Below are 71455 nucleotides of genomic sequence, written 5' to 3'. Positions count from 1 at the left end.
ATTTATCTGGTTATGACTAACTGCATTGACAGATGCTTCGTCTAGTGCATGTGGTGTACAAGCGGTGAAAGATTAAGGGCAAGACATCAGAAAGGACAGGAAAAAAATGCTGACCACCAAGCAGTCCATCTGCTTTGGCCATACAACAGATATTATCAAGTAACTAAGAGGCCAAATTTTAGTCTGCTTCAGCAACTGGGTCACCTAAAAAGCAGTTTCAAATTCTACTTACTAATACACATTTAAGACTTCTGTGAATTCTCTTTAGATACACTGTTTCACTTAAAACACAGCAAGACAAAAGCAGGAGTTTCAGTTTATATTTAAGTCCAGGCTTCTTCAGTATCACTAAAGATGGGGTATGTTAGGTTTTTTATATCCAATTTAAGGAATAAAAATAAATTCTTTGCTGACTATGAATTTAACACTGCGTAATTAGGGCTGTAATCCTGTGACGTTTAATCTCCTCTCTTTAAAAATATATAAACACACAAATATGACAGCTAATATCAGTGTTTTTATTTACTAGATCTTCAGAGAGCACTAACAGTCATTGTTACACACAAAAGTCAAAGAATCAAGGACAGCTGAAAAAGGACTGGTGATGTGATCTCTTTCAAGAAGTTTGCTGCACAGCTTCTAAGAGTTCCCCCTTTAGAGCACATTGAAATACCTGAGTTTAAGTACCACTACTGCATGGATTTCTACATATGACAGGATATGAAATGTCATAATCAAGATTAGCAATGGCCCATAAATAAAAAAGCAGCTACAAACAGCTTGGGATAATATTTTCTTTTCTCTATATAGTACTATGTAAGAAAAGATATAAACCCTTGAGGTTAGCAGCAGCCGTCTTGTTATTTTTAAGTGGAACATAGTTTTATCCTGTAAGTTACACATTTCTAGAAGAATTTCCATGCATTTTTTTACCTGGCTTGGTTTAAAAAGGAAAAAACAGGAAATCAACCAGATGATTGCATTTTAACAAAAAAATATATTCTATATGGATTGCAGAAATCTGACCTTTAGTTTTGATTTAGTTTAAGGATTTTCAATATAGTAATTGGAAACAAAGTAAATTTATTAGCTGCAATTCACAATTCCAGTTATCTTTGTGTAAAACTCCATGTAGTCTTTTATTCAGAACAATCTGTGTTATTTTGATATAATATCAATCAATATCCACTTATCAGCTTGCTCAGACATTATGAAAAATTTGTAGCAGAACAGGAAACTGAACCAGGCCTTACAACTTCCAGGTTACAGTACTAATCATTGGACAGTTTGCCACCCTTCTTACAAAATTCCACACAGAGATACACATATAAAATGCTTTGTTAGATGAGGACCACCACATAAACAGCAAGATAAGAATTCACATCTCCCCAAACGCATTCTCATTTCTTTGTTTTTACCACTACATTACACACTTGCTAAGATGGGCATTGTATCACACACATCTGTGTTTGAGATGCTCATTTTTGTAGGAATTCGTTAACTGCCCGATAAAGGACCATTAAATTCAGAAAGCCAAGCACTAAGCTACATTGCTGTATATACTGAACAAAATCAGGATGGTTTTAGCTTTTAGAAGAGAATAAGGTAGGGCAATACAAACAGCACGGAAAAGTACCATAGCTCCACAGGACCACATCAGAACATAATGATATTCAGTGTTGCCTTAACCACTCTGTTCAAGAGTAGTATGGTCATACAGAAACAAATGACTAAACTAAAAGATCCCAAATTGTAATCATATGAAGCTAGTTCACAGGACTTTTTTTTTTCTAAACTTCTTCAAAAGCAAAACTGAGAAAATACCACTTGGCATTTCAAATGTATAACTCAACAGTATCAAATGCAAGTAAACAGTTAGACTTTGGCAAAATAATCTCGTAGTTAAAAATTAAGCCATCAACTGCAATATTTTCTTACTTGTCACCAATGGACACTTCAGATTGTCAGTTGTTCAGCTGGTTATCACTTTTATGGCAAAACTGCAACATCCAACATGAAGATAACTGAGCATCAGCAAAACATTTGAGGAATATATAGCATCTTCATTAAAGAAACTGTCTTGCCCCAAAATCCTATCCTTTGGGATGAAAAAAGTTCATTTTGAATGTAAACCTAATGGCATTAAGTGTTCTATAAGACTATTTAGCATTTTTCAGGTCATTAAAAAGCATATCTGATTTGAACTCACATATAAACAACTCCAAGCTATTGTTCAAAGTCCGTAAGTCTGCCAGTCTCAGAAATGCTGCTGCAGCTTCCACCAATTCCATGTACATCCAGTTAGGGTTAATAAATTGTTTGCAGTCCTTCATCTAGTTTCCAACTAAAAAAATGTTCATTACCTGTATAAGTCAATTGTCTATACTTTCTTCAATGTTTATAATATTCTGATTCATGACTCCAGTTTACAAAGTATTTGGAACACATCTTAAGTTTTCTATGAAAAATATGTCTATTTTACATATTTTCCAAACTACAGTTTACCACTGTTACTTAAAAACCTCTTGACATTTCTCAAAAGCAGTTTTCCACTGATCAAGCAGCCCAGTTACAGGTTAAAGGGTTAAATCCTGTAATTATTCAGACTATAAGCCTATTTTCTGAATAAATATACTGCTCCATATAAGTTTGAAGAACCTTGTCCAGCATTCTTGGGTTTGAACTCTTTAGCTACAGTAAGCTCTTTTCATTTCTAACATAAATATGGTCAATAGTTACTTAAAACAAACAAACAAACAAAAACCACATTCTCAGCCCAACATCCAATAACCATTACATTTTTATGACTTTCTTTGAAGCTGGTATATATAAAATAACTTATTTTTGAGAAACCGTTTGCCAAAACAAGTTTTTTCCCCCATCCAGAGTGATCTATTACTGTCAATCTTTCTACATTACTGTTACACATTAACAAAATGGAAAACAACCCAGCTTTTCCAATCAGATCTCTTCCTTTAAATAAGCCATACAAAGAAAATGGCTTCCTTTAATTTATTGGTTTTCATTTAAATGATTCCCTTCAAAATCAATGGCTCAAATTCCCCAGGAATACTTTTCATGTGATGTGTCAGAAAACTTGTCTTTGACATAATTCTAAAAATAGTGTTTGTTTACGGTTATTAGAATGATAACATTTTATTAGTGACTTTAAGCAAAGCCTTGAACTAGAAACTTGACAACAGCAGTAAGGAGATCAGCAATACTACTGCAGTATTTCTTTCAGAATCTAGCCTTTTGGCTGTCAGCTCAGAAGAATGTTATTTCTGTGAAGTGATGTTTGTCATTTGTAGTTGTTTAGCAACATTTACAAAGCATTTCCATAGATGCTAGAGACATAACCAACTTTAGTATTTCAATGTATATATTTTTCCTGTCTCCTGCATGAACAACAATGCTGCTACTTCCACTTATCCATGACATCCCACCACGTACATTGAAAGGTCCTAAGGGAAGTCTACATTATAGATTTAATTCAGTACTTAAGTTTTGCACTGAAATGATAATGTTAGACACATTAAGCTCTATGATTGTGAGCTACATAATGTGAGATAAATACATTAATGACTACGTAGCACTCCGATACAGCAATTGCACTTGTATGAGAGGGAGCTTATTTTAGTTTCCTGTCAAGTAAGTTGCATTAGTATGTTCTGAGCCAACATAATGCTTATGTAGTAGGCACTGACAGAGTAGAGCTCTGTTTAGGTAGCTATGGTAGCTGAATTTCTATAATGAACAATAAACTTTTTAAAATATGTTGTGGCTTTGGAGACAAGATTGTTTCTCATTAAATTCATATGCATCTACACCGCCTGTAAGGATACGAGCCCAGAGAACTGTTTCTGGGTTTAATTTCATGCACTCTGAGCTCTATGCTGCCACAGCCAACCTGCTACTTCTACATATTTTGTCTAAGATTAAAACTAGCTTGAGTTTATTTACACTACACCTTTGAGACCCCAACTCCTAACTACTTGTATTGCTGCCAAGAATAATTACTTTGTCTCTCACCATGGGCACGACAGGTTTGCCCACACTGAAGAAAAAGCACAAATTCTCCATGAACATTAGAGAATGAACACATTTTTTTCTTCCCCCTAATATCTTATGTGTTTGACTTTTCTTACATCTTGCTGTGTTTTATTACATATTTTACTGGTTTTCAGAGGCATTTGAGGGGAAACAAGGGAAAAGCAAGCTCAGTTGTTAAAAATATTTCAAGCATTTTTAAAAATTGGAGCAAATTCGAGTTACCTGTTTATATAAAGTACAGAAAGCTCCATTATGATCACATAATGTAGACATGGCCAATTTGTGGTTCTTGAGCCCCATGCAACCTTCAAGCAGTGCAAGTGAAGCTCTAATAATGGGGCTAAATCATGTGACTAGCACATGGCTGTCCTGAGTTACTGAATAGTCCAAACCTACAGTTCTTATCACCCATAAAATAAATATACTATTCATCTCTCATCAGCTGATAGAAAAAATACCTGCAAAGCTCTTTGATATGCTTGAATAGAAGTATGCATGTTCAAAGTATTTTCAATAATGTTACTTTGTAACATTATTGAAAATATTTACTTTATTATCTTCCATAATACTTCCCCCTTTAAAGTATTCTTTTTAAATATTTATAATACCATTTTCATTTCATTGGGTTACTGGAGGACAGGGACCACTCAACTTCTTGTCCTGTCTCCATCTCCACACACTGCCTGACTACCAAACATGGCATTTTTCACTTCTGAAATTCTCCTAAAAGAAAATGCAGTTTCTCCTCTACATCACTTAAATTTCACACACACACTTCTCAAATGTTTCCAGTGTTAACTTGGCACAAGTACCACCACATACCAGAAAGACTCACCATATATTCAGTCGTCTATAAACTACCTTTGAAAATCATTGAATTGAATATCATGAACACAGAAATATTTCACTTCATTTGTTTAAAGCTACTGCATTAACTGACAGATATAAAACACAGATCAAAATTTGTTCAGAAAGAAAAGTTGCATCAAAATACTTTTTTAAAAAAATGGAGTTATATATCACCTGTAAAATTTGAAGAAAAAAGAAATAAGCATTTCTTTGGAATATACATCAGTATGGCAGTTAAAATATTTTAAGCCACAAGTTTAGCATTATGGGTATTTTGTAATTATCCCTTAATATGGCAAGAATATATGGCTGTAGCTAAGAAACAACTGCAATTCTAACTGATTTGAGTTTCATTTAAAAAATTAGTATTGGAGTGCTCCATATTGCCTACATTTATCATCAGTACCAGATTTTTGCATAGGAAAACATACACATGCTTGGAAAAAGGATACTTACACTCTTTGAGATTAACTCTTTCATTCCAAACTGTTGTGATTACAATAAGGGCTTCCTGCTTTTCCCAGCAGATGTCACTGCAAGGCAGGTGCAGAGAAGGCACATATGTTGAAAGAATTGTAAAGTGCAGCACAAGCCGCACAGGTTCACTTGCCCATACAAAAAAGCACTTTGTGGATCATTTGAATTCAGTATAACTTTTTACAAGATAACTTTAGCTTAACTGCTACAACAGCTATAATTCTGATTTGTAGGAAAGGATGAGATACCCGAAAATAAAACTTCTTTCCATTTCCTTTTAGAATGTACATTTGATTTATCTAACTATGCTACTACACATTATCCTCACTACTGTAATTTTATATTTTTTCAAAAAAAAGTCCTTTCAAGTCTAAGCCATAAAAATGAAAAAAAATCTCAATAAGTTATTCACAAATCCTTTTACAGTGCATATTAGAGACAAAATAAAAAAGTTGATCTCAAATTTGCTCTTTTCCAATTCTTGCAAAAGTGTGTCTGTTACAACATACAAAAGCATCATCCAAGCTATCACTATGAAGAGGAAATGAGACACAGAAGCCCTGAACAAACTGTTACACTCTGCTGGTAAGGCACCAGCACGTCTCCAATGGTAACACTCTGGATCCTGTATATTCTTGGTTCAGAATATTTGAACACGTCTGGTTCTGAGCTGCTAAATTGTGATATTTTGTCAAGCATTTTCACATGGATGACTCTTCTTTGTCAAACTCCATAGGCCTTAAAACACTTTTCTATTCCATGTCTGTTGCATAAAGGATGTTGAAATAGGTTCACATGCATGAAGTTTTATTTGCACGGTCCCTGAACTGACACCATACATTGGCCATAAAGTTACAGGATGGGAAGGCGGGGGTGGCATGAGAACACAACAAAGCAGTCTCTCCTGGGGCTGGCTGGCAAGCAAAGCAGTAGGCATTCTCAAACAAGCACCCTCCCTCTGGCACGTTCTGCAGTACAGCAGGAGATAGTCACTGTCACAATGATAGTTTTCACCACACCTTTCCCTACTAACACAGGCATTTCATCAAAACCCACTTGATCTGCCTACTGGATGTTCTTTATTACACTATCAGCACAGCCTGAAGCACACCTCATTAAAGTGGAAGGTTTGCATGTTGCTTCATTGCTAAACTTCATCCATGTATATTATTTAATTATACTTACCAGAAATTTAAATTACTTATCTGCAACATTATTCCAGTTGACCATTAACGCTGAAAGAAACAGTAAAGGTGCACAAACACTTTGATCAAATGTGCAGAGGTACTAGCCCCACAAAAAAAAATGGAGAAAGCATATGATGAAAGGAGAAAAGGCTTCCTTACAGGGATAAAGAAGATAAATTTTCTGATCAGAGAGCAACTTATCCAAAGAGCAGCTGAAAGTCGGAATATGGGTGAAATATTCTGTGACTTCTAAAACTTCAGAGTATTACTGTTTTGGAGACATTTTGTTCTAGAAGTCAACTACAGTTGGCATTTTTTTAATACTGCTCTTTAACCTCCATTGTAAGTTATCTTTATAGAAAGTTATGCTAGTAAAGATCTGTTTTAAATTAGCCTCAGATAATGCAATGCATAATACAAAGCAGCAGCACAAAAGTGTCTAAATTACTATGAAATATGTTTAATTTTACTTAGCAGAGGTGTATTTTTTAATCAATCTTTAAGAGATACAGGGGAATCTGAAACTGGGAGACTATGTATCCACTTCACTCTATACAAAACCTGGGATGTAGCAAAAACATAGGCATACACTCTGGGTAGGCACTCTTGCAATAGGTTTGTACCAGCTAGCTATTCATTCCCCCTCTTCTCTATTCAATGTCATTCTAATAGAGAGATCTCACATGATTAATGGAGAAGGTCCTCAGCTTGTTTAAAAACAAGTATATGAAAATTTTTATCACTTATATCTCCCTGTTTTCACTTTTTTCAAGATTATTTCCTTCTTTTGTAAGTACAAAGGCAATATTTCAGATGAAAAAATTAAACCAACAAGTGGAGGACAACACATTTATAGGAATTCAAAAGTAAAATCGTGACTACTAGTGACTTCACAAGCTGGAAGTATTCCAGCTTTCAAATCTCAAACTCTAGAACACAGCCTTTAGCAGGGAAAATAGTTTAAAATGCTTTCTTGAAGTAAAAAAATAATTTGATCAGGAGACACTAATTTGAGAAACAAATGCATATAGTAATTTTTCCACAGGTGCTTCCACAGTAGGACTCCACAATCTTCATGCAAATATGCTTTTAACAGTTACATTCTGTTCTGTGCAAAGTATGCACTGTTCCTAGATTGGCTGCCAGGGGTCTGTCCAACTTGCACTAAATTTGGTAGGATTTTTCAAATGAATGCTCTGGGAGATAACTGATCCCCTACTGAGCAGCTGCTTCTACTGTAAAGAAGTTGTCTATAATCTATACGCAATAGAGCAAATAGAATTCTACAAATTTGGACCTTAACTCTCAACCTCCTGCTGGGTGTGGTAAAGGTAATACAGCCAATGGCTGGTTCGGATCTACATGCAAGCTCTTACTCAGCCTCTTATTTTAATTAAGCAACTATGGCTTATCCAGCTTTGGAGTTCAATGAAGTGAACTTATAACTTGGAAGGAGTCTGATCCCCAGTTTTCACCTTCAGTGAAAATGAAGATCATAGCAAGACTAGCACAACTTCTAATAACTTTGAAAGAGACTGACAAAACAAAGCCAAAAAAGTTAAGAAACAAAGCATTAAGTGGGTAAAACACATACACTGCATGTCTTAAGGAAAAATGTTTCTACTGAGATCCTTCATGTCATAAAAAATTGGAAAAATAAGAACAGAATCTTTAGTTTTATGAAAGCATTTGTTCAAGAACCAGATTTACTTAGAACATTCAGAGTAAAAGAATTAATCTTCAGATCTATTGAATCAATAGTCACTTTCAGTCTTTTTGATGGGAGAAAACCATCACTTATGTCTCATGAGTGTAACTCCTCAGTCATGGTTTACATGACCTGACATGCTTTGAGGATTCTTTCTGGACATTTTCACTAAAAATTACTTTACTAACAGTGTACTCAGCTATGTGTGATTATACCAACTTGATTCACCAGATTACCACTCTGGACTCTGAACTGTGGTTCATGTGAAAGCTAAGTTTAATTTGTAAGTTATTTATCTCAGAAGTTCTGATTTTATAGAATTCCCTGAAGTTAGTTTCCTTTAAGATTAATTTAGATGTTGTATAGTTTCTTTCTTTGAAAGGCAGAGACTGCCAAGAATTTCCTAACTAAAGAATCTGTCTTATTCAAGAGAACAGAGATGGATAGCTAAGGTAAGTTTTTATTAACGCACTGACAATTTTAATTAGTTCTTCTTTTAATGCTACACCTTTATGAAAGGTGAAATAAATGAAATAAAGAACTAGAAGTTTTAACCTATTGCATTCTAGAAAGGAATATATTCATACTCTGCTAACCATCACATACAAGTATATTTGAAGTCATAATCAGATCTACTGTGACTGGATGCAGCTCTACCAACCTCAATAGGTTAATTATTTCACCGATGTTGCTTCAGAGACCATAGTTCACCACAATAACAAACAGCTGTTTACCATTAGCAAGATTCTATTTGACAAGTGGCTTTATTACTTTTTAATTATGCACTTTAATCTTTCACAAACTTTAATCATCATTCTCAATTACAATTGAAACTATATTTGACAGGAACCTCCTTTGGGAGAGATTCTGGAAATAAAACATTTCCTTCAGGCTACTGACGTTCATGATGCTTTTCAAGCTGCAACAGCAATTTGGGTGATGTAATAAACTACGCCTTCGCTTATGTTGTTAGCTTGATAGGTTGAAACACAAAAATCAGTCCCCCTTTTCTTCTCTATTTTTGTTTTTTTGGGGTGCTAACCAAAACGCAAGTAGTACATATTATTTTCACTGCCAATGACTGCTATATTACGGACCAATGTAACATGAATTTGGAAGAGTATTCTTATACTTCTGACCTACTTCAATGAGATCATTCATTGCACAAGAAGTTAGAGAAGCCTAAACCTATGAAGAAAAGTATTTCTTTTACAAATACTTCTAGCCTTTCCCTTTTTCAGTTCTGCTAATTCTATTCCTACTTGAATACATAGTTAAGTTGAAATTTCAAAACAACAAGGTAGGTATCTAAATCAAATAATCTTCTGTACAGGTTTAGTTAGCTAACCCCCTAAAGCACCTTTAAGCACAAGGTAAGATCTCCAGACAGACACTATCAGTAGAATGTTGCTTAGTTACTTCAATGAAAAAGGTATTTAACTTAAGATCAAAGTCTAATTATGACATCTGCATCATAGCACTAAGTTGACCTCATCATAGACAGGATGAATTTGTAATTCTTCCATCAGGAAAAGTCAAAGAAAAAGAACATTACTTCATTCAGAAAAAGAGATCCTGGCAGCAATTTTTCAAAATAAGACACAGCTACGGTATTTACAAAGGAACAGGGGTGGTCTTGGTAACACCTGAAAGCTGATGCAAATTCAAGGTAATTGCATACTTGATCCCTTACAGTCGTCAACATCTCTAAGTTATTAATGCAGATAGTAGCTCTTTTATTCTGGGAAATGTCTCCAAGTTCAGATTTGCTCTCTCAAAGGCCAGGGAAACATACACACAGATTTCAGGTTATTCCCAATGCCTTAAATACTTTTTTTATATCCAGTGATGATGCTGATTTACAAACCTAAACATCTGTTTCCAATTATTTGGTAGCTAAGAAATTCAATTCAGCTTCCACAGCACTAAAGGAACAGGGAACTAATTTTAAGCAACATTCCCAAGTACTGAGGACCTGGCAGACTTGATACTCTTCTAAAAGGTATCAGCCATTGCTAAATTATGCACTTAAGTATTTGGTTACATCTACTACTGATGCAATAGCTAGAAATCCAATAATAACTAAGAACATTACATTAGATGATATAATAGTTATTATATGTAATGTCACTATTTTAAGTTTGAAAAGTCTATTTTATGCTATAGATAATGTTTCAAAGGAACAGTTTGAATGATCACTTTAGGGCAACATAATGTGAATAAACAAGGTGATTTCTTTTAATATGTGCTGTACACCATACTGTATACCTACAGCTGACAGAACTAGAGCACTATGGATACAGAGAAGAGAATGCCATTTTAAAAGAAAAAGATGTCATTTTGTTCACAATACCATGATGACATTAACTCACTGTGAAAGGTAATGAAAGGTTACACTGAACCTAGATTAGACTGGACTAGGTTTAGCTGAGGCACATCCACTGTTACTTTCCAGTTAAGGTTACAATAAAAGACACTTAAGTACCTGTCACTACCCTAAAATCCAGGCCAGAGTAGGCTGCTCATGAAATCAAATGATTGCTATTAGCCAGGGTTTGCCAGGTTTCTTGAGGGATATCACTAAGTAGTAAGAATTCTTTGTGTGGCTTCAAATAAATCCAAAAGCTCTGTCCCTTATATACTAATTGTAGGTGCTATAAACACCATCTCTAAATGTTAGGTGACTCCTGCATTCAGAAAAATAACTGTGTTCTTTGTAAGTAAACAAAAGTGCATCTAATCAACACCCAATTCTAACCAGAAGTAATGTACAAGTCTAGCTAATAGCTATATTTTGAAAAACAGAGCAGTATATCTGGACTTTTTATTCATAACTGTTTAAGCTGTCCTGTCATCAGGAAGCATCTGCCTAGCCCTCTCAGTTTTCACAGGGAAATTTTAACAAAGAAAATTGCTATAGATTTTGGAATTTTCTCTCTCCTGGCACTGCTAGTTCACCCTTTAAATACAGTTCTATCCTTTTTCCAAACCCATACTGATACCAGGCTGCTTCTAAGCAACCAAGCTCATATATACTAGTTGACTTTTGCTAGATGTAATGATGTTTGAAAAAATTCTGTTGTCACATCCCCAAAGATTACAAAGGTGGAAACAGTACAGCAAGCTACAGATGCTTTCATCAAAACAGAAGAACATTCAAGACAAATGTTGTACACAGCCTGAGAAACCAAACATGACCAATTTTCACTAAGAGACTGAAAATTTAAATCAATTTTTACAAGTGCAGTATACAGACATTACTTATCTTACCTGGTTCATCATTTTTCTGCAGTGTTCTGTTTGAACGACACATAAAACAATAATATTTTATAAAACAGTGTTTTCTGAAATATCAACCAAAGAACATATAACTGTTTGAACATGCTGCATCATGTCCACAGAGTGGTATGTTAACCAGTAAGAAAGTTGTAAACCATTATTTTCGATTTTCAGTTTAACTTGTTTTGTAGATAATATCCCAGCCAGAGATTAAGTCCCTTGGAGCCCATACAAAGGATTTTTAAAACAAGAAAAAACATATAAAGTTTATAACTATTGAGAATGTTGGTTTTTTTTTTCAATAGGAAGAATTCTATTAGACAAGACAATGATGTTATGACTTCCTAAGAGTACTCAAACCTAGCTTTGGACATTTCAAGATCTGATGCTGAATTTTTCAAGTGATCTCTTGTTTTGGATCACATCAAAACTAGAGAGACTATCCTGTGGTTTGGGTTATTATTTAGCTTGGTATCTTCAACTTGAAACCATTTCTGGTATTTGGACAGTAATGGATCTGTGCATCTCAGCAAATACCTGGGAATCATCACTATAATGAACAACTTCATAGCTCACAATAGTTGAATTAAGTCAGATTGATTATATCAGCATCTGCCAATACTCATGCTTTAAAGCTTTTACAGAAAGTATATTTTGTGATGCAACAACAATAATGCCCATGTGAAACACTAAGGAAACATAGCCAGCACAAATTATACCAACTTCAGTAAGAAAAGCAAACAGCAAAGATTCAAATTACTGCTACTTGGTATCTAACTTTAAAGTGAAAAAGCAAATACTTCTCATCAAGGAAAATTTCAGTATATATCCATCCACCTACACAGCTGGATGCAAGTGCTAAAAGCACAAACAGAAACAAAGACATTAAAGATGGAGCAGCATGAGCAATAATTTAACCGCTTGCCATTCAGGCCCACTCTACTGAACTTCACATGAAACCTAGAAATCTGGAAATATGAATTAGTCATTATTTCTGTGTGAGTCTTCAACCTCATGTTGTTCAAAAAGAAAAACAGATCTCCCAACTTCCATAGTAAGGCCTAGCAGAAGGTAAGGAAGTCAGCCACTGAAAGTTCTTGCTACGGTCTTCTTTCGTTACTGTTCATTACAGCGCTTGGTAGACATTACTTAACTGCCAGCATCTGAAAGTCAGCTATATTTTAAGAGTATTTTATTCTCCAAAATATTTTGCATTGTAATATTTTCTGATATGGAACTCTTCTGAAATCATTCCCACTTCCTGTGTAAGTCGTAACAGTCTCACATCAGTAAGTTCAGTAATCAAAGGTTAGGGTGGGAAGTAGAAAAGGTGACTTATTCCAGAAGCATTAGAAATTTTAAAACAGCAATAAGAGAAAATAACACAACTCAAAAACAGAAATGCAAAAACGCAGACACAGAAGTGAAAATTTATACAAGCCTAGAATAATTAATCTAATTTTAAGGGATGATGACAAGGGAAAAAATGTTGATATTTGGTCATGACTATGTTCCAAGATCTTTGTTTTAAGAAAGAGGAATGCTGAAGGCATAAGACTCCTCCCAAAGGCAGAGGGTAAAACTATTATACTACTCAAAGACAATTGCTCCTACCAGCAGTTGGACTGACTGTCTCTCCAAAGAGTTTCAAACATTTCTCTTCAGCTAAAGCAAGAGAGATGTGCATAAATGTGGATAAAACATACACAATTTTTCTGTTGTTATATAACAACCTGATAATATCTGTAGAATCATTCACACTCCCATAAATAATACATGCATCAGTAAGGACAGAAAAATTGCAGGTCTTTGTTCAAAGAACTCCTGCTTTTCCCCTCATACTGTCTTTCCTATTTTATACTATTCTCATGGAACTTATTCCAAGATTCCTGACCTTTCTTTGCTGTATTGGTCCCTTTCTACTTTGACTGTTATTTGTTCCTCTTAAGGAACACAGATGACTTCTATTAATACTGTAGAGTATTTGATGCCTGAAAGACAATTGGTATAGCAGAAAAAACAGATACATTGTACTCAGTTTGGAACACAATAGTTTAACTAACAGAATTAAAGATTTACCACATTTTTTATGTGGTATATCTGTACCAAATTACTGGTACTAAGTTGAAGTCAGATTTTTCCAACGTAATCAGCATTTCTTAGGTAATGCCAAGACCTAAGTTGTCTCAGGAAGTTGGAGGTGCTCATATACCTCCCACAATTAGGCTGCTTGGGGTTTTTTGGTTTGTATTTTTTTTCTAAACAGCATGCTTAATTCTCTTCCTGCATGAGCAACTGTGGCCTCATTTCTTTTGATAAGGATATATGGCAGCAATGCCAGCTTAATAAGTTCTCCTTTTTGACTCTACAATAATAGGCTGCTATGAATTAATGTAGCTACCTTTAATCAACTATGCTTGTGACCAAGTATACTTAATACATAAATAAGCATTTATAAAACCAAATCATAGTATTACCTCTCCTAGAAATCTTGTCTTCCTTTTACAAGAAAAAAGTGGAAAGCATATGAAGAAAGTTCTGTTTAATCTTATTCAGTTCAGAACCATTCTAACAGTTGTTTTAATATGTTCCTGTATGAACCACTAAAACAAGAATGAGGGAAGTAATTTATAACTGAATTTCCAGGCAATGACAGAATAAATATTTTTTCCAGCAGTACATTTCTATGATATAATGATCCTTAAACCAAATAGAATCTACATTAGCATTTTCAGCCAGCATATTGTTTTATAAAAGAAACCAGCTTATCCATTTTTAATGTAAATATATATCAGCAATAAGTTTAACTGCTTACCATCCAGTAATCGAAACTGAACACACAGTATTTGTTCACCCTGTACAGAAATCGCTCATGGGAAAGAATTTACCTAAAAATTTCTTCTCTACAAGGCATTATTGCATCAAGTGAGTTTTCACAGAAACAGACCCTGACAACCTGCATAAGTGAAAAACAAAACCCTTAGAAAATTTACTAAGTAATGGAATATAGCACCATTCTTCTCTTTCAGAATTTCAGACAATTAAATATATTGTTAAAAACACTTCAGACATTAGGAACTATAAATTAAACTGACCTATGGCGTTTGGACATGTAATCATCACTTTAATACTATTAAACTGATGTTTTACTCTTGCTAAAATTTATTAGAAATTAATTATTTGGCAACAGGTAACTTCAAAGAGTAGTGGAAAAAATTTTGTAGAACTTCACATGCAGTCAAATTCAAGAAGTAAAAAACACTGTTACACACGTGAGTACAGAACTTGCCCAAGTTCCAGAACTTGTAGAGGCCAAAAGTATAATAAAGCAGTTCAAAGAGAGAATTTGTTGATTTGTAAAGAATAGTTCCATCCAGGGTTTAATCAAAACTATGATCTAGATGCAACTTCTGATTATGCTCCTTACACAATAACACTCCCAAGAGAAGAATTATTACACTAATGCTTTGTTTCTTGTACTTTTCCTAAACATTTGTATAAAAGCATAATTAAAACACTAAAGGATTGCTATGACAATATTAACATGCTTTGTAAGGACACTGTACATTATGGAAATCACACAAGTTCCAGTGCATCTCCAAAAATAGTAATAACCTTTAAGCACAAGTAGTGTTCAGAGTGTGCTTGTTTCCTTATTTTTAAAATGGAATAAAATATTCTGCATTCCATTCAATAAGATAATTAAACCAATTACTTTTAAGCAGAAAATACCATCCCTTTGCTGTCCAAAGCTGTTTCTCTGACAAGGACTACAAAAATAATATGTAAGTAGTATTGGAGAGGCTACCTTTCCCAAGTATGCAATGAAAATGTGGTAACAAGACTCACTATTTAATATTACAGTTTAAATAAATGCATTCACCAATTAGACAAGTGTCCAAAATAAAACTCCAGATTAAAAAGCTTATTCTACATAAACCATCTATATACCTGGTCAGACATTACTACAAAAATACATTTACTGAATTAAAAGTATTCCATGAAAAGTACCCACTTTCACAAAACTGTTCCTGGGACAGCTTTAGAACAAGTGAAACAGACACATAGACAGAATATTGGGCAATAAACATCTGGAACAGAAGAGCCCAAGATTTGTGCTTATCTTTTCTGAGCTGCAATTCTGAATTTAATATTCTCCTATAAGAAAGTTGATTTTTTTTTTATGTGTTCCTTTTAAACTTCACAAGTTGCCACAAAATGGAGCTGTTATTCACCTACTCAGCAGGTTTCAGTCAGTTCTGCTTGCTTTCTCTCATTCAAAATATTGAGCTATTAGAAGGGAAAAGGGAAGGAATGAAAAAAAATGGGGAAGAGGAGATACCCATTCAGGCTCTTGGGTACTGCCCAGTGAGTAGCTAAAGCCAGTCCAACAGCTCACTGCTACCAAAAGGAGCAATTGTGTTTTTCTCATCTCCCAGCTTTCGCCCATGCACTGACCTTGTTCTTTAGTGAGCCAATTCATCACCAGAACCACACACACACACACAAAAAAAAAGAAAGTTAAGGAAAAACTTTGTCAGTTTAGCATGTTGAATCAAGTGACAAAAGAGTTAGACATGTATTAAGGCTGACCAAAGGAAGAAGTGGGAGAACCCAGATGGGAACAGGACTGCCTCCCCTTCAGCAATGGAAAGATATTAACCTCAAAATAGCTCATCTCATGAAACGGTTGCTTACTAATTAAGTCCTTCTTCAAATAGTTGAAAGAAAATAACAAAAAAGATAATTTATGGTTCACATCCCTGCTCCTTGTGGGAATGAAATATGAGAAGCTTCACAGGCTATTTATGTAAAAGCAAAGAGAATGAAAAGGGGAAGATGAAGAATAACCATAGGGACCAGCTTTTAGCAATCCAAATTAAGTTTAACTGATGTTCATAATTGTATTAGATTATTTTTCTCACATTCTCTGTATATTGTGTCAACCATCTCCCTCTTTATAATTCTGTTTTTCTTTGCTGAACAGTTTTTAATATTATATATATTTTAATAACTATTTGTGCATTGCAGGTCTTTGTATAAGTATCTTTTGTCAAAAGATAGAATGACAATAATTTGTAGTAGCTTTTATATTTTCTTTAAACTTTGTTTAGTCTCATTATTAATGGTCAATATTGCTATACATAATGTGTAATTTTCTTAAGATTTTCAGCCAGTTTTAAGGGAATGCTGCTCATGGTTATTCTTCAAGAGGATCATCCTCAGATAAAGAACTTCTATTTACATTTCTACTTCTGATGCTATCAACCTATCAACAGCTGATTAAAAAAATGTGATTCTTCATCTCAAATTGTTTAAGTAAGACTTAGCCTGGACCATAGGCACAATTTTACATCAAGCAAGTCAGAGCTCACGAGAAGGAAAGGAAAAAAAAAAAAAAAAAAAAGAGACCAGCATATACCATTGTGCATTACCATAACTTACATAATTTAGCCACCTAAAGACAGCAGAAAAATCACTTATGATCTGGCTTTCATGGTATGTACAAATACAAGAAATTCTTAAAAGCTTCAATAAAGGCATACAAACTGGAGACTGCAACAATAAGTAACAAGAGATGACAGTATAGGGTATCTACTCAGGAACTCCAATATAGTTGCAGACACCCATAGAAACTGACAGCTGTTTATTGAGAACTTTTATAACAAGCAAATAAAATATAAAACCTTAGAGGTAACAGAGTTCCCAAACAAGAAAGTCCATATTCATAAAGAATAATTCCAATGTACACATTACTACATAATATTGGTATATCAGCAATGCTGTGAAAAAGGTCTTGCCAGAGAACAGCAGGAACCAGTAGCCAGACTTAATAACAAGCCTGGCAAGGTACAGCCTCACAAGCCTAAACTCAAGCAGGGTCCAGGTTTCCAAGGCCCAGGAACAATAGCCAAGAGCCCAGGTCATCAGACAAACTTGCAAGGTCTGTAGGCAAGTTAGGAGGCCAGTTCTATACAACAAGGCCCATAGGCTATACCACAGCTATCACTGAAGACAGGCACACCTACAACATACCTCAGACCATCACAGAGTGAAGGCCCAGGCCTGGGCTTAAATACAGCTGCAGGCTCATGGGCAGAGGTGTGGGTGGAAGCCTCAGGTGAGACTGGTCAAGGTAATTTAGGTCTGTCAGTGCACTCTGAGCCCTGACAGGTTTTAGGAACAAAAATAAAGGAAACGAAAACAAACCCACCAAAGTCTTTCTAACATAGTTAACCACTGAGCTTCCCTTCCTAAAAGCAGATTGTTTCCCATGCTAACACAACTGGATTCATTGCTAACGCATTTCTCTAATTCTACTGTCTCCAAAGAAAATGGATTTCAAATTTCATAAAAATACTTCAAATAAGGTCAAAAGATTGTTTTCCTTACAGCATTGAACCCAAATATAAAAAAGATTATCAGGAGCCAAAGGTATACTGACTAGTGGATTAAGCAAAGCAAGTACTTGAAAAATGACAACCTGAGTGCAGGTGATGCTAGCTAGGGTAATACAGCTGTTTCGCATGCGACTCATTCTTAATTACTTTAATTACCCTCTGATTCAGTACTTAATCTTTGTGCTATCACTGTATTACAAATATTGGTTTGTAGATCAATGTCTTTTACTGATGTCCTATCAATAAAAGTTGTAAATTACATGATCTTATCTGAAGTTTTCAAGTTAAGACTTCATGATATATACAGTTCTGCTCTAAAAATCAGTCTAAATCAGAGTCTGACATGAATACTCTGTTAATGTGTGAAGAACTGATATAATTGTTCTGAAGAAACCAATATGATCTATCATAAAACCTGAAAAAGAAAAAAAATAAAATCTATCTATCTGAACCAGAGGAAAGAAGAGAGAGAAGAAAGTACAATACATAGCTGTAGCATGGAGGAAGGGAAGTCTAAAAAAAAGTGTTAAACATTTTTCAAGCTAAGTTCCGAGTGGGAAAACGGATCTGCTGAACAACTAGCTTCATACCCAAGTACTTCAAGTTTTGCTCCTGCTCAACCAGCTCTTCAAAGCAGGCATGGCAAGGACTCCTAGATGGCTTGGGGAGAATCCTTAGATGGTTTGGGGTATGTTCGTGGAATGTAGGAATGTTTCTACAAAGCACAGAGAGCAAAGCACAGGTCCTGGAAATTCTTCTAGAAAGCACAGAGGGGATTCCCGGATGCACCTGGAAAATTTCTGGAAAGCATGGGGAACATGCTGCATCACCAGACAAATTCCCAGGATACACTCAGGAAATCCCTAGAAAGCAGAAAAGAAAATAGAACATTCCTAGAAAGCATTGGCAGAAATCCCTACAAAGCAAGGAAGGAAAACTTCCAGAAAGCATCGGGAAAATTCCTATCAAGCCTAAGGAGAATCCTTGACAATTCTTTAAAAGTACAAGGGAAATTCCTAGAAATCACTGTGGGAATTCCTTGAAAACATTTGGAAAATTCCTAGAAAGCGCTGGGAAAATCCCTAGAAAGCTGCAAGACAATTCTATATAAACTATACACTAATCTGTATAACTGCTATGTGGGATTTTCTAAGAGGGAAAATGTGAATACAAAACACATACCTAACATTTTGTATGCCTGAAACCAATTATTTTTATAGAATTCTTTGTATAATTTAAGAAACAAGCATGTGATGCTTTAAGAATGTGCCTTTAAAAAGAGAAAACTGAGAACAGTGGTCAGAAATAGACAGAATAACCATGCATGACACTGCGTCTGTCATACACTCCCAGTTTCCAACGATTTCAACTTGCAGCATGTTCTGACACCGATGGGAGCGTGGCTCTTCAGCAATCCTCTTTGAGCTCTCTTCTCATGCAGACATCCTCAATCCTGAGAACTCTCATGAACAGCATCCTTTTCTAAGTACTTGTCCAGTCTCCCCTTTCACCTACATACAATTTTGCATCCACAGCACCCTTCATTGAAGTTCTACAGAACTACTAACCACCGTGTGATGGATTACCTCTTTTTCTTTGTTTTGAACACAAGTCTGAGTAGCATCAGTTGTTCTGGCATTGCAAGAGACCCTTAAAACAGGCATTTCCTATCCAAATTACAATTTTGCGAACCTCTTCCATAGCCACCCCAGAGTTTTCTTTCTGTGTTGAGGAGACAGCCTACTTTTAGTCATTCCTTGCACTGAAGCCATTCCATACCTTTGATCATTCTTGCTGCCTTCTCTGAACCTTTCCCAGTTCTAATACAGATTTTTGGGGAGAGATCAGAAGTACACACAATATCTAATGTACAGGTGAACCACTGTACTGGGTTTGTATGGCGGGGGTTTGGTAGTGGGGGAGGGGCTGCAGGGGTGGCTCCTGTGAGAAGCTGCTAGAAGCTTCCCGAGCTCCAAGTCGGACCCACCTCTGGCCAAGGCCAAGCCAGTCAGTGACAGCAGTAGTGCCCCTGGGATAACAGATTTAAGAGGGGAAACCTGCAGCAGAGAGAGGAGCGGGATGTGAGAGAAACACCTGTGCAGACACCAAGGTCCCTGAAGAAGGGGGGGAGGAGGTGCTCCAGTCACTGGAGCAGAGATTCCCCTGCAGCCCGTGGGGAAGACCATGGTGAGGCAGACTGTCCCCCTGCAGCCCAGGGAGGTGAACAGTGGAGCAGATATCCACCTGCAGCCTGTGGAGGACCCCGTGCTGGAGCAGGTGGATGCCCCCAAAGATGGCCGTGACTCCGTTGGAAAGCCCGCGCTGGAGCAGTCTGTGCCTGAAGGACTGCAGCCTATGGAAGGGACCCATGCTGGAGCAGTTCATGAAGAACTGCAGCCCGTGGGAAGGATTCACATTGGAGAAGTTTATGGAGGACTGTCTCCCGTGGGAGGGACCCCACACTGGAGCAGGGGAAGAGTGTGAGGAGTCCTCCCACTGAGGAGGAAGGAGCGGCAGAGACAACGTGTGACAAACTGACCACAAGGTGTTTTAAGATTTGGTTTTAATTCTCATTATCCTGCTCTGATTTGATTGGTAACAAACTAAATTGACTTTTTTTTCCCCCCAAGTTGAGTCTGGTTTTTGCCTGTGACCATAACTGGTGAGCGATCCCTCCCTGTCCTTGTCTCGACCCACGAGCCTTTCATTATATTTTCCCCTCCCCATCCCACCGGGGGGAGTAAGCGAGCGGCCACATGGTGCTTTGTTGCTGGCTGGGCCTAACCCATGACAACCACAGATTTACACAGTGGGACTGAGATGGTTTTTGTTATGTTCTCTGTTCCTTTTTTAATGTTAACATTTGATTTGCTTTTTGCACATCAAGCACTGAGCTGACATCTTCATGGAATCATCTGTCTTGATACTATAAAAGTGACCCTTCCCTTTGATTGCTCTTCCCTCCGTGCATCAGTTCACATTTATGTATTCTGAATTTCATCTGCCATTTTACTGCTAAGTACCTCAGTCTTGTATGGTCCTTCTGTAATTCTCCACAGACTGCTCTCATTCCTATACTGAATACCACACAAGGATCTCACTATTCCATATCCAAAGTAAGATCTAGTGAACCACTGGATTATATATTATGCTGAAACAGAAAACCAAGCATCTCTAAGCAGTAATCAAAAGGTGCTAAAGACAAATATTGACAAATTGATAAATGTGTCTTGTTAAATTATCTGCTGCTGTCCATTTTTCCCCTCTTGGAAAGGCTACTACCCCAAAGAAGTGTCAAGAGAATGCAATGTGCAGTTGGGCCTCAAGTCACTCCCAAGAAAATGTAGTGTTTTAGCATAAAATAATTTCCTTGGCAACTTAAGCTAAGACAACTGAGTTTCCATTGGAAGGCTTCAAATACAGGCACGCATTTTCTTCTGATGCATCTGCAGTGATGGCAGTAACTTCCAGCAGAGTTGCAGCATGAATGTTATCTAAAGTGCAGTAACTTCACCATAGTTTTCTGGCAGCTGGCAGAGATTTTCCATACTCTTTGAGAAATGCAGGGCCTAACCTCACATGCCTTGCACATCCAAAATTCCTACTAACTGCAATGGGAACTTTTTCCATGTAAAGATACAAGATTGGATGTTCACTAGAAAATTAAGTAAACACATTGAGGGTGGCCCTCCCATAAAGGCATGCAGACATACAAATGCTCTTTCCACTCCTTTTCTAAGCATGTCTTTACAATTTATGTATGAAGTTTTGTTATAACAGAGCCTGGTGTTTGAAATGTGTAATATCTAGCATAAGTATAATACAGCATTTATATTTAGTCACAGAACCTCCACAAATGCTAAAATCCTGCCCTAAAGTATATATATGCTGTCTACTCACTTAGAGCTATCTTTACCTGATTAACAGACAATCACAGCACATTTTCAAATCCATTTACCATTTAAAAAGACCATATTAAAGACACTGTTAATTTGACAGTTTTAAACAAAAATTTCAGTTCTGATACTACATATAGTCAAACTTACCAAAAATATAATCAGCTTAATATCTTCTTTACTTTGTATGCAGGGAATTATTGTAACAAGACACAGTCATTTTTATTTTGTGAGTTATAATAATTGGGAATTTTGAACATTATTTTATTCTACCAAAACCCAATATGTATATAAAAAACAGAAATACTATTCTTTCTTTTTAGAATATTATTAGAGTATTGTATGTTCTCCTTAAAAAGAAGTTAATCTGGCCCGCTAAATATGAAAGCAAAGAATAAAGGACCACTCTTCCCCAGAAATAAACAGCAACAAACTCAACATGAAAAAGCCAAAACAGTAATGAAGCTGAAAATTATCTGAACACTCACTGTGCTGGTTTTTTCAGTTTCATATTAGAAACGGAGTGAAGACAATGATAGACAATATTTGATTTCTCCATGAACTGAGGACTACTCCCGTCAAATTATCGGATCTGAAAGGAGAAATACAGCCATTCTTGAAGATCAGCTGCCATCTAGTGAATGGTACAAAAACTGTTTAAAGCATTTTTATTTTTTTGACAGTTTAAACTAGATTCTTGGTGGAATACCTTTTTGTCATTTTGTCACTGTTAATTTTGGGGTCTGTAAACTATTCAGGACTATGGCTATTAAAAGGTATGCATTCCAAAGCAGAGCAATGTCACTCAGCAATGTTTTCTATTAAAATATATAAATAAGGTCTTGATCCCACAGCTTGCTCCAGAAAAGCCAATCCTGAGCACTTTCAAAAAGTCATATTAGGTTTTTTTGGGCTCCACTTCATTATACTAAAAAGAACTGAACTATCAGTCTCTTAAAGTAAAATATTCAGTATTACAACAATATACTACATTTAAAAATTGAAGAAGTTTAAGTTAAAATTCACTGACTGAGATGTGCTTATCAAGCAACAACATCATAGTTTTTATGTAGGACACCATGTGTGTTATTGTTATATGTATGTTTTACGCTTAGTAACTAATTTATGGATAACTAGAATAAAACCAAAAATATTACCAGTGTGCATCAACACTGTCAAATTCACTGTTCTTATGTAAGACTACTGTGTTTCATGAATTAGTAAGTAGTTCATTCCCGTTTCACATTTTTGTGAAGCATGAAATATTCCATTCATATTTCAGAAATTATTACTGGTAGATACCTGCCAAGCAGGCTGGTAGCTTTGTCTTGTTTTTTTCCTAAACCATCACTTGCATTTCCACAATCAATGTTATGATACAAGCTGGAACTGCCACCAAAAGAGGTCACAGCCCTCCCTCCTCTTCCAGCTGCCCATTTCAAGCCATTCTTTGCACTGACACAAGCATTTCCATGGCAGTGCAATGCACAAAATCAAGTGCCAGTTAACTAACTCACCAAGAAAAAAAAAATACTACTACACCAAACAAGCTCGCCATCTTTGCCATACTGATGCCTTTCTTATTAAAAGGAAGGACAGGAATTATATAATGAAGCTGATAAAGGGTGAAACCCCCTATTTTACTGCCTAAACTGATGCTGGAATTATGATAAACAGGAGGCAGGAAGGAAAAGTGACTGTACTGTGCTACTTATCCAATTATATTTACGCAAATCTGTATCAAAGTAAATTTTTGATTGGATAAATAGATGGGCTGCTGCAAAGCACCTCTTCCATGCATTTGTCATTAAAAAAATCTGCAAGAAGATCTAAACTTGTCCTCACTAAAGCCAACAGAAGCTCAAATCAATAATTCTAACAACTATTATTTGGAATTCTTTGTCACTCAAGATTAGATTTGCAGGTGTTTTCCTTCTCATAAGAAATCAGATTTTCCAGATGTTACAAAAAGTCTCTACAAAGAACAACTATATATGAATATAAACCACAGAGCTTGTTTCAAATATGCACTTTTCCATACTTTTCTTTCCTAAACACAACTTTCTAAAACCAAGCAGAGTGTCTACCACTTACAGTTTGGAACTCTGAAACACAAATCTGCCATTTTAAACAGAGAATGTTTTTTGTTTAATCGAGTACATACTCGAGGACACTCCTGTTTACGAGAAACTTTGATGGAAAGAAATAAAACAAGAGAATGTGTTTATAAGACATTGGCTTGAAATACATTCTCCTTCTTGGAATGAAAGCTCCTTATAATCTTTTGTCTGTACATTCTCTGGACAGACATTAGTCTGTCCCACACCAAATATCTAATAAGTCTGCATATTCCATATAAGCATATTCCATACATGTGCAGTACAAAAACGTGCTAGGAAAAGAAATATTAAGTAGATATCCAGGAAAAAAGGAACAGAAAATAAACACTGAAAGGAGAAAATTTGGTTATGAATTGAAAGGAAATAGAATATAGGCCCTTTTGCACATAATTAGGCATGAAGAGATGGCTTGCTGGTTTTCACACTGCTCAGCCCTACACTTTCTGCTGAGTTCCTACTCAGTATTTAAAATTAGCTGAACTGGCTCTATTAACCCTGCCTGTGCATATGACTTACTAAAACATTTTGTGTACAGCCCTTGGTTCAGTAAGGAATGTGATTAAGCAGGACACTATCAAAAATATTTACTTATGCTTCCCCTCCAGAGGCCTTCAAAATACCCACAATGCTAACAGATCTCCTGGAAGGTTTTTATAAAAGTACTGCACAATTCATGGCACAATTTAAGAAAGTGGTGGACCAAAAAGGTATACAATTAATTTTTCTTAGACCCTGACTGAACATTTGCCAGAGCAACATACTACTACAGTTTTACCAATCTTTGAATAAATATCTGTGTCCTGATTACTTGTATCAGCAGCTTCTCAAGTCAGTTGTGTGGCTGCCCACTTGTTTTTCTCAGCCAGCACCTACAGTTCACTTAACCCCAACTGCTGGTGGAAAAACTGCTACTCTGAGTCAAGGAAGGTACGGACAAGGGACACGGGAAGCGGAAGCCCAACTTTTGGGGACACGTTTAAGAAGCGCCAACCCGACAAGCGAGAGGCGCTGAGGTGACGAAATACGGGAGGCGAGCGAGCCCCGCCAAGACCCGCTCTGTGGAGAACAAACCGAGTGGTAATGAGGAGGAGGGTGAATCCATTTCGTCTGTGGGAAGAGGGTATTTGAAGTCGAGAGAGGTCTCGCAGCTGGGCGGCCTGTCGCTAGGGGACAGCGTTCACCTCACGGATAGCGGTTTGACGGCCCTTCACAACGGAAGGCCCTCAGCGGCGGCTGAGGCGGGAGCGTGAGGGAAGGCGACGCGCCCCCCCCCGCCCCGCCGAGGGCGCTCCCTCCAAGTGCGCGTGCTCCGCCGCGGGCGCATGCGCAGGGGGCGGCGTGGCCGCCTGTCAGCGCGGCGCGGAGCGGCGTGGCGGGACTCTTGCGCGGGGGCTGCTTCGCCTGGCCGGTTAGCCGCGGGGGTGGGAGTGGCGGACGGCCGCGGTAGGTCTGGCGGGCCTGGCGCTGGCGGAGCGGGAGGCCGGCGGGAGGGCGAGGCGGGGTGAGTAAGGAGCTGGAGGGGGCCGCGCAGAGGAGGGGGGGTTGTTGCCCTCTCTCGCGGAGGGAACGCCGCGCAAGTCCGCGATGGAGGCGTCAGCCTTAAAGGTGCTCCTCCTGGACCCGGGAGATGAAGGCACCCAGCGGTGCAGGATAGGACCTGCCACCCTCGCCTTCCTGGGAGCCAGGATCGGTGCCCCGCTGAGGATCTCTCTGCCTACCGGCCGCTGTTTGTGCACGGCGTGGCCCCGGCACGATTTGGCGGACGGGTACCTGCAGGTTGATCTGACCTGCAGGACCGCAGGTGTGACTGCAAGGGACCTAAAGGGCCTCACGCTGGATGTCGGCCAGCTGAAGCTTCTGGCGTATCGCCAGTTAAAAAAGGCAACTGTGAAAGTGGTCCTTAAGAGCTCTGCACTGAAAAAGTCAACTCCTAGAGCGGTGTTGCAGGAGACAATCAGAGAACTGCTAAGAAACGTTTATGTTTCACTTAATTACGTTGTTACTGTTTCCCCAAATCTTGAAAATCCCGTGGTGTATATTGAAATACTGTCTGTAGACCCTTTGATGGATGAAGCTGGGCTGATAACCCCCCAAACGAGCATAAAAATTAAGGAGGTGGTCACTTTTGAATGGTACAGACATTTATCAGAAGACACGGCAAAAACTTCCATTGCAGGACTAGATGATGTGGGAAAGTCTTTGAAAGAAATTATTGATCTGCCTTTCCGCTTTCCAAGAACTCTTAAGAAGCTAGGACTTTCTCTCCCTAATGGAGTGCTATTAATAGGGCCCCCAGGTGTAGGGAAAACTCTTATGGTAAAGGCGGTAGCAAAAGAAGTGGGTGCATTTCTGTTTTGCATCAGTGGCCCAGCCCTCTATGGTTCAAGACCAGGGGAAGGTGAACAGAATTTGCGAAGAGTCTTTGAAAAGGGCAGAGAAATGTCATATGAAGGCCCAACCATTCTCTTTATTGAGGAAGTTGATTCTTTATGCCCAAAGCGAGGAAGTTCAAACAATGCTCCTGAAGATCGTATTGTTGCTCAGTTGCTAACACTACTGGATGGTGTAGGTAGTGAGGGTAAGATGGTCATTGTAGCAGCAACAAACAGGCCTGATGCCTTAGACCCCGCACTCAGAAGACCTGGCAGATTTGACAGAGAGGTAAGAAAACCCTGTTATTCATACGCTCTCCTTTTTGTTTCCTTTTTGAGGTTGAGCAGGGGGAAGTAATTTTTTTTTTTTTAATGTCTACTAGTCATTTTTCCTAGGGGGATTCTACAGGCTTGAGACGTGTCCTGTTTCTTTAGTTTGCTGCAGCTTGGGTAAGGTAGGGAGCACATTTTACTTGGGAAACCGAGAGCTCCAAATACTTGAAAATGGACAAGGGGAGTCTTTATGCTTCTTTATCATAAAGACATGAACCTGTTCTTGAGGGTTTTCTTTTGCTTGCAGATGCTTCCGCATGTCAAGCATTATAGACTTAGATTTTTCTCATTTAAATCACAGATCGAAGATTTATGCATCTCTCCTTAGAATTTTATTGTGACAGAGAACTAGTAACCTGTTGTGTCAAAAATTCTATTCAGATTTCAGTAACAGAGGCTAGGTCAACTCTGGAAAACTTCTGCTAGCCTAACGGTCAAAAGAAGAAAGAATACATGCAGTTATGCAACGCACAATACTTTTGCTTGTGTTGTTTCTTTTGCTGGCTAGATGTGCTTCTGGGTCATCCAGTTTAGTCAAGTTCTCTAATGCTTTCAAAATTATAATTTTCATTACTTTCCAAGATTTATAGATTGTTGAGATATATTTTATGGCAGTATTTTACCAGGTTTTTAATAATATATGAACATTTATCTAATTTATTTTTTTTCTTTTGGATGAGTCTAATTCAGTCCTTGTGATGCAAGGAAATTATTATTATTTAAGTGTTATGTCTTATGTTGAAATTACCTTAAAATAGGACTTGATGGACACTAGCTGACAGTGTCTTATGAACAACTGTTTATACAAACACTGTTCACTTGGAAAGTAAGTGTAAATGAAGGGTATTTTAAATATTTGTTGTTTGTATAGTTCTAGTAATAAGTTTCTTGTAAAATTCTCTTGTTGCAGTATAAGTATATATAAATCTTCAGTAAACAGTATAAAGCAGAGACAAAGTTGCTTGCCTAGGTCTATAAAATAAGAGCAATAAAGCAAAATATCTACTTAAATTTTTTGTTTATTATATTCGGTTTAGGTTATTATCGGGACCCCAACACTTACACAAAGAAGATCCATCCTGCAGTTGCTTACATCTAGTATGCCGATTTCTACAGATGTTGATTTGGTTAAACTGGCAGAAATGACAACTGGGTATGTTGGAGCTGACCTTACAGCACTCTGCAGAGAAGCTGCTATGCAGGCTGTGTTCCACAGCTCTTTGGTATGGTTGCAAATAAGTCGAGAAGAATATCATTAATATATGTACCACCCTTTCCCCATTATACTCGGCTTTACTTGGAAAGCTCAACAAGTTGAAGAACTCACGAATTAAAATACTGAAAAGCACCAAGTGTGTTATAAATGTAAATAGAGCACTTTGCTTGTCCTTTCAGGTCTCACCTGAAAAGACTGTTTTCTCCTTTCTGGGTGGAAAGCTTTGCCAAAAGTTTTTATCCTCATCCTTATCTTTTTAGGATTGTGTGAAGCAGAGATTTTAGTCCTTTTTGGCAAACTAAACTATAATGTCCTCCAAAGCTCTCTTTTGAAGCTTTTGATTTAAAATTCTACTTCTTAATAATAACTGCAAATTAAAGTTTAGGTTGACACGTGAGTATGTAACTGCTAGTGATAATAACTATTATCATTTGGGTTGTATGGCTGGATATTGCATTGCTGTAGACACAACTGCCCAGTGTGCAGAAATTTCACTTTTTAGTGATTCTCTAATTCCATATCTATAATATCTATTTCTTAATATTCCTTCTCTGTATTCTGACTTTTACAAGAATTTTGAGATCTGTTTGCTGTGGTTTTTCATCTGGAATGGCTGAGTGGAAATTTAAAGCTGTATTTGCAAAATTTCCGGTCAGAGCATCTACAGAGAATGGTAGAACCTTCTGTCTTCACTCAGGGGTAGAAAAAAAGAGAGCATCGTATTTCTGGAACTTCCATCTCCTCCAGATAACCTTACAAATATTGAAAGTAATAAGCAAAATAATTTGAGCATGGTATCCCATAAAGAAATAGGTGGACAAATGAAAATAATGAATAAGTAGATGGCCTATTTGGCTTGAGAACTGCAAGCGCCTTTGTAAAATACATCTTAGTTCTGTTACAGCATCTGTAGCTTAATAATAGTATTTTATAGCCTATTTGAGATAAAGTGCCTTACTTTCTTGAGTATGTGGTGAAAATGGATGTTAGAACATTTTTAATTGTATTCAAGAGGTTCTAGAATTTGGTGTGTAGTAACCCTGAAACTAGCACCCATTTGATTTAGGAGATCACTGTGTAATGGAGCTATAATTTAGGGAAGCTATACTGTTGCGGACACATATTTAGCTAACGGTCGCAAAAGTATTCCAGACGCCTTTAGAAGGCCTTGAACAGAATAAACAAGAAGACAAAAAAAGAAAGATGCCAATTAGAAGAACACAGGTGCACATTCCAAGATAAAGGGAACTTGGCACGAAGAACCTCAATTTGGCAGTTTATCTTAACCAATTAGGCTGAGACAAGTTTCGCATGTTTTAGTTAGTATAACCAATTGTGTCCTATGTTTATGCGCGTGGACAGAGATAGTATAACCAATTATATTTTAGCTTTTGGCGCGTGGACAGCTGATGTTTAGCTTGACAAGGTATATAAGCACGCTATTTGGGCAATAAAGGGAGAACAACTTTAACCGTATCGGTGTCCGGTTGTTACTCGGCTCACATCTCCAGATGGTTCACTGCTACACTATACTTTAGGGAAAAACAGTAGTTTTCTCTAAAACATTAATTTCTGTTAAAATTGGTTTTCCCTGTGTAAAAACTTGCTGTTAAAGAGAATATATGCTACTTTATCTTCCATCTTTGTGTCTGCAGTGCTTAAGCTTGTTAGGGCAGGTATTTGCTTCTTTATTAGTTGCATTTGGCCTTTTGTGAAGTGTTTTGCATACTAATGCAGCATTATAAGTTATTATGTAAAAATATTGTTAATATGCTTTATCTGAGTTTCTTCAGGATTCAGCTGAAACGGTGATTAACATGGCAGATTTCCAAGAAGCTTTTAAAAAAATTCAGCCATCCTCATTTCGAAATGCAGTTGGACTAACAGAGTGTAAACCTGTCACTTGGGAGCAAATTGGTGGTCTTGAAGATGTGAAATTAAAGTTAAAACAGGTAATGTATAAAACAAATTTAGATAAACAGCTAGTTTCTAATAACTGTGTCCTCTGAGGTATTCTGTATGCTACATTACGGAAATGAATTCTCTGGCAAATTACCTGATTATAAATTCTATTTTAAACATTTTTTTATACTACATTAAGTTATTACAATGTTTGTGAGTTAGAAATCTTCCAGTCACAAGGTATTACCACCAAGCATAATATCGTGGGAAAATAAGCATGTTTCTTAGTAGCTGAAAAACACTTAACTTGTAGCCAGATAATTTGTCCATTCCTGAAGTTGTAGCCAGTGATGGCTCTCGCGTATCATCTTTCAAGGATTGCCTTTTGTTCTGCTTGAGACAGAGAGGAAAGTTTAAGAAGGGCATTACATGAAGGAAGACCAAATTAGTATTCTCTGATTTCAAATTAATGTTCGTGCCAAGGATAGGAATTAATGTGCTCAGTAATCTTATTGATTGCCTATGAACTTTAGTTTTCTTAGTAAGAATTTCATCCCTTTTTTATGTATTGACAGAGTATTGAGTGGCCTGTGAAATTTCCTCAGGCTTTTGCTAGGATGGGCCTGTCTCATCCAAAGGGTATTCTTCTCTATGGGCCATCCGGATGTGCCAAAACCACACTGGTGAAGGCTGTGGCCACAAGTTGTCACTGTTCCTTTCTCTCTGTAAGTGGTGCTGACCTTTTCTCACCTTATGTTGGAGATTCAGAGAAGATTTTGTCTCAGGTACAGTTTTTAATTTGTGTAAAGTCTGTAGCTTATTTTTGCTTGATTTTTGTAAAGTACTAGTTAGGCCTAAATTTTGTTACTGAAAAGATGATAGTTAAAGCTCTCATCTGATTATTAAATAGAAATAGCTTAACAGATTCACATTTATATGAACTGAGAATCTAGCCCTAAAATTATGCCAGTTTTAAATTGTGAAAGTATTTCTACCCTTTTGTTTTCACTTCACTTAAGAATTTAAATAAGAAGCAGAATTTGCCTATAGTAAATGTAAGCCAGAACAGCTCTTGTGAATATTTATGAATCTATCTTTAAAGTATGTAAATACAGAGTGTATGTAAATAGGTGTTTTCACCTTACCTGGTAGAATGTATGCATTAACTTTTTACTTTATTGATATTTAAATAAAAGGTTTTTCGCCAAGCAAGAGCAAATACTCCAGCAATAGTATTCCTAGATGAGATTGATTCTATCTTGGGATCTCGGTCACACCGCAAAACTGGCCATGGTGTCTCAGAGCGGGTTCTTTCTGTTCTGCTCAATGAGTTGGATGGTATTGGGCTGAAAGTCACAGAAAGAAGAGGAAGCAAACTACAGCTTGAGGGTCAATGTCAAGAACAAAGTGATGGGGAAAGAAAGGTATTTATGTTCACTTTTCCATATAGGAAGAATGATAAATGCTGTCCAGTTGTTCCAAAAATTTTAGTTGGTGGCATTCACACTTTCTAAACTTAAAATCCTCAAGCTTAAAAATATACAAGATGCTCTTCTACTCTGTCATAATTTCCAGTTTTTAGAAAATACCATTGTCGTGGTTTAACCCCAGCCAGCAACTAAGCACCACCACAGCCGCTCACTCAGTCCCCTCACAGTGGGATGGCAGAGAGAATCAGAAGGGTAAAAGTGAGAAAACTGATGGGCTGAGATGAAGACAGTTTAATAGGTAAAGCAAAAGCCACGCACACAAGCAAAGCAAAACAAGGAATTCATTCACCACTTCCCATCAGCAGGCAGGTGTTTGGCCATGTCCAGGAAATCGGGGCTTCATCATGTGTAACAGTTACTTGGGAAGACAAATGCTGTAACTCCGAACGCTCCTCCCTTTCTCCTCCTCCTTGCAGCTCTAGATACTGAGCATGACGTCATATGGTATGGGATATCCCTTTGGTCAGTTGGGGTCAGCTGTCCCAGCTGTGTCCCCTCCCAACTTCTTGTGCACCCAGAGCCTACTCGCTGGTGGGGTGGGGTGAGAAGCAGAAAAGGCCTTGACACTGTGTGAGCACTGCTCAGCAATGATGAAAACATCCCTGTATTACCAACACTTTCCAGCACAAATCCAAAACATAGCCCCATACTAGCTACTATGAAGAAAATTAGCTCTACCCCAGCCAAAACCAGCACAACCATATATAGGCTGCTAACTGTTTTTACATACACTGTTCCTCAATGGGACTTTGTTTGAACAAAATACCTACACAGGCTAATGAGCATTGCTAGTTGGTGTTCATCTTCTGTCACAAAAAACCTCTTGCTTGACACTAAGGTAATTTTTTAGACTAATTGTGCTATTTTTACTATTACACAGGTTCCTTCCTGAACTTACTTTTTATAAGCATTTCCCCTACTTCATTTGCAGTGCTTTCTCATACATACTTTATACAAAACCAGTACAGTTATGATCAGTTACTTATTTAAACAAAAAGTTGCAGCTGGACTTTTCAGTGAATTGTTCACAACATTTAATAATTAGCTTTTCTGTATTTAAATTTCTGTCTTAATATTATGATACTCTCTGGGGGAAAATTGAAGAAAACAGTTTCAGAATTATAAGATACTGAATTTTTGCATATAAAAGGTCTTTGTTACAATCTGGCCAAAGAAAAGTCTGTATTTATTGTCAAGGCAGATACTAACTATATTTCTTCCCTGTCACCTAATCTGGCCTGCGCCAAGGCATTTTTTTACCTTAAGAGAAAAAATATTAATATTGAAAGGAATATAACTACATGTAAAGATACATAATCTTTTTGCCCTTCCCCTTTTCTCATTAGTAGTTAGGTATTATCTAAACAGTTATCTTAACCATGTTGCACTAATTTGTTTATATCATCTCTTACTCAGCTAGAGTGTCAGGAAACTTTGAACAAAGATTTTGTGGTAGTTGCTGCAACAAATAGACCAGATATGTTGGATGATGCCTTATTGCGTCCTGGAAGGCTAGACAAGGTGATCTATATTCCACCTCCAGATCTGAAGGTGATGTATTACAAATCCATACGTGGCTTTGAAAGGAGAGATATTAATTGCCAGCATACTTTACTTTAAGAGCAAAGGGAGCATATTCCTATAATACATTTAATAATTGATGGTTGATTCGCCGAAGGTCAGTCACCAGACTCAAGGTACAATGAAGTCTAGAAAGGAATAATTACATTTGTAATTTAAACACCAGTAACACTTTAACTGGTATATGTAGTTATACTATTGCATATAGAAAACAGACAAAATCTGGAATAATTCTGTATTTACAAAATCAAGCTGCAGTTTAGGAAGTACTGTAACAAGTTGTCTGTCCTTGCTTCAAATCATTCTTGTGCCCTGTTCCCAAGGGTGGTGTAGCTGCTTGTCCTGAACTTTCCCCCAAAAAAGGAGTTGATCCAAAGCAGGCCAAATATGGACTCTTCAGTCTAAAATACTGTGTTTTCATGAAGTAACGAGTAACTGTGAATAACAGACTAATATATGAGAGAACCATAACCGTAAGAGTAATTATTATCTCCATTAATAGCATTTTATTCACTCTTCCACCAAAAATGTGTAGTTTTGGTTTTGGTACTCTTCTGGATTTTCCTTAGTTCTAATTTCAAATTTGGTACTGCTTTGGAGAGGGATTAATTACTGGTTTGTTTGGTTTTGTTTTCTTGTATAATATGCACCAATTTACAGGGAAGGCTTTCCATTTTAAAAATCTGCACAGAAAAAATTCCATTAGATACTGACGTGTCATTACAAGATGTGGCAGTCCTAACAGACCTTTTCTCTGGAGCTGATATTGAGAATCTGTGCAAGGAGGTAAGAAAAGATTGATGGTTAATCTGTGAAACAAACTGTAAATGAAACCTTTCAATGGAAGGAGAGTGCTAACTCATAGATGTTACCAAGCCATCTGTAGTACAGATTCTTTCACAGTTTGTAATGAAAACATAAAGAGACTGAGTAAAACAGAAGAACTGAACATGGGCTAATTCTTTAAATAAAAAAGCCAAATAAGAATAGAAGCTTTCTGTGATAATTTACAAGAAGTTAAGGAAGTGGACTACCCTTTGTTTCACATTGCCCTTTCTAATCCAAGCTCAAACCTAGATGAATTGTATTCTGCGTACTGCAAGCAACTGCAGCATTTTTAGCTGAAACTAGCACATACTGTCAAGGCTAGAGAGAAAAAAATTGAGAAGAGAAATCCGTAAGTATTTGAAATAAGTTGTATAAAAGAGAGAAGACTAGGAAGAAAATCCAAATATGTAAGTGATCAAGGATATATTGTCTAATCTAGAGAAAGAAGTGAATGAAAAAGTTACAGTAATCTCACTTGATGTTTATCTATTGTTAAATAACCATAAATTATACAATGCTGTTTTCAGATGCTTTACCTAAAATTTTGTTTCATGTAAAATATTTTAGAATACTTACAATAACTTCTTTGCAACTTAAAACATGATAAGACTTCAAGTTGTTTCTTTTTTTTCTTCTTTTTGAAGGCTGCTTTGTTGGCACTGCAGGAGAATGGACTTGAAGCAACTGCTGTAAAACACGAGCATTTTGTAAAATCATTGAGGACTGTAAAACCATCCTTAAACACAAAAGACTTGGAATTTTATGAAAAATTTTGTAATCAAGAATTAGCCTCTTGAATCAAAAAGGAGTGATGTGGCATAGGTATTGTAAAATATATTGCAAAGATTTTGCAATGGCTTACATCTTTCCTGCTTTTTAATACTGTACCTACTGTAGTTTTCAGTGTGTATGAAATAGAGTAAAATTTCACTTGTGAAAAATCTGTGATTTCAACAATGGAGAATAAATTAAAATCTTGTTTGCTTTGGCTAGGTTTCCATCTGATGAAATGAGTAATTGAGATACTTAGATAAAGCACTGTGGAACAGCTTAGTTACTGTAGATGTCCCACTTTTCAGAACAAACACTGGCATAAGAAGAATATTTAATTTAAAATGTGTTGTGAAGTCTCCAAAGGACAGTGAATATTTAACAAATAGAAAAGCTTTCAGAATGTTAAATAGGAGGAAGTAAGTCCCATACTATATAAAATGTAAGGTGTTTTATATGTGTGTATCCACAGGCTTGCTTTCTTAGAAGCAGATTCCAAAATATAGCCGCAGTGAAAAGGTTGTCAGTAACATAGTAATACCTTGTTGTAAGTTTGGGAGTCTGGGGTTTTGGGACTAATTTTAGATCAGTTACTTCTTAGTGTACAAAGATTTGGATTGAGTAAGCAGATACTAAGTCTGTCATCAACTCAAATTATAATAATTTCTTCTTTAGAGAAGGGAGTTTGCTTTATAACACTTCCTGCAGAATTCTTTTCCCCACCCAACCGTTCTTTGACAATATTTTTTTGTAGGTCGCCTTCTAAATACACAGATAAATCAAAGGAAATTGTTACTACATGTATCTAACTGTGCATTTTAACTTTACCAGGGTAGGTAGTTTTTTAATTATTTTTTCCTTTTCCCCATGAAAATGCTTGTGAACAAAATACTCCACTGTCAAAGATAGTTTCTTATTTCAGCTGAGGTTCTTAAGTTATAAACCCATTAGCAAATACTTCTTTCTCATAACAGGGACACTAGGGCCTACGCTGCAGTGCAGTTTACAGTGAGAGGGATCACGAAAGGAAGTTCCAAGGCAGTTAGCGACTGCAGAGGGCAAAGGGTAGTAGTAGAAGCCGTTGTAACTTAGGAAAGGGTTCAGATATAAACGACTGTCCTCCAGCTCGGTGGCTTTGATCACCGTTTTCTAAGGAAGGACCATCTTGCTGCTTTATTGCTGGCAACAAGTAGGCCAGTGCCAGTGAACTTCCCAAACACCCAAAGGTTTCTCAGCAGTAGTGCTGGAGATAAAGTATGAAGACCTTCAAGGTAACTCTCTATTTTGCTTTCCAGCGTTTGAGAGCGTTGCTTTAGAATTGCCAGACCTGGAAGTTGTTAGGACAGCAAAATGCTGTCAGCTCCTTTGTTTCAAAGATGCTGCTGCTTAACTTCTGTACTCGTTCCCTAAAAGGACCAGCCGCGCTAATTGTGCCCTGTCGTGTCCCCTCCTTGCTACACGAAGCCAGCAGAGCATCCAGTAAAGGCAGCCTCTCCTTCCTCTTACTGCTTTCTGGTGGGCAAGAGGGAAAGGTAGGAACAGATTGACAGGAGGAGTCTGCTGGCACCATGTACCTCCAGCCTGCCTGCGGTAGGAGTTTTTCTCAGACTGTGGGGTATTGGGAAATGATAGGAGCTGCGTAACACAGTAGGGTGACAAGAATCTGTGCCAGGGTTAAGCTTTTGTTGCAGCAGAAGGGGACGGAGTGACATCGGGCTCCTGTTTTGGTCACTACACACACCTTGCTGAGCTCTGAAAAGAGGCAGGCCGAGGCCTTGCCTGTGCATTTGCCTAGCTACGGTGTTCTTCAGGCAACTGCCTGGAGAAGGAGACAAACGAGAAGACAAGGGGCAAACGGAGAAGCAGGGTTTGAGGAACGCAGTAACGGAGAGAAGCGTTGCGGGAAAAGCGCCTCCGGGCAGCTCCGGTGTGAGACCCGGAACTGGCCCGCCCGCCACGGGCCGCAGGGCGGCGCTGCTCGCCCGCGGGCTGCTCCCCGCGTTGGCCGCTGGGGGGCGCCCTGCCGGCGCGGGGCGCGGGCTGAGGGGCGCGGCGCGGCGGGCGGGCGGGCGTCCTGCCTCCATGCGTTGGGGCACAGGCAGCGCTGCCGGGCGTATAAAAGGCGGAGAGCACGCTGCCCCGGCGCTGGTGCCCGTCGGAAGCGCTGCCGGCTTTTCTCCGCCCTGCCAGGTAACGGAGGCATCCTCCCTCTCCCCCGGGCCGGCGGCCCCGCAACCGGGGTGGCTCCGCAGCCGGGGTGCGGTAACAGGGAACCGTTTGTTCCAGGTCCGCAGCCGCAGCGAGGATGAACACGAGCTTCTTCCAGATACTAAAAGCAAAAAAAGAAGTAAGTTTGTCAGAGGCGTTGGGTCTGTGATAACCCCTGTGGGTGAGGGGATGCCGGCTGGCTCAAGCAGGCGCGCGGGGGTTGCCATGTAATAACGAGCACCTTATAGAGGAAATGGTGAGAGCAGGGGATGCGTGTAAGTTGAAATCCACGCGTTGGAAGCGAGGTGGTGCAAACAGTAATATAGGGGTAATGTACCGTAACAGGGAATCACACCTTAGCTCCTTGTAACCCTCGCTGCCCCTATTCATGGCTCTGTAGCCAGGACACTAGTTCTTCAACTCTCCGTTTTTTGTCTTTCAGCTCATTCCCCTGGCTGGAGTCGTGTCCTTTGCAGCAGTTGGGGCGCTCTCTTTTTCTGTCTATTCCCTATTCAGCAAATCCGATGTGATGTAAGCAAAATACTTATTGCTTGGAGTTTACACTAACCATTTTTTGTTCAACGGAGGTATCTGAGCATCATGTTTTGCACCAAAAGAAAAAAAATAAAAATCCGTGGCGATGTTCCGGACTACTACTAGTAATGACTAAGATATCTGCAGATTGTGAATACTGAAAAAAATTAATTAATTTGGAGCGTAGTCCAAATTATTTCCTAACTTTTTATTTAATAATTATATTTTTTCTTTGCTTTAGGTGTAATAGGTTTTAAATGTTCTTCTGAAGAACTTCAAATAATCAGATAGGTAGATGACATGCAGATATGTTGCAGCCAGGCTATTGACTTGTATATGAAGAACAGCGTTTGATAATATGAACTTACAATAAGTTAATATTTTAATGGCTGGGCTAATAATTGGAGCTAAGTCCTATACTCTTTAAGCTTTGGGGAATTTTTATATTTACTTTAAAGTGATTGGAATAGGCATTTTAGCTGTCAGGGTAAGAATCTCCTTACTTTTTCTCTGTGTCTTTATTCAGTTTTAGTTTTTCAGCTTGCTTCCCTTATGATAACACATTATACCTGAACAATGTTGGCTTGTTTGGTGCTTTGGAAGCTGCAAATAAAGCAAGCCATTATTGATTCCTACCCAAAATTTAAAAAAGAAATGCCCAAACTTGTAAAGTTGTGTTTCAGGAAACTACTTACTTACATAAATAGTTCTACTGACAATAGACTGCTCATATAAGAAAAATGTATGCAAGATCACACCCTAAAACATAGTACCTGTTTTGGTTTATCTTCTCTTAAAGCATTAACAAGAGTGGCAATCCAGAACCATGGGAAACTGTCGAGCCTACCAAGCCTCAGAAGGTAACGTGTACAAATAGCATATATTTCAAACACAATAACTTTGTTTAAATGTGTAAGAACTAGCAAAATATTAGTGAGGAAACAAATGTGAAGCTGACGTATTATCTATTTAAAAGTGGAACTGCTTAATTTATAACTTTACATAAAGTATCTTCTCTGTATTAATGATAGGGATTCAGCTATTACATTCTAGGTCTGATCCTGAATTTATGATGTACTTCTGGTTGGTGTACCCCCCCTCCCCCAACATCCATTTACTCAATTCCATTGATAACAGTGGAAATTTGGAGTGTAGAGGAAATGCTGTTTACCTTTGCCTTGTTCCTGAACTATGAAATTGACTAAGAATGCTTTTGAGTACTGCAGCCTGAAGGAAAAAAAAAATCTTAGTTTAGTGGAGCATCTACGATAAGGAAAAATAAAATTATTTGGCATTATTATTTATTTAATATCCAAGTGATTTTCTTCAACAAATTATTTAATATGTCATCAGTTGCTATTTTTGCGTACTTCTAAAGGAAAATGTAAAGCTACTAGAAATCCTTCTTCACTGATAAATTGATGTATGATACGGGGGGGTGGGAGTGGAGCAAATGCTCACTGGGATTTTGCTAATTTAATTCATATTTTCCTTTTAATTTCTTCCAGCTATTAACAATCCATCAGAAATGGAAACCCATAGAAGAGCTGGAAAATGTCAGAAAGCTTACGAAGTAACAAGCTTCTGTTGCCTCAAAAAGGTACCCTATGAATCTAGTGGAATCACTTCTGCACAAACTTGACTACTGAAATCAGTGTGCGGAAATGCTTCTGCTACATTTTTAGGGTCTCCCTACATTTTTTGGACTCTGGATGAGGAGTTTCATGTTGCTTTAGAAGTTGGCATACAACATCCACATAGTCCAAAAATCTGTCTCAAATATTCATTTTCAGTAGGCATGATGTCAAATGTTGAATATTCAGATGGTAATTATAGATGGAAAAAGCATTCAGACTTTATGTAGAATTTAATTTTTCTCAAAATACATTAATTTTGTAGTTTTATATCTTTTAATTAAAATATGTTTAAAATTTTTACAACGTTCCATGTAAATTCCATAAATGGAAATTACCCAAAAGCCCTTCTACATTGGGATTTCTGGTCTGCTCCCTCTCTATACTGTATTTCAATGCTGTATACAGACCAAATAGTCATCATAGCCAGATGATGCCTTTGTATGGCAACATACATGGTCATAAAGTATACTTGAATTAATTTTCTACATTAGATGTGATGACAATTTAAGTCAAAACTAGTGTTCTACTGCTAATACTAAAACTTTTACTTGTGCTCACCTTAACCTACTGAGGAGTCCAGTAGGTTATTTAAGAGTGTATTTGAGACTGCAGGATTAGAACATAAGAATTAAGCGTGGCTAAAAGGGAATTGGAAATCAGATAATTTCTGTTGTGTTTAAATATTGTTAGTGTTTAAATTTAGAAAAAGTTACTAGAATTAGGAAACTTGCATTATCCAAAACTAATTACGTAATGTTAATTTCTTTTTATGCAAGGTAGTTCATGTGCAAGCTCAAATGTACTGCACAGTTAGCAATATTTTTAAACATTTGTAGATACATGCTATTAAGGACATTTGCTTTAACGAAGAGAAAATAACAGGTTAAAATTACGATGATTCTATGAAGAGACAGTTCCTCTTTAAGCATCTGTGTGTTTTCTTATGGGTTGGCCAGGGAAAGAATGTAATGGGCAGACCCCCAGTAAATTAATGAGGCAATACATGCATCCAGTGGTAGAACAGTCCTTTTGTGGATATTTTCAGTATGTGTCCCCTTCCAAGCAGTTGCACAGTATATTACACAGTTTCTTTTACAATGGATCTGCAGAATGCATATTACTTTCTTTGAGGAAGAAAGCAAAAGTGAAACAACTCCTAACTGGAGAAAGTCCCTGTAAGTGGGAAATAGTGAAGTGCTTTAGATTACTCTGCTGCAGCAAAGACAAAACTTAAACTAGTAAAGCTGTCTCACGAATTTTAAGGTAGCTTGGCTTCAGAAGCTTTGTCTTATTCAGATTTGTTGATGCTGGGAAAAAAAAAAAGTTAAAATGCTATTTTATCCCATACTTGTATGCAGATGCAGCGTAAATATTTGTTTATCAAGTAAGGATGACTCAGCAGTATTTATCTTTAAGAGTAACAGGAACTACAAGACTTCAGAATATGTTCTTAGCTTTCATGTTAAGGAATGACATTACAAGATGATTGGACAGCATATAACCACAAAAATCCAGTGCTCCACAGAACACAAGTTTTAAGTATCTTAATAGAGAAACATTTTAAAATATTTTCTGTAAGTTATTCTGTATTTCCATATTTTTACTGGACTGTATCAAATAAAAAGTGCTGTGCTCTTGAGTTGATGCATGAATTAAATTAGTTTGTTCTTCAGTAAATCACTTGTATGGTCTGTAAATACTATGACCTAAGTATCTGTCAACATTAGGGAAATAAGTGTAAGTCATTTTTACATAATTTTTGTACTTAACTATTTTCCAGTGGTGTCTTGCAGTAGCACATTAAGCAGTGTGACTGCCATCAGTCACAGGTTGTTGCTTCTCTCATCCTGTCCTGAAGCATAATAGCTAAGGTAATAGAATGTTTTGCTTTGTTAGCTGCTCCTTTTTTTTTTTTTTAAATGTAGATTTGTGGGGAGGGTTTTCACATAATGTGAGAAATCAAAAAGGTTTTCTGCACTTCAAAAAGACTGGGTATTGTTAAAGTTCTTGGGACAATTTTGTGCGTTCTTAGACTGTCCCTAAAAATACTTGGTCTCCTGCATAGATGAGGTTTTTTTCTTGGAAGTAGAGCCCACCAAGAAAAATTACTGTATCTCCCCCCCCCTCAACATAAATCTATAAAGCAATATACAAATTGTTGCCTTATTCTACAAACATCAGAGTTAAGACAGTAAAGACTTAATTAGCTGAATTTTATGAGCTGACTTTTATGAGAACAGTAAGACTTCCATGTCCTGTCTTATGCAAACCCATGACTTTTTATTCCACGGACAATTTAAGGCTGTTGAAATAATACAGCAACTTTCTTCCTTTTCTCCATTCTGTTCTCTCCATTTTGTCTCCTACTCCATTCTCTTCTTGGTTTTGGTTGGTTGGTTGGTTTGTTTGTTTGTTTTTAACAATCACTATCTTTGCTTATACTGTCTAGTACTTTTCCATGGAACTGTATCACTTCCAACTTTAATATTAATTACAAAGTTAAATTAAAATGCTCACTGGCTTGTTAGTTTCAAATATAGATTAGAAACCATTAGAAATGTTTTTTAATGGTTCTAATCACCATTAGAAATGCATTATTAGAATCTATGGTCATGCTTACTAACTGCAGGTGGCTGTCAAGTAGTCTGTAAATAACTTTCTGGAAGAATAGAAGGTTACTTTCTGCAGTATACATGCAATCATTAATTACTAATTTTTGTTACTACAATAGTACTTAAAGGCCTTAACCGCAGATCTGGTATCGTTGTGGTTATCCAAGAGCTATGTTGTTGTTTTGATTTGGTTTTCTTTGCATCTGATAGCCCTGGTGTCAGCATTTCTGTGTCTGATGTACCCTACCCCCTGCATTTCTCTATTGCAAGATGCTATTAGTATAGTACTATACTATCTAGTTACTTCATTGGTGCGTGTGGTTTCTGTAGAAAATAGTAACTCACAGAGGGGCCTGATGTAATCATTAAAGAAAATTGTTCATCCCGCAGTTATCATCTGTCTCCATCGGTGCAGAGGGTGGTTGTCCCTAGGACTAGGTGTAGAAAACAAACAAGAGTAATGGGAATGATAGGCTGGATCCAGCCAATATTTGGTGTTGGACATTTCCCAAAAAAGCTTTCAGATTAAACAAACAGCCACGCTACTCAGCACAGTTTTAATTCGCCGTCTGCAGTCTTTGCTGTACAGCACATCCCTGCCGGGCGGGGAGCGCACAAGATAACGAGATCACCTGAAAGTATAACTGAGATGGAAATAAAGCGTTCGCAAGGCAGTGGACTCGGCTCCCTGCAGCTGGACTAAGTAACTATTGACCTTCAGGTGCCGATGTGAATAGAGAGCGGGCAGGTTGTTTGCTGAAAGCGATCTCCCATCGTCAAACAGCCATCACCGCTAATTGCACCCTTCAAAGGAAGTCCAAAGAGCCGTTCTCCTGTGGCGCCTCGCCCCGATCAAAGATCACACACCTTTACAGCGCACTTCACGGCGGCTGTACCAACCCTATTTATGCTGTACCTTGACCTGGTGACCAAAGGATTTTGGTTTAATTAGCTTTTACTTTTAGATAACCTTGTCGCGTGTATGTTCTGGGCAGAGCTGTTAATGGGGATGTAATGTCCTTCTGCAGGGCTCACGAGGGACGTGCGGTCATACAACGCGGAGAGCCAGGGGCCTGTGACGAACGACGCCATCAGGAGAGAAAAGCTGCCCCGCAGCCCTCGCCCGCCGCGGCCCCGGGGCTGTGAGGCAGCGCGAGGCAGCCGCCCCTCCGCTTTTCCCGCCCTTGCCGCCTCCCTCCGCGGCCTCTCATTGGAGGGGGTGCCGGGCCGCCCGCGGGGGCGGGGGGGCTTTTCTCAGCGCCTCATCTCCCTTCCCCCCCCCCCCCGGGCCGCCGCTGAGGAGCGCGGCGGGGGCAGCTCCCTCGCGTCCCGGGGCCGAGGGGGGCGAGCCCCGCCGGGCATCGCTGTCAGAGCGCCTGTGGGGCCGCCTAAAGCCTGTGAGCCTTCAGCAGCGCTGGTTATTGCAGCGGGGAGAAGGCCTCTCTCTTGCTAAAAAAACAGGTACAAGCAAAGCAAACCTCCCGCTCCGGGTTTTGTGTTAATGTCAGATTTCCAGGTGTGTGGTTAGGGGAGTTGAGCGCTCTTCCTGTGGTAGTATGCTGCCTAGGTACTCAACAGTGTGCAAGGTAAAGGATTTGTGTGGCGAATGAGGGAGTTGTAAGAAAACTGTAACTCGGGTGTTGGGGGATGGCAGAGCTTTAATTGGTGTGGGGCTGTGTTAGCAAGTGAGACTCCTAGAAATAATTTGCCTGGCCTTCAGCATATAGGCCACATACTAGGTGACGCGGCCAGTCTGGAAAAATAATTTTTAAAAACCCTTATCTGTTAACAGTGGGAGCATGCACAAAAGGTTTGGTTTGGTTTTCTCTTCATTTAAGACTTGCAAGGCTTGGCCCAATGCATCATGCAGGTGCTGTGGGCCATGGCCATGGCCCTCCCGTTCAGGTGGTGCTGAACACTGCCTTCTTCACAGCAGGCCGCTGCTCTTCAGGCTGCGTGTCTGTAGTCTCTGGGGTGCATCAGTCAAGTGTCCTGGCTTGTGCACGTATAGTTTGTGGCTTCTGGTGAACCGGACAGGTTGCATAGCAGCCAGTGACAGCAAGGGCCAGAGACAGGCCATGTGTGGTGCTGGGCCTCCTGCCACAGCGGTACCTTGGTGCTAGGCTTGGAGGTGTGCGCCTGTCCTGGATGATGATACATTTCTGCTGCTTTTGGCCAAGATTTGACCACGTGTAACGTTCCCTAAAAAGTGTTCTGTATAAATAATTTGGACCTCGTGATGCAGCATTTTTAAGATAAAGCTAGTCATCTTTGTGACCTTGTTTCTATAAGGTTTCGAAAGTGCTTGTGCATGTCTGCTAAAATTCAGATAAATGTGCTTTCAGTTTTACTAGCTGAGAAGCAGTAGAAAAATCAGTTTCTTCAACTTGAAGCATTTGATCTGGACTGTACTAGACTCTGGTATTACTTGCTCTCTGTCTCCCACACCCTCCTCCCTGTTTTCTACTGAGAATCCTTCCTTCTTTCCCTTGCTGACACATCTTTTCTTCTTGCCAAATCTCGTTCTGCCTCGCCCGCCAAAACAAACACATCAGAAAGTCTTAAAATTTTCTTGGCCTATTTTATTTCTACTGTTACTACTATTTATTAGTACACCTGCACTGTGTTCTAGGAAGTTACACATGTAAAATGAGTAGATCAGAATATAATTAGGCTGGTGATTTAAACTCAGAAATCAAGCAAAAAAGGCCCTGCTTGTAATGTGTGTTTTCCTTCTCCCTCCACCCTGTTCTGCTTTGTTTTATTTATGCTGATGGTATTGTAATAAATGCACCATCGGGATGATTCTTAAAAAAAAAAAAAAGAGGAGCCTTACTAGTAACAGTAAGGATGCATAGTCTGTAAACTCTTCAAGCAGGAGTCTGTTGATTTTCAGTATATGCATAAATAACAGTAAATACTTAAGAGTTATCTTTCCATTTTGAAAAAAAAGAAATTTGGGTCACATACATAAGCATGCATTGTCTTTTAATAGACTCACATAAAAACATTTGCAGTTTTTCTTTAAATTTTTTAACATATTAATGTTATGTTGGTTGGTAGGGTCCATTGCTTTGAAAGCTATCTCTTAATTTTGCTACTGCAGAAAAATAAAGGCCGTGTCTGCTAATAATATTATGGGAGACTGTGTGTTCCCTACCCATGTCCATCAAAATATTTCTTGCTTTGAGTAAGAGCTGTTCTGTTATTGAAATTTGATTCATCTGGTTGTTTCCTTACAAGAAAATGGCAAAATAACTTGTTCGTGTTCTGTAACTCCAAACCTGAAGTGGTCTGGCAGTTTTTAATCCTAAACACTATAAATCATCAGGGTTCCTGTAGCCTTGCAGACCATGATAGTTGCAGTCCAGGCAACAGCTGTGAAACAGCTTTTTCATTTGTGTATTTTCTTTCACTTTTTGAGTAAATTGGAAAATGTAATTTCTTTAAGTTCAAACTCACTTAGCTCTCAGTCAGCCAGACTTGCTGACTTCACTGACCCCCAGTGTTGCTGAAGCAGGGCCAGGAGATGATAGCTCTTAAACTTGGGACTTTATCACAGCAATTGATTTTTTTTAAAGCAGAATTCCCTGCTGAAGTGAGTGGGAATTCTGCACAGGCACTGTTGTTACCAGATGGTGGCAAACTGAGGATCTACAGACTCAGGAGGAAAAGTCAATAGGATAGAGCACCAAAAATAGACTGTGGGGACCAGAGCTCGGTAGCAATCCAGTCAGCATTGCGTAAAGGAACATGTATTAAATGATGCAGTCACAAGGCAGAGCTGCCTGCCATTCCACTTTATGGTTACAGCTGTTCTCCAGGACTCTTTGATTTTCAAGCTACTTTTTATCATTTTACTCTTTTGTTTGGTATTTGGCATGAGACCAATCTGTTCTGGTAGACCAGAGGTGGACTGCTAGTGACTGTGGGCTCGAGTGCTTCATTGGCCTTTTGCACAGAACTGTATTTCATCTTTGGAAAGGACTGATGCACGTTGTGAGTGTAAGTGAGGAACGCCCACCTTATCACCCCACTAGATTGTTACACAGATTGTTAACAGCACAGTGTTTGTGAAAAGCTGAAGTTCTTTGTCTTCCTGTTTCAGTATTGTAGAATATGTGGATTTTTAATTGCAAAATTCATGTAGGGTCAACATGATGCATTAACAGATGCAGTTTATTTCAACACAATATTACATTGTGTGATGTATAGAGGGCAAATGGGGGTAGCTGTGGATGCAAACAGATTAACTGAGAGGTCAGAAAGCCACACAAATTTGAAAAATTTCTTAAGTGTAAATAAATATGTTTAAGCTTTCAACTTTAGGAAAATTTTCTCATTCTTGATTTCCTGTTGGCATTTCTTTAATTGAAATAAATGTATTTGCAGTAGGCAGGTCACTAATAACACCATCCTTTACCAGACTTGCTGCTACTGCACGAACAAGGAAGTAAATGCAGAAAATCCAGATAGTTGTAATCCCCAGTAGTAACAGGAAAATCTTATCAGTTTGCCAAAGAAAAGCAAAGTCATCTACTTGTAATAAATCATTGATTCACTATATCAAAACAAAGGGAAAGCAGTTTTTCTATTAAAGCTGTTAAGAATGTTTCATTTAATGATGCATCTCTCCCTCCTGCTGTATGACTTTCTTTATAATTCAGTAAAGCCTGAATATTTTTTAAAATTACTGTTAGCATTATGCTGCCAATGCTGTTAGCGTTATTAAATGATACATTAGCATTATGCCGCCTTTACTGTCTTTTATTTTTCCTCTTGTGAAGTGCTTTGAATGAAACCTGCTATGGTCAGAAAACAGAGTTTGGCTTAGGCTGCGGTATCCACCTTACTCCCAAAAGCAGAAATACACAGCAAAATCCTAGTCATGATGACTTGCAGTTCTGTTCATTACCTCATCGCCAAACTCTTAGCCATAATTTTAATATTACAATACCATGTTGTACAAAGTAGATGTAAAAGAAAATTAGTTTGAAGTTATGGGAATGTTCTTATACTGATTTCAGGGGGGCATGGAATTAATATAACAAAACTTCTAGTGGTTGGTGTATATGTACTAGTACGTGGTTTTTGAAAATTCTCTCCTTAAGAGAAATAAAAACATTTAAGGATCAGGCATGTCTTTGCTCAAGTTCCTCTATGTGTATTAGTTCAAAGAGGAAGCTTTTGTAGTATGCAGAACAGGGTGATACATGGAAGTTTCTGTTTGAGGTGTGTGTTGAGTGTATCACTTTTTGATAGGTGTAAAGGACAAATGTATATACCCTCTGTGGGCGAGTGCTTTAAATAAACAAAATTGCCGCCTAAGTCATAGATTGATTCACTCAATAAAGAACCAAAGTGTTTGACCTTCCTATCTGTTTTTAGAAATCCTCACAGTTGTCTGTTTGGCTGTACCACACATGTAATGTACATTCCTCAATAACAAACACTAAAGCACAAAGGTATTACTGCAGCTAGAGATGAGCATTTGTTGAAGAAATGTGTAATCAGAGTTACAAAAGGCAAAAGCTAAGAGAACTTCTTTACCTATTGGGCTTTTTTCTTCTTCACTAAAGAGATAAAAATATGGCAACCCAACAAAGAAGGGAGATGAGGGTAACGCTCCAATTTTTTTTTTTTCTTAGCATCAGTAACGTATGTGTGTGGTGTGGGCTAGATGGGTAAAACGTACCTTGCTTAAGAGAAAAATGACTAACATCAGACATCCCAGTTGAACTGCACAACAGATCAACTAATGCTGCAATCTGTAAAAGAAATTGGTACTGACTTCATTTGTGACCACCACAATTTGATCCAGAAATATTAGTATGCTCCATAGTTGGCTGCATGGTAATGTAATGGAGTCTAATGTTTTTCAGTTGCTCCAGTACCCACATGATCTGTCTTTATCTGTTTTCTTTCCTCCTTCCTCTTTTGTACACAAACACACCTTGTATCATCAACGAAGTATCAAAAAAAACCACCACAACCAAACTGCAGTATGAATACTCTTACTTAGCCATAGCAGTTGGTGGGCCTATTAGTAGGATTTAATTTTGTTATTACTCCTGCTCTGTGAGCTGTTTCTTTCGATCTCTGATGGCTAAAATCAGGGATTACCTCTTCCCTCGATCATTCCTCCAGAGCAACTTCAGATGTAGTAAGTCCAAGTGTGGAAGAATAATATGCTGCTTTACAAAGACAGTTAATAGATCTAATATAATGTGATATCCTGCATAGTTATCCACAAGTGAGTGTATCTAAAACATATCTTCATTTACAGATCACTGCACGTGGCCCTTTAACTTTCTGGTATGCAAAGAATTAGTTTCTTTTAAATTTCCTATGATATGACTTGACCTTTGCTCTGTGGCAAGTCCAAGCAGCTAGGCTGCCTGAAAACCATCATAATTTGTTCCATCTAAGTTACGTTTAAAGCAAATATCTAAGCAGAAAGAAACCAGTGTCTGTAATTGGTTGGGCAATTTCCGTTTCCAATTGGAGGTGTGTGTCTTCTGCAGAAGCTTAGAAAATACAGAATTGCTTAATAGCTTGAAGAAATGAAAGAAGACTTACTGGAAGGAAGTTGTGGTTCTGAGTTTTTCAGCCTCTGTCATCTGTATTTTCTCTCTGTGAAGCCTGTTCAACTAGATCAAAAGACAACATTATACTTGCAATTGCAGCAGTGTGTAAACACAATGATATTCTACATTTATAATTGTATCTGCCTATTTTGAAACAAAATTGCTTCCCTCCGTGTATGTTTCTGATTGAAAGTGTCATCAGATCCTTCATAAAAAAGCAGACAGTTTCAGATGGAAGTATCTGTTGTCCTGGAAACATGAATTCAGCGCCCCAAAGAAACAATACTTATTTTCATAGAAACAAAGGGCTTGCATGATAGCTTATATTGTTTACATTAATGAATATAATTTGTTCTAATTGCATTTCAGATACCCATAGCTACAACTAATTTCCACTCATACAATTTTTTTATTACATACTTGGAACTGGAGGGAGGCATTTGTGCGTTGTGTTCCATGATATTTACCTGTATAGGCCTTTAAGAAGTATCTTAAGCCCTTCCCAGTAATTGATTAGCAAATCTGTGCTAGGTTTGTGCTTTTCCTTATTGCATCCATGATAAAGTTAAATCCCGTGTGTTATCCTTAGGAAAAATTAAGACTTTTTTTTACTTACTAATAAGACTTTTTAAAAATTTGCAACAAAGTATATTCCTTTGACAAGTAGAAGTTTGAATAGTTATACTCAGTACACAGCTCTTTTTATTAAAGCTGGGACTAGTGCACCATCTCCTGGTAAACTCGGGAAAGGCCTTGAAGGCTGACAGTTCAGAGGGAAGACTATTTGTCTGTACAGTTTTGTGTCAGACTTGTTCTTACAGTGGGCTTGGAAAAAGGGAACACATGAAATCTATAAAAAAATCAAGAGTAATTGTATGCTAGGTTCAAATATGTAGCATCATCTTAACTATGAAAATGTTTGTTTATGGTGTTTTTCGCAAAAATTCTATTGTAATTTAAAAGGCCAGTTACTAGAATTAAATAGCTATTTTTTACATTTACATCTCATCAATTTATTTAGGCATTTATTAGATAATTTCTGTGTTTGTGTTTTGGGGAAAAAGAAATAGGAAGAGTGCAGGGACTTGGGTGCTTTTAATGCGCCTGAGAGAAAAGCATATTTCTTGTCCGCTTGGCATCTGGCTGCTTTTATGTATTCATCAGCTTAATAAAAAATCCTTGTATATATCAGTACTGAGTTTAATGTGAAACACCCTCTGGACAGATAGCATTAACTGGTTTTATGTACACTCATGTACTGGCTAGTCACAATCGGAAAAACAACTTATCTTTTCACCGGGTATAATAGTAAGGAAATCATAAAGCAGTCATCATATGGATAAAATTATGCTTGTGTTTATGAAATACTTTTTTCCTACAGAAATTGATGCCATAAAAGGTGTAAATGCTTCGTAACTGTAATAAAAGCAATTAAGTTATTTTGTCCCGTACATTTAGCGCTAGTCATTTTGAAACTGTGTGATACTGAGACAAAAAAGCAGAACATGATGGAGAAAAGGAAAATAGAGATAGAAGAGCAAAAATATTGATTTGGATGTCATTATTTTACAGCTGTAAACATAGAAGGCAGGCATGTGTGCATTATAAGAGCAGATTGCTGTGGAAGCTGGATAGCAGCAAATAGAAAAGATAAGTATTTATTCTAGCAGCTTCCAAAGTTGTGTCACGTATTTCATAGAACGAAAGAGCATGTATGGTCCTTCCCAGAGCATTCAGCCATGGAAAATGGAATGAGAAGAGTAGAACACAAGGGGATTTGCTAGCTCCAGAGCACAGAGAGTGTTCGTTAGTGCCCAGCATGATGTATTACAAAGACGGGGAGGATGAGGTGAAGCTGGAAAGGGGATTGAGGGTGTGGAAGATAGAGGACATTTGTTTTATTTTTTTTAAGGTAGAAAGTGAATCTAGAGGCTTTCAGATTAGGTCTTCCTTGTGAGTTAGCAACTTGATGGCTAGAAGTTTTTTTTCATCTAGAGATCAAAGAGGAAACGGACTTTGGGCAAGCATGTATTTGAATAGAACAGGCCTTACAAGTTGTTTGGGGGTGTTTCACACCCAGTGGTGCATGAGAAGCTCCTAGTGACCATGTAAACGGCAGTTGCACAGGGTACAAGCTGGACATTATTAGTGAAACTGTGGAGAGGGTAGAGTATCGCAAGAAAATAAGGTGAGAGAAGCAGAGTGGTGGCGTAATGCGAAGTGCTGATGAAACATGACATTTGAGCTAGGTGTGCTAACTCCTGTAACAACCGAATGTGCTTGGAGCAACCAGAAAGAAAAAAGAGCTTGGCGACACCATTTTGGATGGATAGAGGGAAATGAGCTGGGTATTTACAGTGAATTGTCCCCTCCCCTTGAGAACTCAAGGGAACTTCTCTAGCAATGGACTAGCTTATTGAAGTCTAGGAAGCTGCTGCAGTACATATCATATCTAATTACCCAACAACCTATCTTCATTTATGAAATTCTTGTATCTGTAGAGAGAAATAATACTTAACAGCCCTGCTCTAGGCAGCCTCACCACAGTGTTGTCATGAGATTCTGCCAAATACCTGAACAAAAGACTTACCGCTCATTAGCTGGTGGGTGTCTTATGGTTTTTTTTTAATTTTATGTCAGAAAACTACTTTTAAATGCTAGCCTACTGCTTTTCTTAGTCATTCTGCCAATTGGGAGTGATTCTGGAAGAAATAGCAGGTACGTACAGTAGTAAAGTAATTGAAGATGAGATTCAGGTATGACATTTTAAATGGTAATTCTGCTGGTGTAGAAAGAAATGCTGCTGGTATTGAAGAGACTAAATGTCAATACAATTTAAAAAAAAAAAAACCAACAAAACCACCCAAACAAAAAACCCCACAGAATTAAGCAAGGAAAACATTAAGAAACAAGATGGGTTTCTGTTAATTTTCTTCTTAGGATAAGAACATTTCAGAATAGAAGAGTGGGATGTGAGGGTTTTCAGTCTACTCGATATAAAAATGCTTCATTGACTCATATGAGTAGGTTGTCATCAAAGCTGTATCTATGCTTTAGAAAAGGATGGGTGACAATCAGAGATTAAGAAAGGAAAAATCTCTTCCCAATGTAGACTGTTAGAGGTGGCAGAATTTTCACAGGATTTCAGCTGTTCAGTCAGCGAGAGCATTGCAGCACTGCTGTGGAAAGCAGGGATACTAGTTGTGGAAACCTGCTCCAATCTTACAAGTCTCTTGGTTAGAGAGAAATCCCATTAAGTAAATGCATTTTCATTTCAAGCAGAGGATTTTGTAGAAGGAAAAGAATGGTGTAGATGATCCTTGCCATGCGAAATAATCTGGATGTGCTGGAGAGCTGCTTGGAAAGACATTAGACCTTATTTATACTAAGGCCCTTCTCCTCTAAGCTGGTACTGAAAATGACCTTGCAATGTCTATAAAAATAACTTGTCTTCTTTTATAGTCACTTATGCTTCCAGAGTACTGTTACTGTGTATTAGATCATAAATTCCTGGTAGTTTGTTTGCAAATCAGTGTTATTTTCTGAGTATTTCTCTAGCCTTATAAGTAAGTGTACTGATTATTTCTACTTGGTAATTTTTATAGTTCTGTTGCGCTCATTTATTCCATCACTTGGAGTATTATAAGTGAAAATATGCATATTCCTTTTGATGCTGATTAATAGCAGATTCAGAAGAATACTGGATTCTTACATTAAACATAGCAGTGCCAGACAACCTGTGCCCTGAATAATTCAAAAAGAATAAGAAAAGGATTAGAGATAGGCCACACAGATATACATTTCCATGTGAGTTTAGTTAGACCTTAATACAGGGAATGTATGCTTCAGAGGCTCCCTGAGCACTGACTCTTTTATTCTTTATTCTCATTTCATCTTCTGTTGCTTTTTCTCTGAACTCCTTCCAGTCTATAGACCTTGATAACAAGGGCCCCTCAAGGGTGAATGTAGGGTTTCAAGAATGTTTTGCCAGTTGCTTTATGGCTGATCCTTCACCATACTTTGTCAGCTTATATTTTCTAAAGTGCAATTATTGCTTGGGAAATAACAAGACTTAAATTCTTCTGACTGAAGAGGGAGACATAATTCATTCTATATATAGCATCTCCAAACTGAGTTAAGCTTGAGTGTTCAGACATTTCAAAAAACAGCTGCTGTAAGAATCAAAGATGATGACAAGAGACAGCAATACAAATAAATGTAAGACAGCAATGTGAAGTTTAATAATTGATTTAATAAAACCCACAATAAAGCAACACACTTCTGCTTTTTTCTTCAATTAAACAAATGTGTAGTAAATTATTAAAAAACTCCAAATACAATACATGTCTACTGTACTTCAACTTCTAATTACATCAATTGTAAACCCCAATTTAATTAAAACCTATTTGAGTATTAGTATGTGCAAAATACCTGTTGTTTATTTGTGGTATTTTTTTTCCAGTAAGTTTGTAAGGACAGGATGCACATTCTTCATGAACTGTGATATGACTTAATTAATGATAGTGTTTGTATTGAAGCATTAACTTCCCAAGTACAGTGCTACTTTGCCTCTGAGCTGTATGTGCTCCCATGCTGTACTCAAGTGTTCCCATTTCTTACCAGAACAGACATAAACATAATCCAGTGTTATGTGTACTTTGTCCAAATTAATACTGTGCTGTCAGTTTTCACCAATAAAAATTCATTATGTGACCCCTACCTCAAAAAAGGGGAGAAAAGAAGCCAAGACTGTTACCACCAATTGCAGGTATAAACCAGCCTGATGAATATGTGAAACCCTAGCAAGTTTCAAAACAGGCAATAGCTTAAGTATTCACAGCTGAGTATCACAATATCCATTATTGGGCAAAAATTTTCCTTTCTGATCCACATAGAGAACTACTTTTGATGTCAGTGGAAGTTCTGCATAAAGATCAAAGTACAGAATAAGCAAAAAATATTTGAAGCCAAGTTCTTCCCATCTTCTGAACTTTGCAGGTCATATTCTTGTTGCGCTTAGCTTCTTCAATGGAAATTACTTCAGAAGCGGGTGTAAATCGGAGCTTGATAATAGCTCAGTGTCAGGTTTTATCATCCCATGTACATTCAAAGTACAGGGATTCCACCATGAGGCTAAGCAATTCAGTTTTGTGAACTTCAAGGTGTCCGGATGAATAAATAGTCTTTTCAAATTGCCTCATCTCTCTATGAATAAGAAAAGGCCTTTCTACCTCTGTAGGTTGTTATATTGTTGTCGAAAACAATATTATGATATTGTTGTCCAGCACCATTAGGTTACTGAGCTTGCTTGGATTTTGCTTTATTCATAAAGCCAAGTAGTGGGGACTGCTATTGCAGTGGCATTCCTGTCGGGATACTGCCATCATGTGCTCAAAGCAAAGATGAAAAAAGGTCAGACATCTGTGACTGAGGGAATAGTACATATCTAAAACTTCTGCTCCCCACTTTCCTGTTAGATGCATGTATTTTACATGTCTGTAGACTGTGTTTGAGAGTATCTCCACATCAAGCATAGTTTCTATCATTTGACTTTTCTTTTAAAACAAAACAATCATGGAAAAATGATCAATTACAGGACATTTATTAATTATAATTAGAATGTGTGCTAATCAACTGGCCTTTTAATGTGAATCAAATGTTGACATTCAAGATATTATTAATAATAAATTCATCTTGCAAGTCAAAACTTTGTAAAATAAATAACCTGTTTCTAATGTATAAACCCTATTCTAAAATACATTAAAGATAACTGATCACTTAAAACACTTTGGGTCCAGTGTTGGGTCTCTAGTTAAATACCAGAAGTCTGGGCAAGGATCTTCCTGTCTGGATCTCTGAGTGCCCAGATTAAAGCTAACTTTCTGGTCTGGGTACAGTGAATTCTGTATTTTGCAGTGTCTCCAAAGAGACAGTTTCCAAAAGAATTCAACTAGCACTGTATGCATTATGGTTTAAGATACTGTATGAAAATTACTATTGCAAAAATACTGCATAATGAATTCAGGGATCATGATATATTATGGAACCCTGGCATGATCAACATTAGAGACTTTAATTGAAATACTGAATACTTGATGCTCCATTTGGAGTGCAGGTACTTTGTGGTACATATTATTGAAGGACAATATGGACTGTAATTTGTGAGGTATCTGCAGAGCCACGTTGCAGTTTGTAAACAATAATCTGAAAACAGCTTTGTCTCAAAATCATAATAAATTGGATAAACCAGTACAAGGGATAGACTGAAATGCATGTTCTGTAGGGCAACCACTGCACTTTTTGCAGCACTAGTTCTCCCTGCTGCATGTTACATGGTACAAATCCACATATTAATGATTTCTATTTGATCATTTTCATTTTGCATTTATTGCTCTCAGTCTTTGACTACAAGATAAAGAATAAGGCAGCAGTTCCCAAAACATATGAAATTAGGCACTGGAACTCTGACAACTTGCGCAGGTTTTGCTCGTTTCCTGTTTGTAACTCTGAAGCTGGACAGAGCACTTGTACATTCCAAATGTGTTCAGCAGCAGGTGTCGGGCCTTGGACTGAACTTCCTCCCATTTAGATGAACTACCAGGAACTGGAATGTCAAGAAAATAATTAATAGAATTCAATCCTCAAGAAACCTGGACAATCCAGCTGTTCTCAAATTTATCACAGTGTTACCAACTAGAATAATTGTTTTTCACACTCATTAATTTAATACTGTTCTGTGGTCACTATGTACTCTCTATATATTATTTTACACCTTTTAGGTCTATATCCTCTAACTAGAATCACCTCTTGATAAAAGTGTGCGTGTTTGACACCACCCCCCACCCCACCCAAAAAACTGAGCTTTCTTACTAAGAATTAATATTCATGGTACCATTAGATATCTAAATCAGCACATTTTGGCAAAACATATTTATTATTCATATGTCAGATTGTTCCACATTAGAACTTCACCCTGTCCTTCCCTGGACAAAATAAGGGAATTTCTGAGAGAAATTTTTTTTTCTTCTCCCCCAAGCCCCCCCCCCAAGAATCTGTATTGAATGTTTCAATACAAATATATTTCCTTTGCACAATTTTCATTTACACTGTGTCCTTCTGAGCCAATGCGTTCTATACCTTGCTGTACAAAACCGTAATTAGTAGGGTTTTTTTTTTTCCCCCAGAATGGTGTTTCCTGGTTCAACTTAAATAACAATATGAAGGGGGGGGGGGGGTTCTACACTTAGATTTAATTTAGAATTATGCTATACAGCAGCTTACCTAGTTGCAAGTGGACTATGGCACTTGTTTTTCCTGCAGTGAGAGACCAAACATTTAAATCTTCTATAGAATAAACATCTTCAATTTTCATCAAGTCTTCCTTAATGCGATCCACATTTAAATGCCTTGGAACTCCTGCAATACCAAACATGAGATAAAATTAATTCTGTCTTCTGCAAACTCTCAGTGGCCTTTAAAATGTCATGACAGATCTCTGTGTCAAAAGAGTTTATAATTTGTGCTGTTGGAAGTCATTAGTAACTTCCAAGTTATCAATAGAGAAGAATATGCAAATTGGCATATTAAGTCCAATATGGGTACAGAAGTTGTACAGGAATTGCAGTGTTGTCTCAAATGTCGTTTGTCCTGTCCAGAATCTGCTCTCTGGCAGTAGCCAGCATTAGATCCTTTAGAGCGATGTACTTGTGTAGACAACTTTACTGCAGTTTCTAACACCTAGTAACTGCTTAGACCAGACTCTTAAGGTCAGAATCTAAAAAAAAAAATAATGCTAGGGCCTGTATCCTGCTGTCTCCTGAAACTTCTCTCTTCAGGTAACTGGTATAATTTTCAAGTGCTCATAATAATCCATCTACAGTGGTTAACACATGACTTTGTCTTATAGCATGGTGTCTTTGCAAATCAATGATTGCACTGATAAAGTCCTTCTGGACGTAGTATTTTCAGCAGCTACAGCACCTCTAATGCTTCCCTACTCCACCCTTTAGCTGTACAAAGGGCAGAGTCAAAATTTTAGACGATCAACATGGGTCAAAAACTAGTACAAAAATACTGAATAAACTCTGTTTCTGAACAGTTTTGTTTCTATCATAGCTTTTTACTGCTTATCTTCCAGTTTTATGGAATTTGATTATACGTACTATGAAGAGTTCAGCCACTTGCTTCTCAAATTTCTTCAGAATTTTTGGATGACTTCTCTCTGAAGCCGGTGCCTTACTGTCTTTTAAAATTATGTTCGTTCCAGTACCATCTCTTTTGAAAGGTCAGTGTTTAGGATTGTCTCATATTAAACAAAATTTTCCTTCTAGTGAAGACCATAAAAAAATTATTTAGCTGATAAATAACTAGCTAACTGCGAGGTATTATTTCTACAGCCGCCTTCTGCCCAGGAAACATGGACTCAAATTTTGATATCTCACATCATGCTATTGATAGGCTTCCATGCTGCCTTATAAATCTGTATTAAAAGCTATAATCTCATTGCTTGTATTAGATAATAATTTAAGTTTTTAATTTAGCATTCCTAGTATAATGATGAAACTTAAGTTAAAATTAATACTGAAAGCTGATACAACTCCAAGGACATAAAGCCCACCTATCATCACTTTTAATAACATCATTAATTTGGAGATTCTTATGACAACTAGAATACCTCTGCAAACAGCTACGAGTCAAAATATCTGGAATCTGATACAGCACTAGTTTCTTATCTGTTTTCTTCAGCTAAATCTTAGCTATTGCATTGGAGCTAATTGAGGTTTCTTAAGCAAATATCGCCATTTTTGCCTTCTCAGTGAACTTCCATTTTGTTGTTTTGGGGGGGTTTGTTGGGGTTTTTTTCCCCTAAATGACAGCAAAAGCACCTGACATTGAAGATTTTGAGGTCCTTGATTTCACCTCGTAACATAATAAAAGTAAAGTCAGTAATAGCTCACGTGAGACACCTAGGAAGGTGCAGTTAAAACCTAGGATTTTTCTCCCATCCCTAACATCTTCACTTTCATAAGGTAAAAGTACTAAATCAAGCAGTAATAGTTGGCGTGTTAGCTATGATAATGCAAAGAATGTTGCTGGCATCTTTCCCTCTAAGTCACCACATGAGATAAGATTCTTGAGCTTGTGTTCAGCTTTTTCTTTCCTTTTTTTTTCTTCTTCCTTTTTACACCACTCTTTACTTGTAGATTCCCCTACGGTAACAGTAGAAGCACACAAGTAATACAACAGCACTTGTGGAAAAGGGAAGACAGGACAGGCGTGAACTACCTGTCCATCCATTTGGCCTAAGCTTGCTTCCTCCTTTTACATGTGTTCACATTCACTTTTAACTTTACAAGTAATTAAAGTGTAGAGCTGAGTGTGGGCAAATGTTCACTTAGTTTAGCTGATAGGCACTGCAGACGCACAAGAAAGTTCTGTACATTTCACTTTACCATCTCCTGATGGGAAAAGGTGAGCAGAGCTAGGACTTGTGTCATTCTGGCAGAGGTCAAAGACACCTAAAGACTGCTGCAACTTAGATGAGCCATCAAGAACCAACAGACTAAAGCAGCAGCAGGATAAACAAGTCTCCAGACACAATCCACATTGTTAGAGATGGTGATCATGATGTCAAAAAAAGTGCCAATGCTCAGTGATATTTGACATGTAAAGTACTGCAGACTGTGCACAGATCTTACCTTCCAGAATAATAACTCCTGTGTCACACAGAATTCGAACTGTTGTCAAAACCACCAGTATGGAGAATACATATGTACATATAGGATCAGCAATCTTGTATTCTGGCTGCAAGGGAAGTTCCAAAGTGTTAAAGGATGTATGAAAATAAGCTCACTTAGAAAATGCAGTTACTTCTAGCTACAACTTTCATGAATATTTCTTTTTGTTTGAATAGTTACAAAATACATAATAGAGATAGCCTTTGCTTATTTTGCATGAATGTATGAAGCTTATAATAGAATATCACAAAGTATTTTTTTAAATAACTTAAAAAAACAAGTCCCTTTTTAATTTAATCCCTGGAGTTGAAATCAAAAAAATTCCACCCTGCCTCAAAGACTAACCATTCCTTACCTTAAAGCGTATGATATATGCAGCTACAAGCACACCAATACTTTGTACCAGGTCCCCAAGGGCATGTACAAATGCTGCTCTCACGGCAAGGCTGCTGTGTCCATGGCTACTGCTGTGGGCTGTGTTAGGAGAGTTCGACTGAGGTACGTGAGAGTGAGGGTGGGAATGGGAGTGGGAGTGAAGGTGGCCAGATTGATTCAGCAAAAAACCCATTCTGAAAGTGAAAGAAGAAAAACACTCCAAGAAACAGGCTTTAAGTTTTGGTGGGTGGGGTTTTTTTGTTGCTTTTTTTCTTTCCTTTTAAACCAAAGAATTGAAAAAGTAATACTCAGTATCATTTCTTGTCTTAGTTATGCAAATGAAGAGGTCCAGCAAAATTACATCCCATGAGAAAGTTACAGGGCATGAATGAATTACCAGATTATTCAGAAATACATTTGTAAGTGTTAATGGAGAGAAAGGGAGATCTTACATTAAGTTAACTGCAACACCAACCGCTGCTGTAATCAGCATGATATCGCCATTTATTTCATAGTCCATACGGATAGTTCTTTGAACAGCTTCATACAAGAGGAATGCCATAAGGATATAGACCAGCAATACACTAATGATGGCTGACAATACTTCTGCAAACAGAAAGGAAACAACATTACAAAAGTGAGTCTCAGATCCATTTCTATTTCCAAATTAGAATGTGGACAAAGCCTTAATTATTTTAACTATATAATGTGTGTTATAACCCTTATGCACAACTAACAAGTTGTGCAGTAAATAAAACTCATAAAATAGGATTAACAAATGGAGTTTGTTCTAATCAATTCCTTCACACTTCCCTGTCAGTATATCCCTCAAATTATGTTTTCTCTGAAAATTTCTGCACAGGCGATGACTGTGACTTTGTCAGGCAACCCAGAACTTTTGCCTGACAAGTCACAAACAAAGGCCCTGTCCACAGGAGAGGAAGATAGGTGATCTCAAACATCACCAGCCCACCTACAAATAAGAGAAAACTTGATTTCAAGTGTCCACAGTATTAAGCTGGATTTAAATAGGACTTTTGTATATCCCTTTTTATTTAGGATGGAGAAAAAATTATAAAAAGATTAAGAAACTGAACAGTACAAACTTGTCAGACATATTACTCCTAAGCTTCTTGACATATGTGTACCTACATGTTATTCATTGCAGATTTCAGCTGTGAAGGATTGCTTAATATAAGTTCCTGTATTGCTGTAATACGCTGTTTTAGCATTAGCTAATGTTTACCAAATACTCATATTTCACAAAAGTAAGAATGTTACGACTAACATTTTGGTGTAGGAATTTTATCTGATCAGCCGGGACTTTCAAAAGGGCACATACATCAAAATAAAGAGAAAATTAGAAAGTTAATAAAAACTAAGTATTTCATTGTCCTGCACCTTCCACTGCCATTTACATCTGCGGAAATTGCTTACAGCTCTCTGTAAGGTTCCTGCTGTTCTGATGTTAAGTAAATAGGCCTGAATATTTTACAGGTTGGGACCTTAGTGCTGTCTGCCTCAGTACCCAAGTCATGAAATTGGGCTAGTAATAGCATACATAAACCTGAGGAGGATGAGTCCGCACTACAGTTTTAAGGTCCTACTATAAAGAATATAGGTATTTCCAAATGGGTCACTAGATTCCTTTTAACATAAACATACTTTTACCCTCTAGCTTCATATTGTGAAAATGATTGCCCTATTGCAGCTGAAACTTAAAAAAAAAAAGGGGGGGGGGGGGCAAGATACCTGACAGAGAAAACACTGGCCCAGTTAAAAGACTGTCTCAGTTATAAACAAGTTAATACAGGGCTTTACAAAAAGCACTGGGAAAACCTTAATGCTAGCTCCATTGTATTGCATGTAAATCTGCAGCCATGCCTGAGTAACCTGTAATCATTATGCATAATGCTCTTGACTGTCACTTGCCAGATGGACCCCTGGGATCTTAGCCTTCTTGTGTAAATTCAAAGATCAGAGTTGGAATTAATTTACTTGGAATTGTAATGGTTGTTCTTCCCCCTTGTTCCACACATGTTGCCCTGATTTATTCCCCAGTAAGGGCAAAATTCCACTCTTAGCTCTACCATAGCTCTAAGAATACTGATCTGAGAATGGCCTTGCTTTTCCCTCTGATTTGAATCTGTCAGCATGTAGTATAACTTTGGTTACTGCAGAAGGTGTCATTTCTAACACAGAACTGCCTTAATTTTATTTATTGAATATTACAGTAAAAAGCATGCAGCTATATAAGCATTTTAATATCACTAAAATCACTTGATCCATACACTGAATTTTTAACATCATTATGGGAGAAGAAACTCACACCAACGCATTCAGCTGCTCAGTAGTGTGTCAGTGCCTGGACAAGTACCAGCATTACCAGGCAGTAACAAGGCTCTGAAAGGCAATTGTCACAATCTCAGATGATTGCAGAGCAACATGAAAATCCTGGAAATATCCATGCAAGTGGTAGCATTCTTTACAAAGCAGGCAGATTATTCAGGGCAACAGCCTTAAAAAAACCCAGTACATTGCTTAGAAGATTTTCCAGAATGCTTTTTAAAAAATTTGTGAAGCCATAGCACATTAGCATTTACCAAAGAAATAACATATTTTGGTTTTACAATCTAAAAATGTATTTTCTGCAACGGAAACTAGTGTTTTCCTTGCAGTTTCTTTCAGAGTCATTGTCATGTCAGAATTGTAGATTTGTGCTGAGATCTTTCACTTCCTGTGAAATGAACTGTGCACTGTCTCAGTGGGCTGACTGATTCTGTCATTACTAACATTGTCTCTGCAGCAATGGAAAAATGCCAGGTTCCATATCTATGCTTAAATCTGCTCAGCATCTTGCTGAGAAGGAGGTATCTCCACTTGGTGGTGAAACAGAACTATTTTTGGCTTCAAGAATATAATCTTTCTTAGACATGGCTGCAATTTCCATTATTTTGTCTTCACTTTTCTAACCCGTTCCTGAATCTGTCAGCTTCCTTTTCACCACTGAAAATGGAATAAAACTGAAGATGGAGCATACATATTATGTATTCAAAGAGAATTCAAAGAAATGAAAACTAGTGCTAATTTCCTTCTGGAATTTGACTAGACAACTAATGGGTCTGTTGTCTTTACAATGCAGTGTTTATGGGAACGAGTTTGAAAAGTCATCGTTCTGCAAACAAAAGTTGCAATGAGCACCAGAAACATTGTTCATTAGAATGTTTTCATGCTTACATTATCTTAAAACTTAATGCAAAGCAGGTCAGCGATGAGACAGTTCTTGCATGTATTCCCAGTTTTAAACAAATGCTCCCCATTTTTTCTGTGACAGATGCTCAATCTGTACCCTATCTTTAACATTCTGTCATGTTTTAACATCTCTCTCATGAAATCCAAGCTATTGTTGAGCTTATATTATTTGCTGACAAGCTTCTTACATATAGGTTATTTGGAAAAACATGTTACAGTGAGGATATACCCTAGAAGGAGCTTTGTTCCATTGCCAACATTCACTGATGTGTGAAACTGGGCCCTCGGGCCACGGCATCCAGACTGGGTGCCTAAAATCAGGCAAATAAATTTCACAAATGTGACTTTAGAAAATCTGTGTATAGTAATTTTGAACCATCCCATCTTCTGTACTTGCAGAGCCTAGGTCAAGGTTTGGGGGTCTCTTGCAGGGCCTTTACCTGCTTCTCCTTCCTCACTGCAGCCACAGAAAACTCTTCCCCCCACCCCCAGGCTCTAGTCCTCCTCCTCCTACAGAGAAAGCTGCACTGCTGCTACTCACGCAGAATGGTTGAGGTAGAAAGGAACCCCTGGAAACTGTGTAGTCCAGCTCAAAGCAAGGTTAACTATAGCAGGTTGCTCAGGGCTGTGTCCAGTTGGGTTTTGAGTATTTCCAACTGCGGAGACTGCGCAACCCGTTCTAGTGTTTGACTACCTACTGGCACTGGGCAGCAGAAAAGAAGGAGTAATTGTTGCAGAACCGAGAAGCTGCTCCCTGTAGCTTCTCCCAGGGAGAAGATGGTGCCCAGGGAGAAGATGGTGGGTGATACGGACTAATTCTATGGGCCAGATCCGACCCATGGGCCACCACTGGATCAGTCTGGGCAGTATTTCCATTTGCAGTAAATGCAAAAAAAAAAAAAAAAAAATATAGAAAGTGAGGTGGCAGGAATCCTCAGGGATTTGTGTTTGCAAAGTGCTATGGAGTCCTCAAATTAATTGAAAAGTCAGTGAAAAATTACAGAACTGAGTAAGATTTTAATGGTTAAGTAAGTTTCTTTTATTTTTCTTAAGATTAACTCCTCTTTTAAGCTAGGCCATGGCATGTTCAATGTATATACTATTTGGTTTTAGAAAAGTTACAAAGACACATAAAGTACTCAAATGATTTTTAAATAGGGTTAAAATATGTATAAATGCTAGCAAACATCCTTCTGGGGAGCATGAGCAAATGCGAGGGGCATATCTGCAAGGTCAGGTTTCAGTATGAGGGGAGCTTCTATCGCAAAATTAAAACTTCTTGAAAGAAAAGTTTGTAATGGGAAATGCTGGCATTGTTAATGCTTTCTTGCTAAAGCCCCAAAGATCTTTGCTAGTGTATAGATTTATGCATTCATGCATTAGTGACTAACCGATGACAAATGACTAGAAGTGATGGAGTTGTTGAATTCTACTGCTGTTCTAGCAGCCAAAATAAGAATTGCAAATAATGACTACACAAGACTTTGAAATTCCTTGAAAAATATACACTATAGAATGTATAGAGCAGAGGTAGCAAACTGTGACACTAGAAATTATCTATTTCATGAAGAGTAAAGGTTGAAGCTTTTGGTAAAATGTCTACAAGACCTGCAGCTGTACATTATGAATTACTATATCCAGTTAGCAACCACATGAAAACACCCTTTATCATCATTATGTTTCCAAATATGAAGTAATGAATCCTGAAAATACCCTTTCAAGGTTTAATACATAATTCTGTTTATACTTCTTTTTACAGACACCTAAAATGAGCAGAGGTCAAGTAACTTCCTGTATTGCAAACCATGGGACATTTTGACCTCTGCTTTGTGTGGTTTGGGGAGTGCAAGAGGAATACTGATTTATGTGGCTTCTGGCACGGCAGAGCTCTCTGATAATATGCTCTACAGAAATTTTTAGTTCTGGATTAAGATGTCATTTTTCACATTGAATAGGACCTTTTTCCAGTGTCATAATTCTACTGAAGTCAATGGGACTTCATAAATCCTAGGCACTGGCAATAATCTGTTGTGAACAACAACTGACTGACATGTACAGCTCCTGCACCAACAAGCTCCTCAGTGTATCACACAAACAGTAACAGTGGTACGGGAGTGAGTGACCAAAGAATGTGCCCCTCTTCTGCTCAACAGCCTCAATTCCAAAGCACAAAGGTGCACAGGGGCCTGGCCTAATGCAACAGCCCAGTAACTACGGATGGGCTGTGAAACACAGCTGCGTATCCACCCTTGTTCTTGCTGGGGACAGCTTCCCTCCTCTGAGCCCTTTTTAAACTTCTTAGGCCATGGTTCATATGTAGGAAGTCATATTTACAATGTCATCATGTATCCAGTTCCCCAACCTTCTTCTTTAAGATGGAAGATGGATCAAGCATTCAGAATTTAACTGTGAATCTGCTAAGTCCTAGTTCCACAGAGATGGAGAGACTCATCCTGCTCCCAGTGAGTAAAATGCTGCCATCAAACTTCACTTTTGGCTGAGGTTTAACATTTAAAAATTTATTTTTTTATTATCTATTCCCTTGTGGCAATACAACCTATGTAGTGGATTCACAATGGCCAGTGAAAAGGACATTAGAGTCAGGGTGTTAACCATAAAGCAACTTTTAGGTTTGTTGCTACTTTCTTTCTAGTTACCTATTCTTCTAGAATTAGGTGACCTTTACAATTGTTGCTTAAAATACTCTGTTAATAGCAAAAGCTGGTATCTACATACCTAAACGATGAAATCCAAAAGTGAACCTCTTTGTGGGAGATTTTGCAGACAGCCAGAGAGCAAGCAGGGTCAAAATAATACCGCTAAGGTCAGTTAACATATGAAGTGCATCTGTCATAATTGCTAGACTGTTAGCAACATATCCACCTGAAAACAAAGTTGGAAAAGTCAGGACACATGACATTAATGATTCTAGATAATATCCTCTTGGCATAGCTTACAGTTTGGGGGGGGTTTTGTATTTTTTTTTTCCAGAACAGAGCATTAAGTGCATGAGAGCCTTTCTTACAATCACTAAATGGGGTTTTCTGCCATTACAATCAAAATGCCATGCTATAATTTAAAGCTACCATAGTTACAAGTGCAGTGAAATGTTCTATTAAGAGTGACATAGAAAGTATCACTCCTGTTATTCTCACAGAGACTACTTGCATCATAACATTTGCAAGAAGAGGCCCCAAATAGTTTTGTATCTTTTTTCTATATATTATTGCCTATGTGCTTAATCAGCTGATTCTTTTATTAAGCTATGTCTGTTAAATATTTTGACATTATGGAACAGGGACAGAAATCCAATTACTCAATGGCAAGGAAATTTACCCTGCCCACTTTTTATTCTCATTACATTATCTTTTAACCTTCATTATTCCCTGTCCTGGCAAGGGTGTATAAGTTCTGCCAATACATATTGCAGACAATGACTTTCACTTGCACAGCGTTTTCCTTTGTTATTTATTACCATAATTTTTTCTCATAATTATGAGCTGCATTGAGACAAATAACCTCAGATCAAAGGTTAATATCTCTGTTCCAATTCAATTGCTAATGCTACTACGGGATGGGTGAGATTTAAACAACACGCCTGTCTCTTAAACATCCCTTATCCAAAGGGGAATCAAGGACAGGCTGTGTTGTCTTCCATATGCATGAAGGTAAGCCCGTTTTCTCAGAAAGATCACATCTTTAGCATCAGCTCAGCTGTGATTTAGTTTCTCTTTTTACCTTGAGATTGTCATTCAGCCTGTAAATTCTACTGAGCACAAGCATGCAGCTGGCGTGCCATTTGGCAGGCTTGAGGCTCCAACTAACATTCTGAGTAAAGGTATCTTCATATAGAATTAAAACTGTCTTAGTGAAGAGGCTGACCATGAGCAAATAGCAATGGGAAATTCACAACTGGCTGACTGCTTTCAAGACTAGTTATAAAACATGTGTGGGTGGGTGGCTGTGGGTGTTTGTATGTGTACACACCTGCAGACAGCATGGCTGATACTCTAGTATTGCTTGTACTGTGGGTAACTACCAAATACACCACATTTCAACCAGTTCCTTTCCTCCATCCCCCTTTCTTCAGTTGCTCCAAAGTTTCCAAGTCACATTCTTCTGAGGCTGCAGTTTTCCAAAGGCCATCACAGCTCAAAAATAATGAGTTTTTAAGATTTAGCAATTCAGCAGCTTTTCAAGTAAAATGAGTTATGCCTTTCCTTTCTGAATTAATTTGTGTTCTCACATGATTTAAAAAAATATGACTTAGAAATGTGCAACTCAGCCTCTTTTAAAGTCAACATAGAAGAAACAGTAATTTATATCTAAGGACATTCAATTTAGTAGTTTACATGTATGATCATTTAAAGTATCTATGTTAATTCACATGTATTAATTTTGAGAATCAATTCAGTGCAAGATGAGTCAATTCTATTTCAGCTAGCCTCTCACTTAAAGATTTTAAAAATAAAATGATAAAGAAGGAATTCAGGTACTGAAGCTAATCATAATGCAGCATGTGGATTAAGAAAACATAATTGAGATTTATGAAATTCTGAAATCAAAGGCGCTCTGTTTCCAAACGTATCAGTTCATTGCTTGGTTAAAGGTACTGCCTAAGGGCTGTTTAAACATGACTGGCAACTTGGAAAAAAAAGACATCTATAACCTTTACAGCTTGATGGCTCACCACTGTTTTCAGTGACCCGTGAAGGACAGCAGTCCTCCTCATGGACGATCAATTAGAAATCTCTAAACATAGCTGAAAACATCAAAATCCTGTCAGAAAAGCTAACTAGGACTTGCAATATGTTTTTAATTTCTTGATGCTAAATGGTTCCCGCAAAGTGTAAGTTGTTATCTGACTTTTACAATGACTGTTCATCAAATTAAATAACAAACACTGAGGTGGGCTGGGGTAATGAGCTTGGCTATACTTTGGAAAAAATAGGCCAAGATTTCATAAAAAAGGTGCTGAAACAAGATTTCCTTCATCTTGACATCGGTAACAGACAGCAGAAAGATTTTTACTGAACAAATCAATTGTCTGATTGCCTTTTTTTCAGAAACTCAAATCTGTCAAAGATCATAGAAAGAAGTCAGTTAAAATGTCCTATGTGATCAAACAAAGTCTCCCAAACACCTGAGCTACAGATCACTTCAAAGAGTTCCAAAATTTGAAACCAACCAGACAGAACACAGGGCTGGAGTGAAATAAATTAAACAGGTAGGGCACTGACCCAGGACTTGAGGGCTCCATCTTTAATTACTTGTTCTGCTGCTGATTACTTGCCCTATGACAAGTCATTCAGGTCAAGATCCACAAAAGTACAGAGATACCCAAGTCCTCTATTTATTCTCTGTGGAGGCTGTATGCCTGAATATTTTATAGGTCTGGCCCTTAGTGCTGTCTGCCCAGATAATGAAATAGGGCTGGTAACAGCATACATAAACCCGAGGAGGATGAGCCCACACTACAGTACTAATGCTTTGCACAGACAAATCCGCCACCCTGAGCTGAGCCTGCAGAAGTCCTGGCTGTAAGGGAGAAACAACAGATGATGTGACAGTGATGAGGGAGTATTTTTACTCTCAACACCTATTATTTCTAGAGCTCTCCCTGCACTAGCTATGGAGAGGTCTACAATAGCATGAATCGGATCCGAAGCCCCTAACAGATACACTCTTAGCGACTTCAGCATCAAGCTGCCAACAGCTCAGACATATTATTCAGCAAGGGGCCCTTCAGACAAACTCAATTCAGCATATATTAGAACTCCAATATGAATACAATCAAATAAAATCACTGTCATGTTAAAGGATGTCTATGTCTGAGATACAACACTACGTTGCTTATCAAATTTACCCTAGTTCATGCTGAACCAAAATCTCAGCCAGAGACAAAAAACGGAGCCAAGGGGCAAATGGAGGCATTCAACCAGATCCCTGCAACAGGTTTGATGTGAAGTGCCTTATCCATGATAAGCTGATGTATTGTAGCAGTGTTATTAATGACTAACCACACACTGAGAGATGCTGAAGGACAAAACCACTTTTTTCCATTAACCGGTGTTCCTGAAATAAGGCCACAAATAAAACTAGTGCAGATACAGTCAGCATTCTGGTCTCTCTCTGAAAAACGGACCACTTCTAGGGATTTTTTTTCTACATATGTGGGACAAAATGTATTATTTATACTCGGGCAATGATTTTGCTCCCTATCCATCTTGCAGAAGTTTCTGTCTTAAAGATATAATTCACAACTGTCCTAGGACAGGTGATCCAAGAGCATGAGCTCACTTCACACCAGCAAACATCAGATCTTCAGTCATTACTGACCAAATTTGCATAGGTGTGGAGGAGGATGTAGGTCCCATGTTACTGTACCTGAGGCATCTCTGTTCTTTACTTCCAGAAAGTTTTTGTGACTTGATTTCTCCTTTTTTTTTTTTTTCCTGGTGAAATACAGCCAATAATTCATCTGATTAGCTCTGATTTAGACTTGTGTGTTAAAATGAAAGCAATTTAAAAGCCATTAATTGTTATAGTTGCTAGAGACCTGGCTCAACATGCACATCAATGTACTGGCACTGTGTAATGCTCCCCACTACTTCAGGGAAAAGCGGATGAGAGAGTTTAAGCGTTCTTCAGGATGCTGAGTAGCACCAAGCAGACACTTGCACTGAATGGCATGGATGTATCCAGAAGACAGATGGTAACAGGACACTTATACTGATAAATGAACAGAGATTAAAAGATAAATACTATCCTTTGTAAAAATGATTAGATAATGGCAAAGGTATAACGTTTAGTAGCTCACCTACGCATCCAAGGGACCTTCAAATTTAATTTTATTTCAAGCCTATGCTGCTATAGCCTATTAAATAAAGCACAGTCCTTTTGTAGACTGCTGTATAATGCACAGGTTCTGTTCAACCTGAATAGCAAATGACAGCATGCCTTTATGAGGGAGCAATAAAAGCTGAACTTGAGCACCAGATTCATTCTTCTGACCAACAACAATCAGACACTTATATAGGAACAAATTCCCAGGTAAAAACCTTCTGCAAGTACTAACAAACAAAAAAGATAAAGAATTTAATCAAACAAGTTGGTGTTCTTATGCGTTGTAATGGGAAGTGTTACAATACCTATTATTTTAATTGACTTTGGTCGTATGATTTAATGTCTGGACAGAGCATATGCTAGTCCAGAGCACAGCAGGACATCAGGAAGTTGTCAAGGGAGTGGCTTCTTCACTGGCTTGTTACTGATAGCTCAGGATTTGTCCTTTCAGTTTTAAGTAACAGAGTGTATTGCTGTACCTGGTGAATAAGGACAAATACCCGCCCAATATTAGTTTTGTTATTACGGTAAATGTCATACTTAGAAACTCTATTTCCCTCCTCTTCTCTTGTTGCAAACACAGCAAGATATTATGGCAGTAATTAAAAAATACTGAGGATGAAATTGTTCATCTTTTATTTATGTCTGTATTAAAACGCAGCTTCTCCCTTGCTAAAAACACCTTACAAACTTACAAGAGAAACTTAAAAGGACAAATAAAAAGCCATTAGACATACCAAAAAAAACCCCTGTGTTTTATGCCATTTGGGGGAACCGATGAGGTTCAGGTAAGGGAAGTTGCAAATTCCTCTTTCTTTTCTTGCATGGAAAATACAGGTGGACTTTGCTCCTTCTCACTCTCTGAACTTGCAGCTAATCTCCCCGACCTCTCTACGTGACAGATAGTTTCTCTTAGTAAACATTTAAAACCAAGGCTGGAGCAGCGTAATAGGCTGAGAGGCACCCGGGCCGGAGAGACGGCACAACAAGCCCCCCACTCACCTATGAGCTCCCCCGTCATGAAGAGGAGGTAGAGGAGGGCAGCGAGCGTCAGCCGCTTCTTCACCTTCCTCTGCTTGGAGCGCTCCCGCCGGCTGCTGCAGCTGCTGCAGGGGTCCGGCCGGCCGGCCCGGGCGCTGCGCAGGGCGATGTCCCGGTCCAGCAGGGAGTCGTCGTCGGAGGGCAGGCCCAGGGGCGTCCCGTTCACCGGCGTCTCCGGGGCCGCCTCCGAGGCGTCGTCCGACACCACCACTCGCAGCTTGTTAAACCGGGGGAAGTCCTCGTCCCCCACCTCGTCCGAGAAGTCAAAGGCACTGGAGTCGTTCAGGAACAAGGGGTCCTCGCTCCTCCGCAGCAGGGACTTGATGCTCGTCCAGAGGCCGGGCCCAGCCATAGCGGCGGTGCCCGGGGTGGGGGGCTGGCCTCGCCGGCTCGCGGCCGATCCGCGGCGGGCGGCCCCCGCTGGCGCAGCTCCCGGTCGCAGGCGGCGCCCGTCCGCTCGCTGTCCCGTCAGGGCATGTCCCCTACATCGCCCCGCAGGGCCCTGCGCAGGCCGGGCGGAACGCAACGCGAGGCTCTGCCGCGGAGCGCCCGACGCTCGCGGCCCCCCCCCGCCGCCGCGCCCGGCCCCCAGCTGCGAGGCGCCGCGGGCGCTGTCACCGCCGGAGCCCCGGGCCGCCCCGCGGAGCCCGTCTCCTCGCCGCGCTCAGCCGGCGCAGCCCCGGTCACGGCGCGGCCAGGCAGGCGGCGCCGGGCGCAGGGCCGCCTCCCTGCCGGCGCAGGGGGAGCGCCGCCGCCGCCGCCATGCGCGTCACCTCTATCGGCGCCGCGCTGCGGGCATCGCCGCGGGCGGCGACCGCGTCTCAGTCGAAATCCCTGCGCGCTCCCGCGCCCGGCGCTGCACCCGGGCCGGCCCCGCGGAGGACGGCAGCGGTGGGCGCGGAGAGGCCGGGCCGGCAGACGGAGCCGGCATCCCCTGCGCGCCCGCGGACCGCCGCGGCCCCCGCCGGCACTGCGGCTGCGCCGCCCGCGCGGGAGGGCCGCAGGTTCGGGCCCCGCTCCCGCCGACTCGCCGCCCCCTGCGCTGACCGCGGAGGTGGTGGGGCTGCGCTGCGCGGGGCCGGGCGCGGCCGCGGAGCTCGGAGGGCGGCGGGGAGTCGCCCGGTGCGGTGGCTGGTAGCAGCGGCCGGCCTTGCGGCTCCCGCGCTTCCCTCGCGGTAGCCCGACAGGCTGTTCTCGTCCCTATGTGCGTTTGCGTTCGCGTTCGGTGGATAAGCGTCATGCGAGGTAGAGACTTCTAACTGTAAAAGCCGTAAAATCCACAGACGGTCAGTTGACAGACGAGCAACAGTTTTCATGTACACTGGAAGCCTGAACTGCATAGATCCGTGCTCCAGCTTCAAATTTTAAAAGCCACAAGTTTGCATTGTGTAGCGTTTTTTCTTTCTCTCTCTGTCAAAGGCACGGTTCTTCACACCGTTTCAAGGACCTCCCGTTAGGGCAGTGTCGCGTTGTAGGAAGTCACATGCGCCTTTCTGAACATTCCTTGAAGGGTGTAGGGAGAAACAAACCTCAGAGGCCCTGCCGTCATGTAATTCCTTTCATAACCATGCTCTAACTTAGAAGTCATTAGGTTTTTGCCTTTATTAATGCTGTTGAGTGGTTATTCCCCCTCCTCGCTGGCCTGAGTACTAGCAATTTTCTTCTAATTTCCAGCCTACACGTATTCAGGGCCAGTTTGTACCCATGGCCAAATTTTGTTACTGTGTCAGTCAGTTCCCTAAGTCATAAACTTTTCTGGAAAAACACGCCTTGCCGGAGGGAAAGTACGTAGCCTGGTTTTTTACCTGGCTGAACGAAATTACCAAGTAAAGACCAGACAGTTGTACAGAACTGCAAGATTTTCGAGAAGGGCGCTCCCTTTCTGGTGATGGGCTGATAGCAGATTCTGGCACGCATCGGGGCGGCACTGCAGGTTGTGGAGCAAGCCCCTTCTTGGAACAGGCCCCGCAGGAGGGGAGTCGTGTGTTGTAGACTGGCCTTGGGTGGAGATTGCTTACTGTTGTTCTCCATAATGATGTCCAAAAATAAGCAGTATTTTGCTTTGTCTGAGCTCCCTTGCCACTTTACAATGTGGCCATTTTCCTATCCCCAGCCCTTTCACCCACCTCGTAATTCCCCCAGCAGGGTTACCAGCACAATTAT

The 71455-nt window shown here is 38.7% G+C and overlaps 3 protein-coding genes across 7 annotated transcripts; 2 read left to right on the top strand and 1 right to left on the bottom strand.

Moving 5' to 3' along the window:
• Positions 1-25485: 25485 nt before the first annotated feature.
• Positions 25486-34676, top strand: SPATA5L1 (spermatogenesis associated 5 like 1). Of its 2 annotated transcripts, none has more exons than XM_052808418.1 (8): positions 25486-26631; positions 27713-27898; positions 29685-29843; positions 30369-30578; positions 30990-31217; positions 32700-32804; positions 33525-33650; positions 34337-34676. In XM_052808418.1, the coding sequence occupies exons 1-8, from the start codon at positions 25555-25557 to the stop codon at positions 34487-34489; spliced, it is 2244 nt and encodes a 747-aa protein (XP_052664378.1). In that variant the 5' UTR covers positions 25486-25554; the 3' UTR covers positions 34490-34676. The 2 variants fall into 2 exon arrangements, with proteins under 2 accessions (XP_052664378.1, XP_052664377.1); XM_052808417.1 differs by having other exon boundaries at positions 32700-32834.
• A 1871-nt stretch (positions 34677-36547) lies between these two features.
• C14H15orf48 (chromosome 14 C15orf48 homolog) lies at positions 36548-40481 on the top strand. 2 transcript variants are annotated; one of them, XM_052807803.1, is made up of 5 exons: positions 36548-36653; positions 36750-36810; positions 37114-37202; positions 38005-38065; positions 38714-40481. In XM_052807803.1, the coding sequence occupies exons 2-5, from the start codon at positions 36769-36771 to the stop codon at positions 38780-38782; spliced, it is 261 nt and encodes an 86-aa protein (XP_052663763.1). In that variant the 5' UTR covers positions 36548-36653; positions 36750-36768; the 3' UTR covers positions 38783-40481. The 2 variants fall into 2 exon arrangements, with proteins under 2 accessions (XP_052663763.1, XP_052663765.1); XM_052807805.1 differs by having other exon boundaries at positions 36577-36810.
• An 11777-nt stretch (positions 40482-52258) lies between these two features.
• Positions 52259-69902, bottom strand: SLC30A4 (solute carrier family 30 member 4). Of its 3 annotated transcripts, XM_052807798.1 has the most exons (7): positions 69254-69853; positions 64142-64288; positions 58606-58759; positions 58134-58347; positions 57740-57845; positions 55323-55457; positions 52259-54645 (listed from the first exon to the last, which is right to left on the bottom strand). In XM_052807798.1, the coding sequence occupies exons 1-7, from the start codon at positions 69642-69644 to the stop codon at positions 54491-54493; spliced, it is 1302 nt and encodes a 433-aa protein (XP_052663758.1). In that variant the 5' UTR covers positions 69645-69853; the 3' UTR covers positions 52259-54490. The 3 variants fall into 3 exon arrangements, with proteins under 3 accessions (XP_052663758.1, XP_052663759.1, XP_052663760.1); XM_052807799.1 differs by lacking the exon at positions 64142-64288 and having other exon boundaries at positions 69254-69859; XM_052807800.1 differs by lacking the exons at positions 52259-54645; positions 55323-55457; positions 57740-57845; positions 58134-58347 and adding an exon at positions 60483-60556 and having other exon boundaries at positions 69254-69902.
• Positions 69903-71455: the final 1553 nt, after the last annotated feature.

Source organism: Harpia harpyja, chromosome 14, assembly GCF_026419915.1.
Source record: "Harpia harpyja isolate bHarHar1 chromosome 14, bHarHar1 primary haplotype, whole genome shotgun sequence".
Taxonomy (NCBI): Eukaryota; Metazoa; Chordata; class Aves; order Accipitriformes; family Accipitridae; genus Harpia; species Harpia harpyja.
This window is presented reverse-complemented; position numbering and strand designations above follow the sequence as displayed.

What these genes read in the sequence shown, in the direction of transcription:
- C14H15orf48 (XM_052807803.1), top strand. Translation starts at nt 36,769, where the DNA reads ATGAACACGAGCTTCTTCCAGATACTAAAAGCAAAAAAAGAA. An exon ending in TACTAAAAGCAAAAAAAGAA is followed by an intron (nt 36,811 to 37,113) that starts GTAAGTTTGTCA and finishes TTTGTCTTTCAG; the next exon opens with CTCATTCCCCTGGCTGGAGT. An exon ending in AGCCTACCAAGCCTCAGAAG is followed by an intron (nt 38,066 to 38,713) that starts GTAACGTGTACA and finishes AATTTCTTCCAG; the next exon opens with CTATTAACAATCCATCAGAA.
- SPATA5L1 (XM_052808417.1), top strand. Translation starts at nt 25,555, where the DNA reads ATGGAGGCGTCAGCCTTAAAGGTGCTCCTCCTGGACCCGGGAGATGAA. An exon ending in CTGTGTTCCACAGCTCTTTG is followed by an intron (nt 27,899 to 29,684) that starts GTATGGTTGCAA and finishes GAGTTTCTTCAG; the next exon opens with GATTCAGCTGAAACGGTGAT. An exon ending in TTCCACCTCCAGATCTGAAG is followed by an intron (nt 32,835 to 33,524) that starts GTGATGTATTAC and finishes ACCAATTTACAG; the next exon opens with GGAAGGCTTTCCATTTTAAA.
- SLC30A4 (XM_052807798.1), bottom strand. Translation starts at nt 69,644, where the DNA reads ATGGCTGGGCCCGGCCTCTGGACGAGCATCAAGTCCCTGCTGCGGAGG. An exon ending in CATGACGGGGGAGCTCATAG is followed by an intron (nt 64,289 to 69,253) that starts GTGAGTGGGGGG and finishes CTTTGTTTTCAG; the next exon opens with GTGGATATGTTGCTAACAGT. An exon ending in TTTTGGATTTCATCGTTTAG is followed by an intron (nt 58,760 to 64,141) that starts GTATGTAGATAC and finishes TTCTGTTTGCAG; the next exon opens with AAGTATTGTCAGCCATCATT.